Source organism: Ovis canadensis, chromosome 7 (genome assembly GCF_042477335.2).
Source record: "Ovis canadensis isolate MfBH-ARS-UI-01 breed Bighorn chromosome 7, ARS-UI_OviCan_v2, whole genome shotgun sequence".
NCBI classification, from domain to species: Eukaryota; Metazoa; Chordata; class Mammalia; order Artiodactyla; family Bovidae; genus Ovis; species Ovis canadensis.
In genome coordinates, this window is record NC_091251.1 from 8,253,643 (window position 1) to 8,323,581 (window position 69,939).

Genomic DNA, 69,939 nt, shown 5'->3' on the forward strand with positions numbered 1-69,939 from the left:
GATTCCTCTCCAGTGCTGACATGGATCTTGGGGTACTTCTGGAGTCTCCCCAGGGGAGTCAGTCCTCGTCTCGAATGCGGGCATGCACTTGCGCTTTCCTCCAGAGCGGTAGCAGCAGTGTCACGCAGTCCGCCGCGAGGATCAAAGGATCTATGGTTTTCCCTCGCGTCTTTCCCACGAGGCTTTCCCACGAGGCTTTCCCACAGGGCTGTCCCACGTGCACACGTGGTGGGAGTCGATCCTCGGCTTGAACGTCAAGGCAGTGCAGGGAAAGCAGGTTCCTCTGGAATGGACTGACACATCTGGGGGACTCTTGGAATGGTGGCACGACCCTGGAGTTCCTCTCGCCTTTCCTGTGGAGAGCGCCTCCTCTTGAGATGCGACGGGAACGCCGGGAATTCTTTCCCTACGAAACAGGGAAAGGATCCCTCATCTCGAGCTAGGAGGCGGAAACGGGGCTCCCCTGGATGTGTGCGGGACACCACGTGCTTCTTCTCGAGTGGAGACGGGTATGTCGGGGAACTTCTTGAGTTGCAGCAAGGGTGTGAAGGACCCTTTGGAAGTTCCAGTGGTTAGATGTGATTGGCCTCGAGAAGCCTCAGCGGAAATGGGCCTCATCTCGCCTGGAGGGCAAAACCTCCTGGATTTTCTCGAGTTGCGGCAGGTGCTCTCGACTTACGACGGGGACCTCAGGGACCCGCTCTGGTGGCCTCAGGAAAGGCCAGTCCCCATGCCAGTTCCTCAGGGGCCTCTCGGGATTCCTCTCCCGTCGATGCCGGGGCCTAAGACCTTGTGTGGAGTCGGGGCCGGAACCTGAGGATTCCTCTCCAGTGTTGACATGGATCTTGGGGTACTTCTGGAGTCTCCCCAGGGGAGTCAGTCCTCGTCTCGAATGCGGGCATGCACTTGCGCTTTCCTCCAGAGCGGTAGCAGCAGTGTCACGCAGTCCGCCGCGTGGATCAAAGGATCTATGGTTTTCCCTCGAGTCTTTCCCACGAGGCTTTCCCACGAGGCTTTCCCACAGGGCTGTCCCACGTGCACACGTGGTGGGAGTCGATCCTCGGCTTGAACGTCAAGGCAGTGCAGGGAAAACATTTTCCTCTGGAATGGACTGACACATCTGGGGGACTCTTGGAATGGTGTCACGACCCTGGAGTTCCTCTCGCCTTTCCTGTGGAGAGCGCCTCCTCTTGAGATGCGACGGGAACGTCGGGAATTCTTTCCCTACGAAACAGGGAAAGGATCCCTCATCTCGAGCTAGGAGGCGGAAACGGGTCTCCCCTGGATGTGTGCGGGACCCACGTGCTTCCTCTCGAGTGCAGACGGGTATGTCGGGGAACTTCTTGAGTTGCAGCAAGGGTGTGAAGGACCCTTTGGAAGTTCCAGTGGTTAGATGTGATTGGCCTCGAGAAGCCTCAGCGGAAATGGGCCTCATTTCGCCAGGAGGGCAAAACCTCCTGGATTTTCAAGAGTTGCGGCAGGTGCTCTCGACTTACGACGGGGACCTCAGGGACCCGCTCTGGTGGCCTCAGGAAAGGCCAGTCCCCATGCGAGTTCCTCGGGGGCCTCTCGGGATTCCTCTCCCGTCGATGCCGGGGCCTAAGACCTTGTGTGGAGTCGGGGCTGGAACCTGAGGATTCCTCTCCAGTGCTGACATGGATCTTGGGGTACTTCTGGAGTCTCCCCAGGGGAGTCAGTCCTCGTCTCGAATGCGGGCATGCACTTGCGCTTTCCTCCAGAGTGGTAGCAGCAGTGTCACGCAGTCCGCCGCGTGGATCAAAGGATCTATGGTTTTCCCTCGAGTCTTTCCCACGAGGCTTTCCCACGAGGCTTTCCCACAGGGCTGTCCCACGTGCACACGTGGTGGGAGTCGATCCTCGGCTTGAACGTCAAGGCAGTGCAGGGAAAACAGGTTCCTCTGGAATGGACTGACACATCTGGGGGACTCTTGGAATGGTGGCACGACCCTGGAGTTCCTCTCGCCTTTCCTGTGGAGAGCGCCTCCTCTTGAGATGCGACGGGAACGCCGGGAATTCTTTCCCTATGAAACAGGGAAAGGATCCCTCATCTCGAGCTAGGAGGCGGAATAGGGGCTCCCCTGGATGTGTGCGGGACACCACGTGCTTCCTCTCGAGTGGAGACGGGTATGTCGGGGAACTTCTTGAGTTGCAGCAAGGGTGTGAAGGACCCTTTGGAAGTTCCAGTGGTTAGATGTGATTGGCCTCGAGAAGCCTCAGCGGAAATGGGCCTCATCTCGCCTGGAGGGCAAAACCTCCTGGATTTTCTCAAGTTGCGGCAGGTGCTCTCGACTTACGACTTGGACCTCAGGGAACCGCTCTGGTGGCCTCAGGAAAGGCCAGTGCCCATGCGAGTTCCTCGGGGGCCTCTCGGGATTCCTCTCCCGTCGATGCCGGGGCCTAAGACCTTGTGTGGAATCGGGGCCGGAACCTGAGGATTCCTCTCCAGTGCTGACATGGATCTTGGGGTATTTCTGGAGTCTCCCCAGGGGAGTCAGTCCTCGTCTCGAATGCGGGCATGCACTTGCGCTTTCCTCCAGAGCGGTAGCAGCAGTGTCACGCAGTCCTCCGCGTGGATAAAAGGATCTATGTTTTTCCCTCGCGTCTTTCCCACGAAGCTTTCCCACGAGGCTTTCCCACAGGGCTGTCCCACGTGCACACGTGGTGGGAGTCGATCCTCGGCTTGAACGTCAAGGCAGTGCAGGGAAAACAGGTTTCTCTGGAATGGACTGACACATCTGGGGGACTCTTGGAATGGTGGCATGACCCTGGAGTTCCTCTCGCCTTTCCTGTGGAGAGCGCCTCCTCTTGAAATGCGACGGGAACGCCGGGAATTCTTTCCCTACGAAACAGGGAAAGGATCCCTCATCTCGAGATAGGAGGCGGAAACGGGGCTCCCCTGGATATGTGCGGGACACCACGTGCTTCCTCTCGAGTGGAGACGGGTATGTCGGGGAACTTCTTGAGTTGCAGCAAGGGTGTGAAGGACCCTTTGGAAGTTCCAGTGGTTAGATGTGATTGGCCTCGAGAAGCCTCAGCGGAAATGGGCCTCATCTCGACTGGAGGGCAAAACCTCCTGGAGTTTCTCGAGTTGCGGCAGGTGCTCTCGACTTACGACGGGGACCTCAGGGACCCGCTCTGGTGGCCTCAGGAAAGGCCAGTCCCCATGCGAGTTCCTCTGGGGCCTCTCGGGATTCCTCTCCCGTCGATGCCGGGGCCTAAGACCTTGTGTGGAGTCGGGGCTGGAACCTGAGGATTCCTCTCCAGTGCTGACATGGATCTTGGTGTACTTCTGGAGTCTCCCCAGGGGAGTCAGTCCTCGTCTCGAATGCGGGCATGCACTTGTGCTTTCCTCCAGAGCGGTAGCAGCAGTGTCACGCAGTCCGCCGCGTGGATCAAAGGATCTATGGTTTTCCCTCGCGTCTTTCCCACGAGGCTTTCCCACGAGGCTTTCCCACAGGGCTGTCCCACGTGCACACGTGGTGGGAATCGATCCTCGGCTTGAACGTCAAGGCAGTGCAGGGAAAGCAGGTTCCTCTGGAATGGACTGACACATCTGGGGGACTCTTGGAATGGTGTCACGACCCTGGAGTTCCTCTCGCCTTTCCTGTGGAGAGCGCCTCCTCTTGAGATGCGACGGGAACGCCGGGAATTCTTTCCCTACGAAACAGGGAAAGGATCCCTCATCTCGAGCTAGGAGGCGGAAAAGGGGCTCCCCTGGATGTGTGCGGGACACCACGTGCTTCCTCTCGAGTGGAGACGGGTATGTCGGGGAACTTCTTGAGTTGCAGCAAGGGTGTGAAGGACCCTTTGGAAGTTCCAGTGGTTAGATGTGATTGGCCTCGAGAAGCCTCAGCGGAAATGGGCCTCATCTCGCCTGGAGGGCAAAACCTCCTGGATTTTCTCAAGTTGCGGCAGGTGCCTTCGACTTACGACGGGGACCTCAGGGAACCTCTCTGGTGGCCTCAGGAAAGGCCAGTGCCCATGCGAGTTCCTCGGGGGCCTCTCGGGATTCCTCTCCCGTCGATGCCGGGGCCTAAGACCTTGTGTGGAATCGGGGCCGGAACCTGAGGATTCCTCTCCAGTGCTGACATGGATCTTGGGGTATTTCTGGAGTCTCCCCAGGGGAGTCAGTCCTCGTCTCGAATGCGGGCATGCACTTGCGCTTTCCTCCAGAGCGGTAGCAGCAGTGTCACGCAGTCTGCCGCGTGGATCAAAGGATCTATGTTTTTCCCTCGCGTCTTTCCCACGAAGCTTTCCCACGAGGCTTTCCCACAGGGCTGTCCCACGTGCACACGTGGTGGGAGTCGATCCTCGGCTTGAACGTCAAGGCAGTGCACGGAAAACAGGTTTCTCTGGAATGGACTGACACATCTGGGGGACTCTTGGAATGGTGGCATGACCCTGGAGTTCCTCTCGCCTTTCCTGTGGAGAGCGCCTCCTCTTGAAATGCGACGGGAACGCCGGGAATTCTTTCCCTAAGAAACAGGGAAAGGATCCCTCATCTCGAGCTAGGAGGCGGAAACGGGGCTCCCCTGGATGTGTGCGGGACACCACGTGCTTCCTCTCGAGTGGAGACGGGTATGTCGGGGAACTTCTTGAGTTGCAGCAAAGGTGTGAAGGACCCTTTGGAAGTTCCAGTGGTTAGATGTGATTGGCCTCGAGAAGCCTCAGCGGAAATGGGCCTCATCTCGACTGGAGGGCAAAACCTCCTGGAGTTTCTCGAGTTGCGGCAGGTGCTCTCGACTTACGACGGGGACCTCAGGGACCCGCTCTGGTGGCCTCAGGAAAGGCCAGTCCCCATGCGAGTTCCTCTGGGGCCTCTCGGGATTCCTCTCCCGTCGATGCCGGGGCCTAAGACCTTGTGTGGAGTCGGGCCCGGAACCTGAGGATTCCTCTCCAGTGCTGACATGGATCTTGGGGTACTTCTGGAGTCTCCCCAGGGGAGTCGGTCCTCGTCTCGAATGCGGGCATGCACTTGTGCTTTCCTCCAGAGCGGTAGCAGCAGTGTCACGCAGTCCGCCGCGTGGATCAAAGGATCTATGGTTTTCCCTCGCGTCTTTCCCACGAGGCTTTCCCACGAGGCTTTCCCACAGGGCTGTCCCACGTGCACACGTGGTGGGAGTCGATCCTCGGCTTGAACGTCAAGGCAGTGCAGGGAAAGCAGGTTCCTCTGGAATGGACTGACACATCTGGGGGACTCTTGGAATGGTGGCACGACCCTGGAGTTCCTCTCGCCTTTCCTGTGGAGAGCGCCTCCTCTTGAGATGCGACGGGAACGCCGGGAATTCTTTCCCTATGAAACAGGGAAAGGATCCCTCATCTCGAGCTAGGAGGCGGAAACGGGGCTCCCCTGGATGTGTGCGGGACACCACGTGCTTCCTCTCGAGTGGAGACGGGTATCGGGGAACTTCTTGAGTTGCAGCAAGGGTGTGAAGGACCCTTTGGAAATTCCAGTGGTTAGATGTGATTGGCCTCGAGAAGCCTCAGCGGAAATGGGCCTCATCTCGCCTGGAGGGCAAAACCTCCTGGATTTTCTCGAGTTGCGGCAGGTGCTCTCGACTTACGACGGGGACCTCAGGGACCCGCTCTGGTGGCCTCAGGAAAGGCCAGTCCCCATGCGAGTTCCTCGGGGGCCTCTCGGGATTCCTCTCCCGTCGATGCCGGGGCCTAAGACCTCGTGTGGAGTCGGGGCGGGAACCTGAGGATTCCTCTCCAGTGCTGACATGGATCTTGGGGTACTTCTGGAGTCTCCCCAGGGGAGTCAGTGCTCGTCTCGAATGCGGGCATGCACTTGCGCTTTCCTCCAGAGCGGTAGCAGCAGTGTCACGCAGTCCGCCGCGTGGATCAAAGGATGTATGTTTTTCCCTCGAGTCTTTCCACGAGGCTTTCCCACGAGGCTTTCCCACAGGGCTGTCCCACGTGCACACGTGGTGGGAGTGGATCCTCGGCTTGAACGTCAAGGCAGTGCAGGGAAAACAGGTTCCTCTGGAATGGACTGACACATCTGGGGGACTCTTGGAATGGTGGCACGACCCTGGAGTTCCTCTCGACTTTCCTGTGGAGAGCGCCTCCTCTTGAGATGCGACGGAAACGCCGGGAATTCTTTCCCTACGAAACAGGGAAAGGATCCCTCATCTCGAGCTAGGAGGCGGAAACGGGGCTCCCCTGGATGAGTGCGGGACACCACGTGCTTCCTCTCGAGTGGAGACGGGTATGTCGGGGAACTTCTTGAGTTGCAGCAAGGGTGTGAAGGACCCTTTGGAAGTTCCAGTGGTTAGATGTGATTGGCCTCGAGAAGCCTCAGCGGAAATGGGCCTCATCTCGCCTGGAGGGCAAAACCTCCTGGATTTTCTCGAGTTGCGGCAGGTGCTCTTGACTTACGACGGGGACCTCAGGGACCCGCTCTGGTGGCCTCAGGAAAGGCCAGTCCCCATGCGAGTTCCTCGGGGGCCTCTCGGGATTCCTCTCCCGTCGATGCCGGGGCCTAAGACCTTGTGTGGAGTCGGGGCCGGAACCTGAGGATTCCTCTCCAGTGCTGACATGGATCTTGGGGTACTTCTGGAGTCTCCCCAGGGGAGTCAGTCCTCGTCTCGAATGCGGGCATGCACTTGCGCTTTCCTCCAGAGCGGTAGAAGCAGTGTCACGCAGTCCGCCGCGTGGATCAAAGGATCTATGGTTTTCCCTCGAGTCTTTTTCACGAGGCTTTCCCACGAGGCTTTCCCACAGGGCTGTCCCACGTGCACACGTGGTGGGAGTCGATCCTCGGCTTGAACGTCAAGGCAGTGCAGGGAAAGCAGGTTCCTCTGGAATGGACTGACACATCTGGGGGACTCTTGGAACGGTGGCACGACCCTGGAGTTCCTCTCGCGTTTCCTGTGGAGAGCGCCTCCTCTTGAGATGCGACGGGAACGCCGGGAATTCTTTCCCTATGAAACAGGGAAAGGATCCCTCATCTCGAGATAGGAGGCGGAAACGGGGCTCCCCTGGATGTGTGCGGGACACCACGTGCTTCCTCTCGAGTGGAGACGGGTATGTCGGGGAACTTCTTGAGTTGCAGCAAGGGTGTGAAGGACCCTTTGGAAGTTCCAGTGGTTAGATGTGATTGGCCTCGAGAAGCCTCAGCGGAAATGGGCCTCATCTCGCCTGGAGGGCAAAACCTCCTGGATTTTCTCGAGTTGCGGCAGGTGCTCTCGACTTACGACGGGGACCTCAGGGACCCGCTCTGGTGGCCTCAGGAAAGGCCAGTCCCCATGCGAGTTCCTCGGGGGCCTCTCGGGATTCCTCTCCCGTCGATGCCGGGGCCTAAGACCTTGTGTGGAGTCGGGGCCGGAACCTGAGGATTCCTCTCCAGTGCTGACATGGATCTTGGGGTACTTCTGGAGTCTCCCCAGGGGAGTCAGTGCTCGTCTCGAATGCGGGCATGCACTTGCGCTTTCCTCCAGAGCGGTAGCAGCAGTGTCACGCAGTCCGCCGCGTGGATCAAAGGATGTATGTTTTTCCCTCGAGTCTTTCCACGAGGCTTTCCCACGAGGCTTTCCCACAGGGCTGTCCCATGTGCACACGTGGTGGGAGTGGATCCTCGGCTTGAACGTCAAGGCAGTGCAGGGAAAACAGGTTCCTCTGGAATGGACTGACACATCTGGGGGACTCTTGGAATGGTGGCACGACCCTGGAGTTCCTCTCGCCTTTCCTGTGGAGAGCGCCTCCTCTTGAGATGCGACGGAAACCCCGGGAATTCTTTCCCTACGAAACAGGGAAAGGATCCCTCATCTCGAGATAGGAGGCGGAAACGGGGCTCCCCTGGATGAGTGCGGGACACCACGTGCTTCCTCTCGAGTGGAGACGGGTATGTCGGGGAACTTCTTGAATTGCAGCAAGGGTGTGAAGGACCCTTTCGAAGTTCCAGTGGTTAGATGTGATTGGCCTCGAGAAGCCTCAGCGGAAATGGGCCTCATCTCGCCTGGAGGGCAAAACCTCCTGGATTTTCTCGAGTTGCGGCAGGTGCTCTCGACTTACGACGGGGACCTCAGGGAACCGCTCTGGTGGCCTCAGGAAAGGCCAGTGCCCATGCGAGTTCCTCGGGGGCCTCTCGGGATTCGTCTCCCGTCGATGCCGGGGCCTAAGACCTTGTGTGGAGTCGGGGCCGGAACCTGAGGATTCCTCTCCAGTGCTGACATGGATCTTGGGGTACTTCTGGAGTCTCCACAGGGGAGTCAGTCCTCGTCTCGAATGCGGGCATGCACTTGCGCTTTCCTCCAGAGCGGTAGCAGCAGTGTCACGCAGTCCGCCGCGTGGATCAAAGGATCTATGGTTTTCCCTCGCGTCTTTCCCACGAGGCTTTCCCACGAGGCTTTCCCACAGGGCTGTCCCACGTGCACACGTGGTGGAAGTCGATGCTCGGCTTGAACGTCGAGGCAGTGCAGGGAAAACAGGTTCCTCTGGAATGGACTGACACATCTGGGGGACTCTTGGAATGGTGTCACGACCCTGGAGTTCCTCTCGCCTTTCCTGTGGAGAGCGCCTCCTCTTGAGATGCGACGGGAACGCCGGGAATTCTTTCCCTACGAAACAGGGAAAGGATCCCTCATCTCGAGCTAGGAGGCGGAAACGGGGCTCCCCTGGATGTGTGCGGGACACCACGTGCTTCCTCTCGAGTGCAGACGGGTATGTCGGGGAACTTCTTGAGTTGCAGCAAGGGTGTGAAGGACCCTTTGGAAGTTCCAGTGTTTAGACGTGATTAGCCTCGAGAAGCCTCAGCGGAAATGAGCCTCATCTCGCCTGGAGGTCAAAAGCTCCTGGATTTTCTCGAGTTGCGGCAGGTGATCTCGACTTACGACGGGGACCTCAGGGACCCGCTCTGGTGGCCTCAGGAAAAGCCAGTCCCCATGCGAGTTCCTCGGGGGCCTCTCGGGATCCCTCTCCCGTCGATGCCGGGGCCTAAGACCTTGTGTGTAGTCGGGGCCGGAACCTGAGGATTCCTCTCCAGTGCTGACATGGATCTTGGGGTACTTCTGGAGTCTCCCCAGGGGAGTCAGTCCTCGTCTCGAATGCGGGCATGCACTTGCGCTTTCCTCCAGAGCGGTAGCAGCAGTGTCACGCAGTCCGCCGCGTGGATCAAAGGATCTATGGTTTTCCCTCGAGTCTTTCCCACGAGGCTTTCCCACAGGGCTGTCCCACGTGCACACGTGGTGGGAGTCGATCCTCGGCTTGAACGTCAAGGCAGTGCAGGGAAAACAGGTTCCTCTGGAATGGACTGACACATCTGGGGGACTCTTTGAATGGTGGCATGAACCTGGAGTTCCTCTCGCCTTTCCTGTGGAGAGCGCCTCCTCTTGAGATGCGACGGGAACGCCGGGAATTCTTTCCCTACGAAACAGGGAAAGGATCCCTCATCTCGAGCTAGGAGGCGGAAACGGGGCTCCCCTGGATGTGTGCGGGACACCACGTGCTTCCTCTCGAGTGGAGACGGGTATGTCGGGGAACTTCTTGAGTTGCAGCAAGGGTGTGAAGGACCCTTTGGAAGTTCCAGTGGTTAGACGTGATTGGCCTCGAGAAGCCTCAGCGGAAATGGGCCTCATCTCGCCTGGAGGGCAAAACCTCCTGGATTTTCTCGAGTTCGGGCAGGTGCTCTCGACTTACGACGGGGACCTCAGGGAAACGCTCTGGTGGCCTCAGGAAAGGCCAGTCCCCATGCGAGTTCCTCGGGGGCCTCTCGGGATTCCTCTCCCGTCGATGCCGGGGCCTAAGACCTTGTGTGGAGTCGGGGCCGGAACCTGAGGATTCCTCTCCAGTGCTGACATGGATCTTGGGGTACTTCTGGAGTCTCCCCAGGGGAGTCAGTCCTCGTCTCGAATGCGGGCATGCACTTGCGCTTTCCTCCAGAGCGGTAGCAGCAGTGTCACGCAGTCCGCCGCGTGGATCAAAGGATGTATGTTTTTCCCTCGAGTCTTTCCACGAGGCTTTCCCACGAGGCTTTCCCACAGGGCTGTCCCACGTGCACACGTGGTGGGAGTCGATCCTCGGCTTGAACGTCGAGGCAGTGCAGGGAAAACAGGTTCCTCTGGAATGGACTGACACATCTGGGGGACTCTTGGAATGGTGGCACGACCCTGGAGTTCCTCTCGCCTTTCCTGTGAAGAGCGCCTCCTCTTGAGATGCGACGGGAACGCCGGGAATTCTTTCCCTACGAAACAGGGAAAGGATCCCTCATCTCGAGCTAGGAGGCGGAAACGGGGCTCCCCTGGATGTGTGCGGGACCTCACGTGCTTCCTCTCGAGTGGAGACGTGTATGTCGGGGAACTTCTTGAGTTGCAGCAAGGGTGTGAAGGACCCTTTGGAAGTTCCAGTGTTTAGACGTGATTAGCCTCGAGAAGCCTCAGCGGAAATGAGCCTCATCTCGCCTGGAGGGCAAAAGCTCCTGGATTTTCTCGAGTTGCGGCAGGTGCTCTCGACTTACGACGGGGACCTCAGGGACCCGCTCTGGTGGCCTCAGGAAAGGCCGGTCCCCATGCGAGTTCCTCGGGGGCCTCTGGGGATTCCTCTCCCGTCGATGACGGGGCCTAAGTCCTTGTGTGGAGTCGGGGCCGGAACCTGAGGATTCCTCTGCAGTGCTGACATGGATCTTGGGGTACTTCTGGAGTCTCCAAAGGGGAGTCAGTCTTCGTCTCGAATGCGGGCATGCACTTGCGCTTTCCTCCAGAGCGGTAGCAGCAGTGTCACGCAGTCCGCCGCGTGGATCAAAGGATCTATGGTTTTCCCTCGAGTCTTTTCCCCGAGGCTTTCCCACGAGGCTTTCCCACAGGGCTGTCCCACGTGCACACGTGGTGGGAGTCGATCCTTGGCTTGAACGTCAAGGCAGTGCAGGGAAAACAGGTTCCTCTGGAATGGACTGACACATCTGGGGGACTCTTAGAATGGTGGCACGACCCTGGAGTTCCTCTCGCCTTTCCTGTGGAGAGCGCCTCCTCTTGAGATGCGACGGGAACGCCGGGAATTCTTTCCCTCCGAAACAGGGAAAGGATGCCTCATCTCGAGCTAGGAGTCGGAAACTGAGCTCCCCTGGATGTGGGCGGGACACCACGTGCTTCCTCTCGAGTGGAGACGGGTATGTCGGGGAACTTCTTGAGTTGCAGCAAGGGTGTGAAGGACCCTTTGGAAGTTCCAGTGGTTAGAGGTGATTAGCCTCGAGAAGCCTCAGCGGAAATGGGCCTCATCTCGCCTGGAGGGCAAAACCTCCTGGATTTTCTCGAGTTGCGGCAGGGGCTCTCGACTTACGACGGGGACCTCAGGGACCCGCTCTGGTGGCCTCAGGAAAGGCCAGTCCCCATGCGAGTTCCTCGGGGGCCTCTCGGGATTCCTCTCCCGTCGATGCCGGGGCCTAAGACCTTGTGTGGAGTCGGGGCTGGAACCTGAGGATTCCTCTCCAGTGCTGACATGGATCTTGGGGTACTTCTGGAGTCTCCCCAGGGGAGTCAGTCCTCGTCTCGAATGCGGGCATGCACTTGCGCTTTCCTCCAGAGTGGTAGCAGCAGTGTCACGCAGTCCGCCGCGTGGATCAAAGGATCTATGGTTTTCCCTCGAGTCTTTCCCACGAGGCTTTCCCACGAGGCTTTCCCACAGGGCTGTCCCACGTGCACACGTGGTGGGAGTCGATCCTCGGCTTGAACGTCAAGGCAGTGCAGGGAAAACAGGTTCCTCTGGAATGGACTGACACATCTGGGGGACTCTTGGAATGGTGGCACGACCCTGGAGTTCCTCTCGCCTTTCCTGTGGAGAGCGCCTCCTCTTGAGATGCGACGGGAACGCCGGGAATTCTTTCCCTATGAAACAGGGAAAGGATCCCTCATCTCGAGCTAGGAGGCGGAATAGGGGCTCCCCTGGATGTGTGCGGGACACCACGTGCTTCCTCTCGAGTGGAGACGGGTATGTCGGGGAACTTCTTGAGTTGCAGCAAGGGTGTGAAGGACCCTTTGGAAGTTCCAGTGGTTAGATGTGATTGGCCTCGAGAAGCCTCAGCGGAAATGGGCCTCATCTCGCCTGGAGGGCAAAACCTCCTGGATTTTCTCAAGTTGCGGCAGGTGCTCTCGACTTACGACTTGGACCTCAGGGAACCGCTCTGGTGGCCTCAGGAAAGGCCAGTGCCCATGCGAGTTCCTCGGGGGCCTCTCGGGATTCCTCTCCCGTCGATGCCGGGGCCTAAGACCTTGTGTGGAATCGGGGCCGGAACCTGAGGATTCCTCTCCAGTGCTGACATGGATCTTGGGGTATTTCTGGAGTCTCCCCAGGGGAGTCAGTCCTCGTCTCGAATGCGGGCATGCACTTGCGCTTTCCTCCAGAGCGGTAGCAGCAGTGTCACGCAGTCCTCCGCGTGGATAAAAGGATCTATGTTTTTCCCTCGCGTCTTTCCCACGAAGCTTTCCCACGAGGCTTTCCCACAGGGCTGTCCCACGTGCACACGTGGTGGGAGTCGATCCTCGGCTTGAACGTCAAGGCAGTGCAGGGAAAACAGGTTTCTCTGGAATGGACTGACACATCTGGGGGACTCTTGGAATGGTGGCATGACCCTGGAGTTCCTCTCGCCTTTCCTGTGGAGAGCGCCTCCTCTTGAAATGCGACGGGAACGCCGGGAATTCTTTCCCTACGAAACAGGGAAAGGATCCCTCATCTCGAGATAGGAGGCGGAAACGGGGCTCCCCTGGATATGTGCGGGACACCACGTGCTTCCTCTCGAGTGGAGACGGGTATGTCGGGGAACTTCTTGAGTTGCAGCAAGGGTGTGAAGGACCCTTTGGAAGTTCCAGTGGTTAGATGTGATTGGCCTCGAGAAGCCTCAGCGGAAATGGGCCTCATCTCGACTGGAGGGCAAAACCTCCTGGAGTTTCTCGAGTTGCGGCAGGTGCTCTCGACTTACGACGGGGACCTCAGGGACCCGCTCTGGTGGCCTCAGGAAAGGCCAGTCCCCATGCGAGTTCCTCTGGGGCCTCTCGGGATTCCTCTCCCGTCGATGCCGGGGCCTAAGACCTTGTGTGGAGTCGGGGCTGGAACCTGAGGATTCCTCTCCAGTGCTGACATGGATCTTGGTGTACTTCTGGAGTCTCCCCAGGGGAGTCAGTCCTCGTCTCGAATGCGGGCATGCACTTGTGCTTTCCTCCAGAGCGGTAGCAGCAGTGTCACGCAGTCCGCCGCGTGGATCAAAGGATCTATGGTTTTTCCTCGCGTCTTTCCCACGAGGCTTTCCCACGAGGCTTTCCCACAGGGCTGTCCCACGTGCACACGTGGTGGGAATCGATCCTCGGCTTGAACGTCAAGGCAGTGCAGGGAAAGCAGGTTCCTCTGGAATGGACTGACACATCTGGGGGACTCTTGGAATGGTGTCACGACCCTGGAGTTCCTCTCGCCTTTCCTGTGGAGAGCGCCTCCTCTTGAGATGCGACGGGAACGCCGGGAATTCTTTCCCTACGAAACAGGGAAAGGATCCCTCATCTCGAGCTAGGAGGCGGAAACGGGGCTCCCCTGGATGTGTGCGGGACACCACGTGCTTCCTCTCGAGTGGAGACGGGTATGTCGGGGAACTTCTTGAGTTGCAGCAAGGGTGTGAAGGACCCTTTGGAAGTTCCAGTGGTTAGATGTGATTGGCCTCGAGAAGCCTCAGCGGAAATGGGCCTCATCTCGCCTGGAGGGCAAAACCTCCTGGATTTTCTCGAGTTGCGGCAGGTGCTCTCGACTTACGACGGGGACCTCAGGGACCCGATCTGGTGGCCTCAGGAAAGGCCAGTCCCCATGCGACTTCCTCGGGGGCCTCTCGGGATTCCTCTCCCGTCGATGCCGGGGCCTAAGACCTTGTGTGGAGTCGGGGCCGGAACCTGAGGATTCCTCTCCAGTGCTGACATGGATCTTGGGGTACTTCTGGAGTCTCCCCAGGGGAGTCAGTCCTCGTCTCGAATGCGGGCATGCACTTGCGCTTTCCTCCAGAGCGGTAGCAGCAGTGTCACACAGTCCGCCGCGTGGATCAAAGGATCTATGGTTTTCCCTCGAGTCTTTCCCACGAGGCTTTCCCACGAGGCTTTCCCACAGGGCTGTCTCACGTGCACACGTGGTGGGAGTCGATCCTCGGCTTGAACGTCAAGGCAGTGCAGGGAAAGCAGGTTCCTCTGGAATGGACTGACACATCTGGGGGACTCTTGGAATGGTGGCACGACCCTGGAGTTCCTCTCGCCTTTCCTGTGGAGAGCGCCTCCTCTTGAGATGCGACGGGAACGCCGGGAATTCTTTCCCTACGAAACAGGGAAAGGATCCCTCATCTCGAGCTAGGAGGCGGAAACGGGGCTCCCCTGGATGTGTGCGGGACACCACGTGCTTCCTCTCGAGTGCAGACGGGTATGTCGGGGAACTTCTTGAGTTGCAGCAAGGGTGTGAAGGACCCTTTGGAAGTTCCATTGGTTAGATGTGATTGGCCTCGAGAAGCCTCAGCGGAAATGGGCCTCATCTCGCCTGGAGGGCAAAACCTCCTGGATATTCTCGAGTTGCGGCAGGTGCTCTCGACTTACGACGGGGACCTCAGGGACCCGCTCTGGTGGCCTCAGGAAAGGCCAGTCCCCATGCGAGTTCCTCGGGGGCCTCTCGGGATTCCTCTCCCGTCGATGCCGGGGCCTAAGACCTTGTGTGGAGTCGGGGCTGGAACCTGAGGATTCCTCTCCAGTGCTGACATGGATCTTGGGGTACTTCTGGAGTCTCCCCAGGGGAGTCCGTCCTCGTCTCGAATGCATGCATGCACTTGTGCTTTCCTCCAGAGTGGTAGCAGCAGTGTCACGCAGTCCGCCGCGTGGATCAAAGGATCTATGGTTTTCCCTCGAGTCTTTCCCACGAGGCTTTCCCACGAGGCTTTCCCACAGGGCTGTCCCACGTGCACATGTGGTGGGAGTCGATCCTCGGCTTGAACGTCAAGGCAGTGCAGGGAAAACAGGTTCCTCTGGAATGGACTGACACATCTGGGGGACTCTTGGAATGGTGGCACGACCCTGGAGTTCCTCTCGCCTTTCCTGTGGAGAGCGCCTCCTCTTGAGATGCGACGGGAACGCCGGGAATTCTTTCCCTATGAAACAGGGAAAGGATCCCTCATCTCGAGCTAGGAGGCGGAAAAGGGGCTCCCCTGGATGTGTGCGGGACACCACGTGCTTCCTCTCGAGTGGAGACGGGTATGTCGGGGAACTTCTTGAGTTGCAGCAAGGGTGTGAAGGACCCTTTGGAAGTTCCAGTGGTTAGATGTGATTGGCCTCGAGAAGCCTCAGCGGAAATGGGCCTCATCTCGCCTGGAGGGCAAAACCTCCTGGATTTTCTCAAGTTGCGGCAGGTGCCTTCGACTTACGACGGGGACCTCAGGGAACCTCTCTGGTGGCCTCAGGAAAGGCCAGTGCCCATGCGAGTTCCTCGGGGGCCTCTCGGGATTCCTCTCCCGTCGATGCCGGGGCCTAAGACCTTGTGTGGAATCGGGGCCGGAACCTGAGGATTCCTCTCCAGTGCTGACATGGATCTTGGGGTATTTCTGGAGTCTCCCCAGGGGAGTCAGTCCTCGTCTCGAATGCGGGCATGCACTTGCGCTTTCCTCCAGAGCGGTAGCATCAGTGTCACGCAGTCTGCCGCGTGGATCAAAGGATCTATGTTTTTCCCTCGCGTCTTTCCCACGAAGCTTTCCCACGAGGCTTTCCCACAGGGCTGTCCCACGTGCACACGTGGTGGGAGTCGATCCTCGGCTTGAACGTCAAGGCAGTGCACGGAAAACAGGTTTCTCTGGAATGGACTGACACATCTGGGGGACTCTTGGAATGGTGGCATGACCCTGGAGTTCCTCTCGCCTTTCCTGTGGAGAGCGCCTCCTCTTGAAATGCGACGGGAACGCCGGGAATTCTTTCCCTAAGAAACAGGGAAAGGATCCCTCATCTCGAGCTAGGAGGCGGAAACGGGGCTCCCCTGGATGTGTGCGGGACACCACGTGCTTCCTCTCGAGTGGAGACGGGTATGTCGGGGAACTTCTTGAGTTGCAGCAAAGGTGTGAAGGACCCTTTGGAAGTTCCAGTGGTTAGATGTGATTGGCCTCGAGAAGCCTCAGCGGAAATGGGCCTCATCTCGCCTGGAGGGCAAAACCTCCTGGATTTTCTCGAGTTGCGGCAGGTGCTCTCGACTTACGACGGGGACCTCAGGGACCCGATCTGGTGGCCTCAGGAAAGGCCAGTCCCCATGCGACTTCCTCGGGGGCCTCTCGGGATTCCTCTCCCGTCGATGCCGGGGCCTAAGACCTTGTGTGGAGTCGGGGCCGGAACCTGAGGATTCCTCTCCAGTGCTGACATGGATCTTGGGGTACTTCTGGAGTCTCCCCAGGGGAGTCAGTCCTCGTCTCGAATGCGGGCATGCACTTGCGCTTTCCTCCAGAGCGGTAGCAGCAGTGTCACACAGTCCGCCGCGTGGATCAAAGGATCTATGGTTTTCCCTCGAGTCTTTCCCACGAGGCTTTCCCACGAGGCTTTCCCACAGGGCTGTCTCACGTGCACACGTGGTGGGAGTCGATCCTCGGCTTGAACGTCAAGGCAGTGCAGGGAAAGCAGGTTCCTCTGGAATGGACTGACACATCTGGGGGACTCTTGGAATGGTGGCACGACCCTGGAGTTCCTCTCGCCTTTCCTGTGGAGAGCGCCTCCTCTTGAGATGCGACGGGAACGCCGGGAATTCTTTCCCTACGAAACAGGGAAAGGATCCCTCATCTCGAGCTAGGAGGCGGAAACGGGGCTCCCCTGGATGTGTGCGGGACACCACGTGCTTCCTCTCGAGTGCAGACGGGTATGTCGGGGAACTTCTTGAGTTGCAGCAAGGGTGTGAAGGACCCTTTGGAAGTTCCATTGGTTAGATGTGATTGGCCTCGAGAAGCCTCAGCGGAAATGGGCCTCATCTCGCCTGGAGGGCAAAACCTCCTGGATATTCTCGAGTTGCGGCAGGTGCTCTCGACTTACGACGGGGACCTCAGGGACCCGCTCTGGTGGCCTCAGGAAAGGCCAGTCCCCATGCGAGTTCCTCGGGGGCCTCTCGGGATTCCTCTCCCGTCGATGCCGGGGTCTCAGACCTTGTGTGGAGTCGGGGCTGGAACCTGAGGATTCCTCTCCAGTGCTGACATGGATCTTGGGGTACTTCTGGAGTCTCCCCAGGGGAGTCCGTCCTCGTCTCGAATGCATGCATGCACTTGTGCTTTCCTCCAGAGTGGTAGCAGCAGTGTCACGCAGTCCGCCGCGTGGATCAAAGGATCTATGGTTTTCCCTCGAGTCTTTCCCACGAGGCTTTCCCACGAGGCTTTCCCACAGGGCTGTCCCACGTGCACATGTGGTGGGAGTCGATCCTCGGCTTGAACGTCAAGGCAGTGCAGGGAAAACAGGTTCCTCTGGAATGGACTGACACATCTGGGGGACTCTTGGAATGGTGGCACGACCCTGGAGTTCCTCTCGCCTTTCCTGTGGAGAGCGCCTCCTCTTGAGATGCGACGGGAACGCCGGGAATTCTTTCCCTATGAAACAGGGAAAGGATCCCTCATCTCGAGCTAGGAGGCGGAAAAGGGGCTCCCCTGGATGTGTGCGGGACACCACGTGCTTCCTCTCGAGTGGAGACGGGTATGTCGGGGAACTTCTTGAGTTGCAGCAAGGGTGTGAAGGACCCTTTGGAAGTTCCAGTGGTTAGATGTGATTGGCCTCGAGAAGCCTCAGCGGAAATGGGCCTCATCTCGCCTGGAGGGCAAAACCTCCTGGATTTTCTCAAGTTGCGGCAGGTGCCTTCGACTTACGACGGGGACCTCAGGGAACCTCTCTGGTGGCCTCAGGAAAGGCCAGTGCCCATGCGAGTTCCTCGGGGGCCTCTCGGGATTCCTCTCCCGTCGATGCCGGGGCCTAAGACCTTGTGTGGAATCGGGGCCGGAACCTGAGGATTCCTCTCCAGTGCTGACATGGATCTTGGGGTATTTCTGGAGTCTCCCCAGGGGAGTCAGTCCTCGTCTCGAATGCGGGCATGCACTTGCGCTTTCCTCCAGAGCGGTAGCATCAGTGTCACGCAGTCTGCCGCGTGGATCAAAGGATCTATGTTTTTCCCTCGCGTCTTTCCCACGAAGCTTTCCCACGAGGCTTTCCCACAGGGCTGTCCCACGTGCACACGTGGTGGGAGTCGATCCTCGGCTTGAACGTCAAGGCAGTGCACGGAAAACAGGTTTCTCTGGACTGGACTGACACATCTGGGGGACTCTTGGAATGGTGGCATGACCCTGGAGTTCCTCTCGCCTTTCCTGTGGAGAGCGCCTCCTCTTGAAATGCGACGGGAACGCCGGGAATTCTTTCCCTAAGAAACAGGGAAAGGATCCCTCATCTCGAGCTAGGAGGCGGAAACGGGGCTCCCCTGGATGTGTGCGGGACACCACGTGCTTCCTCTCGAGTGGAGACGGGTATGTCGGGGAACTTCTTGAGTTGCAGCAAAGGTGTGAAGGACCCTTTGGAAGTTCCAGTGGTTAGATGTGATTGGCCTCGAGAAGCCTCAGCGGAAATGGGCCTCATCTCGACTGGAGGGCAAAACCTCCTGGAGTTTCTCGAGTTGCGGCAGGTGCTCTCGACTTACGACGGGGACCTCAGGGACCCGCTCTGGTGGCCTCAGGAAAGGCCAGTCCCCATGCGAGTTCCTCTGGGGCCTCTCGGGATTCCTCTCCCGTCGATGCCGGGGCCTAAGACCTTGTGTGGAGTCGGGCCCGGAACCTGAGGATTCCTCTCCAGTGCTGACATGGATCTTGGGGTACTTCTGGAGTCTCCCCAGGGGAGTCGGTCCTCGTCTCGAATGCGGGCATGCACTTGTGCTTTCCTCCAGAGCGGTAGCAGCAGTGTCACGCAGTCCGCCGCGTGGATCAAAGGATCTATGGTTTTCCCTCGCGTCTTTCCCACGAGGCTTTCCCACGAGGCTTTCCCACAGGGCTGTCCCACGTGCACACGTGGTGGGAGTCGATCCTCGGCTTGAACGTCAAGGCAGTGCAGGGAAAGCAGGTTCCTCTGGAATGGACTGACACATCTGGGGGACTCTTGGAATGGTGGCACGACCCTGGAGTTCCTCTCGCCTTTCCTGTGGAGAGCGCCTCCTCTTGAGATGCGACGGGAACGCCGGGAATTCTTTCCCTATGAAACAGGGAAAGGATCCCTCATCTCGAGCTAGGAGGCGGAAACGGGGCTCCCCTGGATGTGTGCGGGACACCACGTGCTTCCTCTCGAGTGGAGACGGGTATCGGGGAACTTCTTGAGTTGCAGCAAGGGTGTGAAGGACCCTTTGGAAATTCCAGTGGTTAGATGTGATTGGCCTCGAGAAGCCTCAGCGGAAATGGGCCTCATCTCGCCTGGAGGGCAAAACCTCCTGGATTTTCTCGAGTTGCGGCAGGTGCTCTCGACTTACGACGGGGACCTCAGGGACCCGCTCTGGTGGCCTCAGGAAAGGCCAGTCCCCATGCGAGTTCCTCGGGGGCCTCTCGGGATTCCTCTCCCGTCGATGCCGGGGCCTAAGACCTCGTGTGGAGTCGGGGCGGGAACCTGAGGATTCCTCTCCAGTGCTGACATGGATCTTGGGGTACTTCTGGAGTCTCCCCAGGGGAGTCAGTGCTCGTCTCGAATGCGGGCATGCACTTGCGCTTTCCTCCAGAGCGGTAGCAGCAGTGTCACGCAGTCCGCCGCGTGGATCAAAGGATGTATGTTTTTCCCTCGAGTCTTTCCACGAGGCTTTCCCACGAGGCTTTCCCACAGGGCTGTCCCACGTGCACACGTGGTGGGAGTGGATCCTCGGCTTGAACGTCAAGGCAGTGCAGGGAAAACAGGTTCCTCTGGAATGGACTGACACATCTGGGGGACTCTTGGAATGGTGGCACGACCCTGGAGTTCCTCTCGCCTTTCCTGTGGAGAGCGCCTCCTCTTGAGATGCGACGGAAACGCCGGGAATTCTTTCCCTACGAAACAGGGAAAGGATCCCTCATCTCGAGCTAGGAGGCGGAAACGGGGCTCCCCTGGATGAGTGCGGGACACCACGTGCTTCCTCTCGAGTGGAGACGGGTATGTCGGGGAACTTCTTGAGTTGCAGCAAGGGTGTGAAGGACCCTTTGGAAGTTCCAGTGGTTAGATGTGATTGGCCTCGAGAAGCCTCAGCGGAAATGGGCCTCATCTCGCCTGGAGGGCAAAACCTCATGGATTTTCTCGAGTTGCGGCAGGTGCTCTCGACTTACGACGGGGACCTCAGGGACCCGCTCTGGTGGCCTCAGGAAAGGCCAGTCCCCATGCGAGTTCCTCGGGGGCCTCTCGGGATTCCTCTCCCGTCGATGCCGGGGCCTAAGACCTTGTGTGGAGTCGGGGCCGGAACCTGAGGATTCCTCTCCAGTGCTGACATGGATCTTGGGGTACTTCTGGAGTCTCCCCAGGGGAGTCAGTCCTCGTCTCGAATGCGGGCATGCACTTGCGCTTTCCTCCAGAGCGGTAGCAGCAGTGTCACGCAGTCCGCCGCGTGGATCAAAGGATCTATGGTTTTCCCTCGAGTTTTCCCACGAGGCTTTCCCACGAGGCTTTCCCACAGGGCTGTCCCACGTGCACACGTGGTGGGAGTCGATCCTCGGCTTGAACGTCAAGGCAGTGCAGGGAAAGCAGGTTCCTCTGGAATGGACTGACACATCTGGGGGACTCTTGGAATGGTGGCATGACCCTGGAGTTCCTCTCGCCTTTCCTGTGGAGAGCGCCTCCTCTTGAGATGCGACGGGAACGCCGGGAATTCTTTCCCTACGAAACAGGGAAAGGATCCCTCATCTCGAGATAGGAGGCGGAAACGGGGCTCCCCTGGATGTGTGCGGGACACAACGTGCTTCTTCTCGAGTGGAGACGGGTATGTCGGGGAACTTCTTGAGTTGCAGCAAGGGTGTGAAGGACCCTTTGGAAGTTCCAGTGGTTAGATGTGATTGGCCTCGAGAAGCCTCAGCGGAAATGGGCCTCATCTCGCCTGGAGGGCAAAACCTCATGGATTTTCTCGAGTTGCGGCAGGTGCTCTCGACTTACGACGGGGACCTCAGGGACCCGCTCTGGTGGCCTCAGGAAAGGCCAGTCCCCATGCGAGTTCCTCGGGGGCCTCTCGGGATTCCTCTCCCGTCGATGCCGGGGCCTAAGACCTTGTGTGGAGTCGGGGCCGGAACCTGAGGATTCCTCTCCAGTGCTGACATGGATCTTGGGGTACTTCTGGAGTCTCCCCAGGGGAGTCAGTGCTCGTCTCGAATGCGGGCATGCACTTGCGCTTTCCTCCAGAGCGGTAGCAGCAGTGTCACGCAGTCCGCCGCGTGGATCAAAGGATCTATGGTTTTCCCTCGAGTCTTTCCCACGAGGCTTTCCCACAGGGCTGTCCCACGTGCACACGTGGTGGGAGTCGATCCTCGGCTTGAACGTCAAGGCAGTGCAGGGAAAACAGGTTCCTCTGGAATGGACTGACACATCTGGGGGACTCTTTGAATGGTGGCATGAACCTGGAGTTCCTCTCGCCTTTCCTGTGGAGAGCGCCTCCTCTTGAGATGCGACGGGAACGCCGGGAATTCTTTCCCTACGAAACAGGGAAAGGATCCCTCATCTCGAGCTAGGAGGCGGAAACAGGGCTCCCCTGGATGTGTGCGGGACACCACGTGCTTCCTCTCGAGTGGAGACGGGTATGTCGGGGAACTTCTTGAGTTGCAGCAAGGGTGTGAAGGACCCTTTGGAAGTTCCAGTGGTTAGACGTGATTGGCCTCGAGAAGCCTCAGCGGAAATGGGCCTCATCTCGCCTGGAGGGCAAAACCTCCTGGATTTTCTCGAGTTCGGGCAGGTGCTCTCGACTTACGACGGGGACCTCAGGGAAACGCTCTGGTGGCCTCAGGAAAGGCCAGTCCCCATGCGAGTTCCTCGGGGGCCTCTCGGGATTCCTCTCCCGTCGATGCCGGGGCCTAAGACCTTGTGTGGAGTCGGGGCCGGAACCTGAGGATTCCTCTCCAGTGCTGACATGGATCTTGGGGTACTTCTGGAGTCTCCCCAGGGGAGTCAGTCCTCGTCTCGAATGCGGGCGTGCACTTGCGCTTTCCTCCAGAGCGGTAGCAGCAGTGTCACGCAGTCCGCCGCGTGGATCAAAGGATCTATGGTTTTTCCTCGAGTCTTTCCCACGAGGCTTTCCCACGAGGCTTTCCCACAGGGCTGTCCCACGTGCACACGTGGTGGGAGTCGATCCTCGGCTTGAACGTCAAGGCAGTGCAGGGAAAAAAGGTTCCTCTGAAATGGACTGACACATCTGTTGGACTCTTGGAATGGTGGCACGACCCTGGAGTTCCTCTCGCCTTTCCTGTGGAGAGCGCCTCCTCTTGAGATGCGACGGGAACGCCGGGAATTCTTTCCCTACGAAACAGGGAAATGATCCCTCATCTCGAGCTAGGAGGCGAAACGGGGCTCCCCTGGATGTGTGCGGGACCCCACGTGCTTCCTCTCGAGTGGAGACGGGTATGTCGGGGAACTTCTTGAGTTGCAGCAATGGTGTGAAGGACCCTTTGGAAGTTCCAGTGGTTAGATGTGATTGGCCTCGAGAAGCCTCAGCGGAAATGGGCCTCATCTCGCCTGGAGGGCAAAACCTCCTGGATTTTCTCGAGTTGCGGCAGGTGCTCTCGTCTTACGACGGGGACCTCAGGGAACCGCTCTGGTGGCCTCAGGAAAGGCCAGTGCCCATGCGAGTTCCTCGGGGGCCTCTCGGGATTCGTCTCCCGTCGATGCCGGGGCCTAAGACCTTGTGTGGAGTCGGGGCCGGAACCTGAGGATTCCTCTCCAGTGCTGACATGGATCTTGGGGTACTTCTGGAGTCTCCACAGGGGAGTCAGTCCTCGTCTCGAATGCGGGCATGCACTTGCGATTTCCTCCAGAGCGGTAGCAGCAGTGTCACGCAGTCCGCCGCGTGGATCAAAGGATCTATGGTTTTCCCTCGCGTCTTTCCCACGAGGCTTTCCCACGAGGCTTTCCCACAGGGCTGTCCCACGTGCACACGTGGTGGAAGTCGATGCTCGGCTTGAACGTCGAGGCAGTGCAGGGAAAACAGGTTCCTCTGGAATGGACTGACACATCTGGGGGACTCTTGGAATGGTGGCACGACCCTGGAGTTCCTCTCGCCTTTCCTGTGGAGAGCGCCTCCTCTTGAGATGCGACGGGAACGCCGGGAATTCTTTCCCTACGAAACAGGGAAAGGATCCCTCATCTCGAGCTAGGAGGCGGAAACGGGGCTCCCCTGGATGTGTGCGGGACACCACGTGCTTCCTCTCGAGTGCAGACGGGTATGTCGGGGAACTTCTTGAGTTGCAGCAAGGGTGTGAAGGACCCTTTGGAAGTTCCAGTGTTTAGACGTGATTAGCCTCGAGAAGCCTCAGCGGAAATGAGCCTCATCTCGCCTGGAGGTCAAAAGCTCCTGGATTTTCTCGAGTTGCGGCAGGTGATCTCGACTTACGACGGGGACCTCAGGGACCCGCTCTGGTGGCCTCAGGAAAAGCCAGTCCCCATGCGAGTTCCTCGGGGGCCTCTCGGGATCCCTCTCCCGTCGATGCCGGGGCCTAAGACCTTGTGTGTAGTCGGGGCCGGAACCTGAGGATTCCTCTCCAGTGCTGACATGGATCTTGGGGTACTTCTGGAGTCTCCCCAGGGGAGTCAGTCCTCGTCTCGAATGCGGGCATGCACTTGCGCTTTCCTCCAGAGCGGTAGCAGCAGTGTCACGCAGTCCGCCGCGTGGATCAAAGGATCTATGGTTTTCCCTCGAGTCTTTCCCACGAGGCTTTCCCACAGGGCTGTCCCACGTGCACACGTGGTGGGAGTCGATCCTCGGCTTGAACGTCAAGGCAGTGCAGGGAAAACAGGTTCCTCTGGAATGGACTGACACATCTGGGGGACTCTTTGAATGGTGGCATGAACCTGGAGTTCCTCTCGCCTTTCCTGTGGAGAGCGCCTCCTCTTGAGATGCGACGGGAACGCCGGGAATTCTTTCCCTACGAAACAGGGAAAGGATCCCTCATCTCGAGCTAGGAGGCGGAAACGGGGCTCCCCTGGATGTGTGCGGGACACCACGTGCTTCCTCTCGAGTGGAGACGGGTATGTCGGGGAACTTCTTGAGTTGCAGCAAGGGTGTGAAGGACCCTTTGGAAGTTCCAGTGGTTAGACGTGATTGGCCTCGAGAAGCCTCAGCGGAAATGGGCCTCATCTCGCCTGGAGGGCAAAACCTCCTGGATTTTCTCGAGTTCGGGCAGGTGCTCTCGACTTACGACGGGGACCTCAGGGAAACGCTCTGGTGGCCTCAGGAAAGGCCAGTCCCCATGCGAGTTCCTCGGGGGCCTCTCGGGATTCCTCTCCCGTCGATGCCGGGGCCTAAGACCTTGTGTGGAGTCGGGGCCGGAACCTGAGGATTCCTCTCCAGTGCTGACATGGATCTTGGGGTACTTCTGGAGTCTCCCCAGGGGAGTCAGTCCTCGTCTCGAATGCGGGCATGCACTTGCGCTTTCCTCCAGAGCGGTAGCAGCAGTGTCACGCAGTCCGCCGCGTGGATCAAAGGATCTATGGTTTTCCCTCGAGTTTTTCCCACGAGGCTTTCCCACGAGGCTTTCCCACAGGGCTGTCCCACGTGCACACGTGGTGGGAGTCGATAATCGGCTTGAACGTCGAGGCAGTGCAGGGAAAACAGGTTCCTGTGGAATGGACTGACACATCTGGGGGACTCTTGGAATGGTGGCACGACCCTGGAGTTCCTCTCGCCTTTCCTGTGAAGAGCGCCTCCTCTTGAGATGCGACGGGAACGCCGGGAATTCTTTCCCTAGGAAACAGGGAAAGGATCCCTCATCTCGAGCTAGGAGGCGGAAACGGGGCTCCCCTGGATGTGTGCGGGACCTCACGTGCTTCCTCTCGAGTGGAGACGGGTATGTCGGGGAACTTCTTGAGTTGCAGCAAGGGTGTGAAGGACCCTTTGGAAGTTCCAGTGTTTAGACGTGATTAGCCTCGAGAAGCCTCAGCGGAAATGAGCCTCATCTCGCCTGGAGGGCAAAAGCTCCTGGATTTTCTCGAGTTGCGGCAGGTGCTCTCGACTTACGACGGGGACCTCAGGGACCCGCTCTGGTGGCCTCAGGAAAGGCCGGTCCCCATGCGAGTTCCTCGGGGGCCTCTGGGGATTCCTCTCCCGTCGATGACGGGGCCTAAGTCCTTGTGTGGAGTCGGGGCCGGAACCTGAGGATTCCTCTGCAGTGCTGACATGGATCTTGGGGTACTTCTGGAGTCTCCAAAGGGGAGTCAGTCTTCGTCTCGAATGCGGGCATGCACTTGCGCTTTCCTCCAGAGCGGTAGCAGCAGTGTCACGCAGTCCGCCGCGTGGATCAAAGGATCTATGGTTTTTCCTCGAGTCTTTCCCACGAGGCTTTCCCACGAGGCTTTCCCACAGGGCTGTCCCACGTGCACACGTGGTGGGAGTCGATCCTCGGCTTGAACGTCAAGGCAGTGCAGGGAAAAAAGGTTCCTCTAGAATGGACTGACACATCTGTTGGACTCTTGGAATGGTGGCACGACCCTGGAGTTCCTCTCGCCTTTCCTGTGGAGAGCGCCTCCTCTTGAGATGCGACGGGAACGCCGGGAATTCTTTCCCTACGAAACAGGGAAATGATCCCTCATCTCGAGCTAGGAGGCGAAACGGGGCTCCCCTGGATGTGTGCGGGACCCCACGTGCTTCCTCTCGAGTGGAGACGGGTATGTCGGGGAACTTCTTGAGTTGCAGCAAGGGTGTGAAGGACCCTTTGGAAGTTCCAGTTTTTAGAGGTGATTAGCCTCGAGAAGCCTCAGCGGAAATGGGCCTCATCTCGCCTGGAGGGCAAAACCTCCTGGATTTTCTCGAGTTGCGGCAGGGGCTCTCGACTTACGACGGGGACCTCAGGGACCCGTTCTGGTGGCCTCAGGAAAGGCCAGTCCCCATGCGAGTTCCACGGGGGCCTCTCGGGATTCCTCTCCCGTCGATGCCGGGGCCTAAGACCTTGTGTGGAGTCGGGGCCGGAACCTGAGGATTCCTCTCCAGTGCTGACATGGATCTTGGGGTACTTCTGGAGTCTCCCCAGGGGAGTCAGTCCTCGTCTCGAATGCGGGCATGCACTTAAGCTTTCCTCCACAGCGGTAGCAGCAGTGTCACGCAGTCCGCCACGTGGATCAAAGGATCTATGGTTTTCCCTCGAGTCTTTCCCACGAGTCTTTCCCACGAGGCTTTCCCACAGGGCTGTCCCACGTGCACACGTGGTGGGAGTCGATCCTCGGCTTGAACGTCAAGGCAGTGCAGGGAAAACAGGTTCCTCTGGAATGGACTGACACATCTGGGGGACACTTGGAATGGTGGCATGACCCTGGAGTTCCTCTCGCCTTTACTGTGGAGAGCGCCTCCTCTTGAGATGCGACGGGAACGCCGGGAATTCTTTCCCTACGAAACAGGGAAAGGATCCCTCATCTCGAGCTAGGAGGCGGAAACGGTGCTCCCCTGGATGTGTGCGGGACCCCACGTGCTTCCTCTCGAGTGGAGACGGGTATGTCGTGGACCTTCTGGAGTTGCAGCAAGGGTGTGAAGGACCCTTTGGAAGTTCCAGTGGTTAGATGTGATTGGCCTCGAGAAGCCTCAGCGGAAATGGGCCTCATCTCGCCTGGAGGGCAAAACCTCCTGGATTTTCTCGAGTTGCGGCAGGTGCTCTCGACTTACGACGGGGACCTCAGGGACCCGGTCTGGTGGCCTCAGGAAAGGCCAGTCCCCATGCGAGTTCCTCGGGGGCCTCTCGGGATTCCTCTCCCGTCGATGCCGGGGCCTAAGACCTTGTGTGGAGTCGGGGCCGGAACCTGAGGATTCCTCTCCAGTGCTGACATGGATCTTGGGGTACTTCTGGAGTCTCCCCAGGGGAGTCAGTCCTCGTCTCGAATGCGGGCGTGCACTTGCGCTTTCCTCCAGAGCGGTAGCAGCAGTGTCACGCAGTCCGCCGCGTGGATCAAAGGATCTATGGTTTTTCCTCGAGTCTTTCCCACGAGGCTTTCCCACGAGGCTTTCCCACAGGGCTGTCCCACGTGCACACGTGGTGGGAGTCGATCCTCGGCTTGAACGTCAAGGCAGTGCAGGGAAAAAAGGTTCCTCTAGAATGGACTGACACATCTGTTGGACTCTTGGAATGGTGGCACGACACTGGAGTTCCTCTCGCCTTTCCTGTGGAGAGCGCCTCCTCTTGAGATGCGACGGGAACGCCGGGAATTCTTTCCCTACGAAACAGGGAAATGATCCCTCATCTCGAGCTAGGAGGCGAAACGGGGCTCCCCTGGATGTGTGCGGGACCCCACGTGCTTCCTCTCGAGTGGAGACGGGTATGTCGGGGAACTTCTTGAGTTGCAGCAATGGTGTGAAGGACCCTTTGGAAGTTCCAGTGGTTAGATGTGATTGGCCTCGAGAAGCCTCAGCGGAAATGGGCCTCATCTCGCCTGGAGGGCAAAACCTCCTGGATTTTCTCTAGTTGCGGCAGGTGCTCTCGTCTTACGACGGGGACCTCAGGGAACCGCTCTGGTGGCCTCAGGAAAGGCCAGTCCCCATGCGAGTTCCTCGGGGGCCTCTCGGGATTCCTCTCCCGTCGATGCCGGGGCCTAAGACCTTGTGTGGCTCGGGGCCGGAACCTGAGGATTCCTCTCCAGTGCTGACATGGATCTTGGGGTACTTCTGGATCTCACCAGGGGAGTCAGTCCTCGTCTCGAATGCGGGCATGCACTTGCGCTTTCCTCCAGAGCGGTAGCAGCAGTGCCATGCAGTCCGCCGCGTGGATCAAAGGATCTATGTTTTTCCCTCGAGTCTTTCCCACGAGGCTTTCCCACGAGGCTTTACCACAGGGCTGTCCCACGTGCACACGTGGTGGGAGTCGATCCTCGGCTTGAACGTCAAGGCAGTGCAGGGAAAACAGGTTCCTCTGTAATGGACTGACATATCTTGGCGTCTCTTGGAATGGTGGCACGACCCTGGAGTTCCTCTCGCCTCTCCTGTGGAGAGCGCCTCCTCTTGAGATGCGACGGGAACGCCGGGAATTCTTTCCCTACGAAACAGGGAAAGGATCCCTCATCTCGAGCTAGGAGGCGGTAACGGGGCTCCCCTGGATGTGTGCGGGACACCACGTGCTTCCTCTCGAGTGGAGACGGGTATGTCGGGGAACTTCTTGAGTTGCAGCAATGGTGTGAAGGACCCTTTGGAAGTTCCAGTGGTTAGATGTGATTGGCCTCGAGAAGCCTCAGCGGAAATGGGCCTCATCTCGCCTGGAGGGCAAAACCTCCTGGATTTTCTCGAGTTGTGGCAGGTGCTCTCGACTTACGACGGGGATCTCAGGGAACCGCTCTGGTGGCCTCAGGAAAGGCCAGTCCCCATGCGAGTTCCTCGGGGGCGTCTCGGGATTCCTCTCCCGTCGATGCCGGGGCCTAAGACCTTGTGTGGAGTCGGGGCCGGAACCTGAGGATTCCTCTCCAGTGCTGACATGGATCTTGGGGTACTTCTGGAGTCTCCCCAGGGGAGTCAGTCCTCGTCTCGAATGCGGGCATGCACTTGCGCTTCCTCCAGAGCGGTAGCAGCAGTGTCACGCAGTCCTCCGCGTGGATCAAAGGATCTATGGTTTTCCTCGAGTCTTTCCCACGAGGCTTTCCCACGAGGCTTTCCCACAGGGCTGTCCCACGTGCACACGTGGTGGGAGTCGATCCTCGGCTTGAACGTCAAGGCAGTGCAGGGAAAACAGGTTCCTCTGGAATGGACTGACACATCTGGGGGACTCTTGGAATGGTGTCACGACCCTGGAGTTCCTCTCGCCTTTCCTGTGGAGAGCGCCTCCTCTTGAGATGCGACGGGAACGCCGGGAATTCTTTCCCTACGAAACAGGGAAAGGATCCCTCATCTCGAGCTAGGAGGCGGAAATGGGGCTCCCCTGGATGTGTGCGGGACACCACATGCTTCCTTTCGAGTGGAGACGGGTATGTCGGGGAACTTCTTGAGTTGCAGCAAGGGTGTGAAGGACCCTTTGGAAGTTCCAGTGGTTAGACGTGATTGGCCTCAAGAAGCCTCAGCGGAAATGGGCCTGATCTCGCCTGGAGGGCAAAACCTCCTGGATTTTCTCGAGTTGCGGCAGGTGCTCTCGACTTACGACGGGGACCTCAGGGACCCGCTCTGGTGGCCTCAGGAAAGGCCAGTCCCGATGCGAGTTCCTCGGGGGTCTCTCGGGATTCCTCTCCCGTCGATGCCGGGGCCTAAGACCTTGTGTGGAGTCGGGGCCGGAACCTGAGGATTCCTCTCCAGTGCTGACATGGATCTTGGGGTACTTCTGGAGTCTTCCCCGGGGAGTCAGTCCTCGTCTCGAATGCGGGCATGCACTTGCGCTTTCCCCCAGAGCGGCAGCAGCAGTGTCACGCAGTCCGCCGCGTGGATCAAGGGATCTATGGTTTTCCCTCGAGTCTTTCCCACGAGGCTTTCCCACGAGGCTTTCCCACAGGGCTGTCCCACGTGCACACGTGGTGGGAGTCGATCCTCGGCTTGAACATCAAGGCAGTGCAGGGAAAACAGGTTCCTCTGGAATGGACTGACACATCTGGGGGACTCTTGGAATGGTGTCACGACCCTGGAGTTCCTCTCGCCTTTCCTGTGGAGAGCGCCTCCTCTTGAGATGCGACGGGAACGCCGGGAATTCTTTCCCTATGAAACACGAAAGGATCCCTCATCTCGAGCTAGGAGGCGGAAACGGGCCTCCCCTGGATGTGTGCGGGACACCACGTGCTTCCTCTCGAGTGCAGACGGGTATGTCGGGGAACTTCTTGAGTTGCAGCCATGGTGTGAAGGACCCTTTGGAAGTTCCAGTGGTTAGTTGTGATTGGCCTCGAGAAGCCTCAGCGGAAATGGGCCTCATCTCGCCTGGAGGGCATAACCTCCTGGATTTTCTCGAGTTGCGGCAGGTGCTCTCGACTTACGACGGGGACCTCAGGGACCCGCTCTTGTGGCCTCAGGAAAGGCCAGTCCCCATGCGAGTTCCTCGGGGGCCTCTAAGGATTCCTCTCCCGTCGATGCCGGGGCCTATGACCTTGTGTGGAGTCGGGGCCGGAACCTGAGGATTCCTCTCCAGTGCTGACATGGATCTTGGGGTACTTCTGGAGTCTCCCCAGGGGAGTCAGTCCTCGTCTCGAATGCGGGCATGCACTTGCGCTTACCTCGAGAGGGGTAGCAGCAGTGTCACGCAGTCCGCCGCGTGGATCAAAGGATCTATGGTTTTCCCTCGAGTCTTTCCCACGAGGCTTTCCCACGAGGCTTTCCCACAGGGCTGTCCCACGTGCTCACGTGGTGGGAGTCGATCCTCGGCTTGAACGTCAAGGCAGTGCAGGGAAAAAAGGTTCCTCTGAAATGGACTGACACATCTGGGGGACTCTTGGAATGGTGGCACGACCCTGGAGTTCCTCTCGCCTTTCCTGTGGAGAGCGCCTCCTCTTGAGATGCAACGGGAACGCCGGCAATTCTTTCCCTACGAAACAGGGAAATGATCCCTCATCTCGAGCTAGGAGGCGAAACGGGGCTCCCCTGGATGTGTGCGGGACCCCACGTGCTTCCTCTCGAGTGGAGACGGGTATGTCGGGGAACTTCTTGAGTTGCAGCAATGGTGTGAAGGACCCTTTGGAAGTTCCAGTGGTTAGATGTGATTGGCCTCGAGAAGCCTCAGCGGAAATGGGCCTCATCTCGCCTGGAGGGCAAAACCTCCTGGATTTTCTCGAGTTCTGGCAGGTGCTCTCGACTTACGACGGGGATCTCAGGGAACCGCTCTGGTGGCCTCAGGAAAGGCCAGTCCCCATGCGAGTTCCTCGGGGGCGTCTCGGGATTCCTCTCCCGTCAATGCCGGGGCCTAAGACCTTGTGTGGAGTCGGGGCCGGAACCTGAGGATTCCTCTCCAGTGCTGACATGGATCTTGGGGTACTTCTGGAGTCTCCCCAGGGGAGTCAGTCCTCGTCTCGAATGCGGGCATGCACTTGCGCTTTCCTCCAGAGCGGTAGCAGCAGTGTCACGCAGTCCGCCGCGTGGATCAAAGGATCTATGGTTTTCCCTCGAGTCTTTCCCACGAGGCTTTCCCACGAGGCTTTCCCACAGGGCTGTCCCACGTGCACACGTGGTGGGAGTCGATCCTCGGCTTGAACGTCAAGGCAGTGCAGGGAAAACAGGTTCCTCTGGAATGGACTGACACATCTGGGGGACTCTTGGAATGGTGTCACGACCCTGGAGTTCCTCTCGCCTTTCCTGTGGAGAGCGCCTCCTCTTGAGATGCGACGGGAACGCCGGGAATTCTTTCCCTACGAAACAGGGAAAGGATCCCTCATCTCGAGCTAGGAGGCGGAAATGGGGCTCCCCTGGATGTGTGCGGGACACCACATGCTTCCTTTCGAGTGGAGACGGGTATGTCGGGGAACTTCTTGAGTTGCAGCAAGGGTGTGAAGGACCCTTTGGAAGTTCCAGTGGTTAGACGTGATTGGCCTCAAGAAGCCTCAGCGGAAATGGGCCTGATCTCGCCTGGAGGGCAAAACCTCCTGGATTTTCTCGAGTTGCGGCAGGTGCTCTCGACTTACGACGGGGACCTCAGGGACCCTCTCTGGTGGCCTCAGGAAATGCCAGTCCCCATGCGAGTTCCTCGGGGGCATCTCGGGATTCCTCTCCCGTCTATGCCGGGGCCTAAGACCTTGTGTGGAGTCGGTGCCGGAACCTGAGGATTCCTCTCCAGTGCTGACATGGATCTTGGGGTACTTCTGGAGTCTCCCCAGGGGAGTCAGTCCTCGTCTCGAATGCGGGCATGCACTTGCGCTTTCCTCCAGAGCGGTAGCAGCAGTGTCACGCAGTCCGCCGCGTGGATCAAAGGATCTATGGTTTTCCCTCGAGTCTTTCCCACGAGGCTTTCCCACGAGGCTTTCCCACAGGGCTGTCCCACGTGCACACGTGGTGGGAGTCGATCCTTGGCTTGAACATCAAGGCAGTGCAGGGAAAACAGGTTCCTCTGGAATGGACTGACACATCTGGGGGACTCTTGGAATGGTGGCACGACTCTGGAGTTCCTCTCGCCTTTCCTGTAGAGAACGCCTCCTCTTGAGATGCGACGGGAACGCCGGGAATTCTTTCCCTACCAAACAGGGAAAGGATCCCTCATCTCGAGCTAGGAGGCGGAAACGGGGCTCCCCTGGATGTGTGCGGGACACCACGTGCTTCCTCTCGAGTGGAGACGGGTATGTCGGGGAACTTCTTGAGTTGCAGCAAGGGTGTGAAGGACCCTTTGGAAGTTCCAGTGGTTAGACGTGATTGGCCTCGAGAAGCCTCAGCGGAAATGGGCCTCATCTCGCCTGGAGGGCAAAACCTCCTGGATTTTCTCGAGTTGCGGCAGGTGCTCTCGACTTACGACGGGGACCTCAGGGACACGCTCTGGTGGCCTCAGGAAAGGCCAGTCCCGATGCGAGTTCCTCGGGGGTCTCTCGGGATTCCTCTCCCGTCGATGCCGGGGCCTAAGACCTTGTGTGGAGTCGGGGCCGGAACCTGAGGATTCCTCTCCAGTGCTGACATGGATCTTGGGGTACTTCTGGAGTCTCCCCCGGGGAGTCAGTCCTCGTCTCGAATGCGGGCATGCACTTGCGCTTTCCCCCAGAGCGGCAGCAGCAGTGTCACGCAGTCCGCCGCGTGGATCAAGGGATCTATGGTTTTCCCTCGAGTCTTTCCCACGAGGCTTTCCCACGAGGCTTTCCCACAGGGCTGTCCCACGTGCACACGTGGTGGGAGTCGATCCTCGGCTTGAACATCAAGGCAGTGCAGGGAAAACAGGTTCCTCTGGAATGGACTGACACATCTGGGGGACTCTTGGAATGGTGTCACGAACCTGGAGTTCCTCTCGCCTTTCCTGTGGAGAGCGCCTCCTCTTGAGATGCGACGGGAACGCCGGGAATTCTTTCCCTATGAAACACGAAAGGATCCCTCATCTCGAGCTAGGAGGCGGAAACGGGCCTCCCCTGGATGTGTGTGGGTCCCCACGTGCTTCCTCTCGAGTGGAGACGGGAATGTCGGGGAACTTCTTGAGTTGCAGCAATGGTGTGAAGGACCCTTTGGAAGTTCCAGTGGTTAGATGTGATTGGCCTCGAGAAGCCTCAGCGGAAATGGGCCTCATCTCGCCTGGAGGGCAAAACCTCCTGGATTTTCTCGAGTTGCGGCAGGTGCTCTCGACTTACGACGGGGACCTCAGGGACCCGCTCTGGTGGCCTCAGGAAAGGCCAGTCCTCATGCGAGTTCCTCGGGGGCGTCGTGGGATTCCTCTCCCGTCGATGCCGGGGCCTAAGCCCTTGTGTGGAGTCGGGGCCGGAACCTGAGGATTCCTCTCCAGTGCTGACATGGATCTTGGGGTACTTCTGGAGTCTCCCCAGGGGAGTCAGTCCTCGTCTCGAATGCGGGCATGCACTTGCGCTTTCCTCCAGAGCGGTAGCAGCAGTGTCACGCAGTCCGCCGCGTGGATCAAAGGATCTATGGTTTTCCCTCGAGTCTTTCCCACGAGGCTTTCCCACGAGGCTTTCCCACTGGGCTGTCCCACGTGCACACGTGGTGGGAGTCGATCCTCGGCTTGAACGTCAAGGCAGTGCAGGGAAAACAGGTTCCTCTGGAATGGACTGACACATTTGTGGGACTCTTGTAATGGTGGCACGACCCTGGAGTTCCTCTCGCCTCTCCTGTGGAGAGCGCCTCCTCTTGAGATGCGACGGGAACGCAGAGAATTCTTTCCCTACGAAACAGGGAAAGGATCCCTCATCTCGAGCTAGGAGGCGGAAACGGGGCTCCCCTGGATGTGTGCGGGACACCACGTGCTTCCTCTCGAGTGCAGACGGGTATGTCGGGGAACTTCTTGAGTTGCAGCAAGGGTGTGAAGGACCCTTTGGAAGTTCCAGTGGTTAGACGTGATTGGCCTTGAGAAGCCTCAGCGGAAATGGGCCTCATCTCGCCAGGAGGGCAAAACCTCCTGGATTTTCTCGAGTTGCGGCAGGTGCTCTCGACTTACGACGGGGACCTCAGGGACCCGCTCTGGTGGCCTCAGGAAAGGCCAGTCCCCATGCGAGTTCCTCGGGGGCGTCTCGGGATTCCTCTCCCGTCGATGCCGGGGCCTAAGACCTTGTGTGGAGTGGGGCCGGAACCTGAGGATTCCTCTCCAGTGCTGACATGGATCTTGGGGTACTTCTGGAGTCTCCCCAGGGGAGTCAGTCCTCGTCTCGAATGCGGGCATGCACTTGCGCTTTCCTCCAGAGCGGTAGCAGCAGTGTCACGCAGTCCGCCGCGTGGATCAAAGGATCTATGGTTTTCCCTCGAGTCTTTCCCAGGAGGCTTTCCCCCGAGGCTTTCCCACAGGGCTGTCCCACGTGCACACGTGGTGGGAGTCGATCCTCGGCTTGAACGTCAAGGCAGTGCAGGGAAAACAGGTTCCTCTGGAATGGGCTGACACATCTGGGGGACTCTTGGAATGGTGGCATGACCCCGGAGTTCCTCTCGCCTTTCCTGTGGAGAGCGCCTCCTCTTGAGATGCGACGAGAACGCCGGGAATTCTTTCCCTACGAAACAGGGAAAGGATCCCTCATCTCGAGCTAGGAGGCGGAAACGGGGCTCCCCTGGATGTGTGCGGGACACCACGTGCTTCCTCTCGAGTGGAGACGGGTATGTCGGGGAACTTCTTGAGTTGCAGCAAGGGTGTGAAGGACCCTTTGGAAGTTCCAGTGGTTAGATGTGATTGGCCTCGAGAAGCCTCAGCGGAAATGGGCCTCATCTCGCCTGGAGGGCAAAACCTCCTGGATTTTCTCGAGTTGCGGCAGGTGCTCTCAACTTACGACGGGGACCTCAGGGACCCGCTCTGGTGGCCTCAGGAAAGGCCAGTCCCCATGCGAGTTCCTCGGGGGCCTCTCGGGATTCCTCTCCCGTCGATGCCGGGGCCTAAGACCTTGTGTGGAGTCGGGGCCGGAACCTGAGGATTCCTCTCCAGTGCTGACATGGATCTTGGGGTACTTCTGGAGTCTCCCCAGGGGAGTCAGTCCTCGTATCGAATGCGGGCATGCACTTGCGCTTTCCTCCAGAGCGGTAGCAGCAGTGTCCCGCAGTCCGCCGCGTGGATCAAAGGATCTATGGTTTTCCCTCGAGTCTTTCCCACGAGGCTTTCCCACAGGGCTGTCCCACGTGCACACGTGGTGGGAGTCGATCCTCGGCTTGAACGTCAAGGCAGTGCAGGGAAAACTGGTTCCTCTGGATTGGACTGACACATCTGGGGGACTCTTGGAATGGTGTCTCGACCCTGGAGTTCCTCTCGCCTTTCCTGTGGAGAGCGCCTCCTCTTGAGATGCGACGGGAACGCCGGGAATTCTTTCCCTACGAAACAGGGAAAGGATCCCTCATCTCGAGCTAGGAGGCGGAAACGGGGCTCTCCTGGATGTGTGCGGGAACCCACGTGCTTCCTCTCGAGTGGAGACGGGTATGTCGGGGAACTTCTTGTGTGGCAGCAATGGTGTGAAGGACCCTTTGGAAGTTCCAGTGGTTAGATGTGATTGGCCTCGAGAAGCCTCAGCGGAAATGGGCCTCATCTCGCCTGGAGGGCAAAACCTCCTGGATTTTCTCGAGTTGCGGCAGGTGCTCTCGACTTACGACGGGGACCTCAGGGAACCGCTCTGGTGGCCTCAGGAAAGGCCAGTCCCCATGCGAGTTCCTCGGGGGCCTCTCGGGATTCCTCTCCCGTCGATGCCGGGGCCTTAGACCTTGTGTGGAGTCGGGGCCGGAACCTGAGGATTCCTCTCCCGTGCTGACATGGATCTTGGGGTACTTCTGGAGTCTCCCCAGGGGAGTCAGTCCTCGTCTCGAATGCGGGCATGCACTTGCGCTTTCCTCCAGAGCGGTAGCAGCAGTGTCACGCAGTGCGCCGCGTGGATCAAAGGATCTACGGTTTTCCCTCGAGTCTTTCCCACGAGGCTTTCCCACAGGGCTGTCCCACGTGCACACGTGGTGGGAGTCGATCCTCGGCTTGAACGTCAAGGCAGTGCAGGGAAAACAGGTTCCTCTGGAATGGACTGACACATCTCGGGACTCTTGGAATGGTGTCACGACCCTGAAGTTCCTCTCGCCTTTCCTGTGGAGAGCGCCTCCTCTTGAGATGCGACGGGAACGCCGGGAATTCTTTCCCTACGAAACAGGGAAAGGATCCCTCATCTCGAGCTAGGAGGCGGAAACGGGGCTCCCCTGGATGTGTGCGGGACCCCACGTGCTTGCTCTCGAGTGGAGACGGGTATGTCGGGGAACTTCTTGAGTTGCAGCAAGGGTGTGAAGGACCCTTTGGAAGTTCCAGTGGTTAGATGTGATTGGCCTCGAGAAGCCTCAGCGGAAATGGGCCTCATCTCGCCTGGAGGGCAAAACCTCCTGGATTTTCTCGAGTTGCGGCAGGTGCTCTCGACTTACGACGGGGACCTCAGGGACCCGCTCTGGTGGCCTCAGGAAGGCCAGTCCCCATGCGAGTTCCTCGGGGGCCTCTCGGGATTCCTTTCCCGTCGATGCCGAGGCCTAAGACCTTGTGTGGAGTCGGGGCCGGAACCTGAGGATTCCTCTCCAGGGCTGACATGGATCTTGGGGTACTTCTGGAGTCTCCCCAGGGGGGTCAGTCCTCGTCTCGAATGCGGGCATGCACTTGCGCTTTCCTCCAGAGCGGTAGCAGCAGTGTCACGCAGTGCGCCGCGTGGATCAAAGGATCTACGGTTTTCCCTCGAGTCTTTCCCACGAGGCTTTCCCACAGGGCTGTCCCACGTGCACACGTGGTGGGAGTCGATCCTCGGCTTGAACGTCAAGGCAGTGCAGGGAAAACAGGTTCCTCTGGAATGGGCTGACACATCTGGGGGACTCTTGGAATGGTGGCATGACCCCGGAGTTCCTCTCGCCTTTCCTGTGGAGAGCGCCTCCTCTTGAGATGCGACGAGAACGCCGGGAATTCTTTCCCTACGAAACAGGGAAAGGATCCCTCATCTCGAGCTAGGAGGCGGAAACGGGGCTCCCCTGGATGTGTGCGGGACACCACGTGCTTCCTCTCGAGTGGAGACGGGTATGTCGGGGAACTTCTTGAGTTGCAGCAAGGGTGTGAAGGACCCTTTGGAAGTTCCAGTGGTTAGATGTGATTGGCCTCGAGAAGCCTCAGCGGAAATGGGCCTCATCTCGCCTGGAGGGCAAAACCTCCTGGATTTTCTCGAGTTGCGGCAGGTGCTCTCAACTTACGACGGGGACCTCAGGGACCCGCTCTGGTGGCCTCAGGAAAGGCCAGTCCCCATGCGAGTTCCTCGGGGGCCTCTCGGGATTCCTCTCCCGTCGATGCCGGGGCCTAAGACCTTGTGTGGAGTCGGGGCCGGAACCTGAGGATTCCTCTCCAGTGCTGACATGGATCTTGGGGTACTTCTGGAGTCTCCCCAGGGGAGTCAGTCCTCGTATCGAATGCGGGCATGCACTTGCGCTTTCCTCCAGAGCGGTAGCAGCAGTGTCCCGCAGTCCGCCGCGTGGATCAAAGGATCTATGGTTTTCCCTCGAGTCTTTCCCACGAGGCTTTCCCACAGGGCTGTCCCACGTGCACACGTGGTGGGAGTCGATCCTCGGCTTGAACGTCAAGGCAGTGCAGGGAAAACTGGTTCCTCTGGATTGGACTGACACATCTGGGGGACTCTTGGAATGGTGTCTCGACCCTGGAGTTCCTCTCGCCTTTCCTGTGGAGAGCGCCTCCTCTTGAGATGCGACGGGAACGCCGGGAATTCTTTCCCTACGAAACAGGGAAAGGATCCCTCATCTCGAGCTAGGAGGCGGAAACGGGGCTCTCCTGGATGTGTGCGGGAACCCACGTGCTTCCTCTCGAGTGGAGACGGGTATGTCGGGGAACTTCTTGTGTGGCAGCAATGGTGTGAAGGACCCTTTGGAAGTTCCAGTGGTTAGATGTGATTGGCCTCGAGAAGCCTCAGCGGAAATGGGCCTCATCTCGCCTGGAGGGCAAAACCTCCTGGATTTTCTCGAGTTGCGGCAGGTGCTCTCGACTTACGACGGGGACCTCAGGGAACCGCTCTGGTGGCCTCAGGAAAGGCCAGTCCCCATGCGAGTTCCTCGGGGGCCTCTCGGGATTCCTCTCCCGTCGATGCCGGGGCCTTAGACCTTGTGTGGAGTCGGGGCCGGAACCTGAGGATTCCTCTCCCGTGCTGACATGGATCTTGGGGTACTTCTGGAGTCTCCCCAGGGGAGTCAGTCCTCGTCTCGAATGCGGGCATGCACTTGCGCTTTCCTCCAGAGCGGTAGCAGCAGTGTCACGCAGTGCGCCGCGTGGATCAAAGGATCTACGGTTTTCCCTCGAGTCTTTCCCACGAGGCTTTCCCACAGGGCTGTCCCACGTGCACACGTGGTGGGAGTCGATCCTCGGCTTGAACGTCAAGGCAGTGCAGGGAAAACAGGTTCCTATGGAATGGACTGACACATCTGGGGGACTCTTGGAATGGTGGCATGACCCTGGAGTTCCTCTCGCCTTTTCTGTGGAGAGCGCCTCCTCTTGAGATGCGACGGGAACGCCGGGAATACTTTCCCTACGAAACAGGGAAAGGATCCCTCATCTCGAGCTAGGAGGCGGAAACGGGGCTCCCCTGGATGTGTGCGGGACACCACGTGCTTCCTCTCGAGTGCAGACGGGTATGTCGGGGAACTTCTTGAGTTGCAGCAAGGGTGTGAAGGACCCTTTGGAAGTTCCAGTGGTTAGACGTGATTGGCCTTGAGAAGCCTCAGCGGAAATGGGCCTCATCTCGCCAGGAGGGCAAAACCTCCTGGATTTTCTCGAGTTGCGGCAGGTGCTCTCGACTTACGACGGGGACCTCAGGGAACCGCTCTGGTGGCCTCAGGAAAGGCCAGTCCCCATGCGAGTTCCTCGGGGGCGTCTCGGGATACCTCTCCCGTCGATGCCGGGGCCTAAGACCTTGTGTGGAGTCGGGGCCGGAACCTGAGGATTCCTCTCCAGTGCTGACATGGATCTTGGGGTACTTGTGGAGTCTCCCCAGGGGAGTCAGTAGTCGTCTCGAATGCGGGCATGCACTTGCGCTTTCCTCCAGAGCGGTAGCAGCAGTGTCACGCAGTCTGCGTGTGGATCAAAGGATCTATGGTTTTCCATTGAGTCTTTCCCACGAGGCTTTCCCACGAGGCTTTCCCACAGGGCTGTCCCACGTGCACACGTGGTGGGAGTCGATCCTCGGCTTGAACGTCAAGGCAGTGCAGAGAAAAGAGGTTCCTCTGGAATGGACTGACACATCTGGGGGACTCTTGGAATGGTGTCTCGACCCTGGAGTTCCTCTCGCCTTTCCTGTGGAGAGCGCTTCCTCTTGAGATGCGACCGGAACGCCGGGAATTCTTTCCCTACGAAACAGGGAAAGGATCCCTCATCTCGAGCTAGGAGGCGGAAACGGGGCTCCCCTGGATGTGTGCGGGACCCCACGTGCTTCCTCTCGAGTGGAGACGGGTATGTCGGGGAACTTCTTGAGTTGCAGCAAGGGTGTGAAGGACCCTTAGGAAGTTCCAGTGGTTAGAGGTGATTGGCCTCGAGAAGCCTCAGCGGAAATGGGCCTCATCTCGCATGGAGGGCAAAACCTCCTGGATTTTCTCGAGTTCCGGCAGGTGCTCTCGACTTACGACTTGGACCTCCGGGACCCGCTTGGTGGTCTCAGGAAAGGCCAGTCCCCATGCGAGTTCCTCGGGGGCCTCTCGGGATTCCTCTCCCGTCAATGCCGGGGCCTAAGACCTTGTGTGGCGTCGGGGCCGGAACCTGAGGATTCCTCTCCAGTGCTGACATGGATCTTGGGGTACTTCTGGAGTCTCCCCAGGGGAGTCAGTCCTCGTCTCGAATGCGGGCATGCACTTGCGCTTTCCTCCAGAGCGGTAGCAGCAGTGTCACGCAGTCCGCCGCGTGGATCAAAGGATCTATGGTTTTCCCTCGAGTCTTTCCCACGAGGCTTTCCCACGAGGCTTTCCCACAGGGCTGTCCCACGTGCACACGTGGTGAGAGTCGATCCTCGGCTTGAAAGTCAAGGCAGTGCAGGGAAAACAGGTTCCTCTGGAATGGACTGACACATCTGGTGGACTCTTGGAATGGTGGCACGACCCTGGAGTTCCTCTCGCCTTTCCTGTGGAGAGCGCCTCCTCTTGAGATGCGACGGGAACGCCGGGAATTCTTTCCCTACGAAACAGGGAAAGGATCCCTCATCTCGAGCTAGGAGGCGGAAACGGGGCTCCCCTGGATGTGTGCGGGACCCCACGTGCTTCCTCTCGAGTGGAGACGGGTATGTCGGGGAACTTCTTGAGTTGCAGCAACGGTGTGAATGACCCTCTGGAAGTTCCAGTGGTTAGATGTGATTGGCCTCGAGAAGCCTCAGCGGAAATGGGCCTCATCTCGCCTGGAGGGCAAAACCTCCTGGATTTTCTCGAGTTGCGTCAGGTGCTCTCGACTTACGACGGGGACCTCAGGGAACCGCTCTGGTGGCCTCAGGAAAGGCCAGTCCCATGCGAGTTCCTCGGGGGCCTCTCGGGATTCCTCTCCCGTCGATGCCGGGGCCTAAGACCTTGTGTGGAGTCGGGGCCGGAACCTGAGGATTCCTCTCCAGTGCTGACATGGATCTTGGGGTACTTCTGGAGTCTCCCCAGGGTTGTCAGTCCTCGTCTCGAATGCGGGCATGCACTTGCGCTTTCCTCCAGAGCGGTAGCAGCAGTGTCACGCAGTCCGCCGCGTGGATCAAAGGATCTATGGTTTTCCCTCGAGTCTTTCCCACGAGGCTTTCCCACAGGGCTGTCCCACGTGCACACGTGGTGGGAGTCGATCCTCGGCTTGAACGTCAAGGCAGTGCAGGGAAAACAGGTTCCTCTGGAATGGACTGACACATCTGGGGGACTCTTGGAATGGTGGCATGACCCTGGAGTTCCTCTCGCCTTTCCTGTGGAGAGCGCCTCCTCTTGAGATGCGACGGGAACGCCGGGAATTTTTTCCCTACGAAACAGGGAAAGGATCCCTCATCTCGAGCTAGGAGGCGGAAACCGGGGTCCCCTGGATGTGTGCGGGACACCACGTGCTTCCTCTCGAGTGCAGACGGGTATGTCGGGGAACTTCTTGAGTTGCAGCAATGGTGTGAAGGACCCTTTGGAAGTTCCAGTGGTTAGATGTGATTGGCCTCGAGAAGCCTCAGCGGAAATGGGCCTCATCTCACCTGGAGGTGAAAACCTACTGGATTTTCTCGAGTTGCGGCAGGTGCTCTCGACTTACGACGGGGACCTCAGGGACCCGCTCTGGTGGCCTCAGGAAAGGCCAGTCCCCATGCGAGTTCCTCGGGGGCGTCTCGGGATTCCTCTCCCGTCGATGCCGGGTCCTAAGACCTTGTGTGGAGTCGGGGTCGGAACCTGAGGATTTCTCTCCAGTGCTGACATGGATCTTGGGGTACTTCTGGAGTCTCCCCAGGGGAGTCAGTCCTCGTCTGGAATGAGGGCATGCACTTGCGCTTTCCTCCAGAGCGGTAGCAGCAGTGTCACGCAGTCCGCCGCGTGGATCAAAGGATCTATGGTTTTCCCTCGAGTTTTTCCCACGAGGCTTTCCAACAGGGCTGTCCCACGTGCACACGTGGTGGGAGTCGATCCTCGGCTTGAACGTCAAGGCAGTGCAGGGAAAACAGGTTCCTCTGGAATGGACTGACACATCTGGGGGACTCTTGGAATGGTGGCATGACCCTGGAGTTCCTCTCGCCTTTCCTGTGGAGAGCGCCTCCTCTTGAGATGCGACGTGAACGCCGGGAATTCTTTCCCTACGAAACAGGGAAAGGATCCCTCATCTCGAGCTAGGAGGCGGAAACGGGGCTCCCCTGGATGTGTGCGGGACCCCACGTGCTTCCTCTCGAGTGGAGACGGGTATATCGGGGAACTTCTTGAGTTGCAGCAAAGGTGTGAAGGACCCTTTGGAAGTTCCAGTGGTTAGATGTGATTGGCCTCGAGAAGCCTCAGCGGAAATGGGCCTCATCTCGCCTGGAGGGCAAAACCTCCTGGATTTTCTCGAGTTGCGGCAGGTGCTCTCGACTTACGACGGGGACCTCAGGGACCCGCTCTGGTGGCCTCAGGAAAGGCCAGTCCCCATGCGAGTTCCTCGGGGGCCTCTCGGGATTCCTCTCCCGTCGATGCCGGGGCCTAAGACCTTGTGTGGAGTCGGGGCCGGAACCTGAGGATTCCTCTCCAGTGCTGACATGGATCTTGGGGTACTTCTGGAGTCTCCCCAGGGGAGTCAGTCCTCGTCTCGAATGCGGGCATGCACTTGCGCTTCCTCCAGAGCGGTAGCAGCAGTGTCACGCAGTCCGCCGCGTGGATCAAAGGATCTATTGTTTTCCCTCGAGTCTTTCCCACGAGGCTTTCCCACGAGGCTTTCCCACAGGGCTGTCCCACGTGCACACGTGGTGGGAGTCGATCCTTGGCTTGAACGTCAAGGCAGTGCAGGGAAAACAGGTTCCTCTGGAATGGACTGACACATCTGGGGGACTCTTGGAATGGTGGCATGACCCTGGAGATCCTCTCGCCTTTCCTGTGGAGAGCGCCTCCTCTTGAGATGCGACGGGAACGCCGGGAATTCTTTCCCTACGAAACAGGGAAAGGATCCCTCATCTCGAGCTAGGAGGCGGAAACGGGGCTCCCCTGGATGTGTGCGGCACACCACGTGCTTCCTCTCGAGTGGAGACGGGTATGTCGGGGAACTTCTTGAGTTGCAGCAACGGTGTGAAGGACCCTTTGGAAGTTCCAGTGGTTAGATGTGATTGGCCTCGAGAAGCCTCAGCGGAAATGGGCCTCATCTCGCCTGGAGGGCAAAACCTCCTGGATTTTCTCGAGTTGCGGCAGGTGCTCTCGACTTACGACGGGGACCTCAGGGACCCGCTCTGGTGGCCTCAGGAAAGGCCAGTCCCCATGCGAGTTCCTCGGGGGCCTCTCGGGATTCCTCTCCCGTCCATGCCGGGGCCTAAGACCTTGTGTGGAGTCGGGGACGGAACCTGAGGATTCCTCTCCAGTGCTGACATGGATCTTGGGGTACTTCTGGAGTCTCCCCAGGGGAGTCAGTCCTCGTCTCGAATGCGGGCATGCACTTGCGCTTCCTCCAGAGCGGTAGCAGCAGTGTCACGCAGTCCGCCGCGTGGATCAAAGGATCTATGGTTTTCCGTCGAGTCTTTCCCACGAGGCTTTCCCACGAGGCTTTCCCACAGGTCTGTCCCACGTGCACACGTGATGGGAGTCGATCCTCGGCTTGAACGTCAAGGCAGTGCAGGGAAAACAGGTTCCTCTGGAATGGACTGACACATCTGGGGGACTCTTGGAATGGTGTCACGACCCTGGAGTTCCTCTCGCCTTTCCTGTGGAGAGCGCCACCTCTTGAGATGCGACGGGAACGCCGGGAATTCTTTCCCTACGAAACAGGGGAAGGATCCCTCATCTCGAGCTAGGAGGCGGAAACGGGGCTCCCCTGGATGTGTGCGGGACACCACGTGCTTCCTCTCGAGTGGAGACGGGTATGTCGCGGAACTTCTTGAGTTGCAGCAAGGGTGTGAAGGACCCTTTGGAAGTTCCAGTGGTTAGATGTGATTGGCCTAGAGAAGCCTCAGCGGAAATGGGCCTCATCTCGCCTGGAGGGCAAAACCTCCTGGATTTTCTCGAGTTGCGGCAGGTGCTCTCGACTTACGACGGGGACCTCAGGGAACCGCTCTGGTGGCCTCAGGAAAGGCCAGTCCCCATGCGAGTTCCTCGGGGCGTCTCGGGAATCCTCTCCCGTCGATGCCGGGGCCTAAGACCTTGTGTGGAGTCGGGGCCGGAACCTGAGGATTCCTCTCCAGTGCTGACATGGATCTTGGGGTACTTCTGGAGTCTCCCCAGGGTTGTCAGTCCTCGTCTCGAATGCGGGCATGCACTTGCGCTTTCCTCCAGAGCGGTAGCAGCAGTGTCACGCAGTCCGCCGCGTGGATCAAAGGATCTATGGTTTTCCCTCGAGTCTTTCCCACGAGGCTTTCCCACAGGGCTGTCCCACGTGCACACGTGGTGGGAGTCGATCCTCGGCTTGAACGTCAAGGCAGTGCAGGGAAAACAGGTTCCTCTGGAATGGACTGACACATCTGGGGGACTCTTGGAATGGTGGCATGACCCTGGAGTTCCTCTCGCCTTTCCTGTGGAGAGCGCCTCCTCTTGAGATGCGACGGGAACGCCGGGAATTTTTTCCCTACGAAACAGGGAAAGGATCCCTCATCTCGAGCTAGGAGGCGGAAACCGGGGTCCCCTGGATGTGTGCGGGACACCACGTGCTTCCTCTCGAGTGCAGACGGGTATGTCGGGGAACTTCTTGAGTTGCAGCAATGGTGTGAAGGACCCTTTGGAAGTTCCAGTGGTTAGATGTGATTGGCCTCGAGAAGCCTCAGCGGAAATGGGCCTCATCTCGCCTGGAGGTGAAAACCTACTGGATTTTCTCGAGTTGCGGCAGGTGCTCTCGACTTACGACGGGGACCTCAGGGACCCGCTCTGGTGGCCTCAGGAAAGGCCAGTCCCCATGCGAGTTCCTCGGGGGCGTCTCGGGATTCCTCTCCCGTCGATGCCGGGTCCTAAGACCTTGTGTGGAGTCGGGGTCGGAACCTGAGGATTTCTCTCCAGTGCTGACATGGATCTTGGGGTACTTCTGGAGTCTCCCCAGGGGAGTCAGTCCTCGTCTGGAATGAGGGCATGCACTTGCGCTTTCCTCCAGAGCGGTAGCAGCAGTATCACGCAGTCCGCCGCGTGGATCAAAGGATCTATGGTTTTCCCTCGAGTTTTTCCCACGAGGCTTTCCAACAGGGCTGTCCCACGTGCACACGTGGTGGGAGTCGATCCTCGGCTTGAACGTCAAGGCAGTGCAGGGAAAACAGGTTCCTCTGGAATGGACTGACACATCTGGGGGACTCTTGGAATGGTGGCATGACCCTGGAGTTCCTCTCGCCTTTCCTGTGGAGAGCGCCTCCTCTTGAGATGCGACGTGAACGCCGGGAATTCTTTCCCTACGAAACAGGGAAAGGATCCCTCATCTCGAGCTAGGAGGCGGAAACGGGGCTCCCCTGGATGTGTGCGGGACCCCACGTGCTTCCTCTCGAGTGGAGACGGGTATGTCGGGGAACTTCTTGAGTTGCAGCAAGGGTGTGAAGGACCCTTTGGAAGTTCCAGTGGTTAGATGTGATTGGCCTCGAGAAGCCTCAGCGGAAATGGGCCTCATCTCGCCTGGAGGGCAAAACCTCCTGGATTTTCTCGAGTTGCGGCAGGTGCTCTCGACTTACGACGGGGACCTCAGGGACCCGCTCTGGTGGCCTCAGGAAAGGCCAGTCCCCATGCGAGTTCCTCGGGGGCCTCTCGGGATTCCTCTCCCGTCGATGCCGGGGCCTAAGACCTTGTGTGGAGTCGGGGCCGGAACCTGAGGATTCCTCTCCAGTGCTGACATGGATCTTGGGGTACTTCTGGAGTCTCCCCAGGGGAGTCAGTCCTCGTCTCGAATGCGGGCATGCACTTGCGCTTCCTCCAGAGCGGTGGCAGCAGTGTCACGCAGTCCGCCGCGTGGATCAAAGGATCTATGGTTTTCCCTCGAGTCTTTCCCACGAGGCTTTCCCACGAGGCTTTCCCACAGGGCTGTCCCACGTGCACACGTGGTGGGAGTCGATCCTTGGCTTGAACGTCAAGGCAGTGCAGGGAAAACAGGTTCCTCTGGAATGGACTGACACATCTGGGGGACTCTTGGAATGGTGGCATGACCCTGGAGTTCCTCTCGCCTTTCCTGTGGAGAGCGCCTCCTCTTGAGATGCGACGGGAACGCCGGGAATTCTTTCCCTACGAAACAGGGAAAGGATCCCTCATCTCGAGCTAGGAGGCGGAAACGGGGCTCCCCTGGATGTGTGCGGCACACCACGTGCTTCCTCTCGAGTGGAGACGGGTATGTCGGGGAACTTCTTGAGTTGCAGCAACGGTGTGAAGGACCCTTTGGAAGTTCCAGTGGTTAGATGTGATTGGCCTCGAGAAGCCTCAGCGGAAATGGGCCTCATCTCGCCTGGAGGGCAAAACCTCCTGGATTTTCTCGAGTTGCGGCAGGTGCTCTCGACTTACGACGGGGACCTCAGGGACCCGCTCTGGTGGCCTCAGGAAAGGCCAGTCCCCATGCGAGTTCCTCGGGGGCCTCTCGGGATTCCTCTCCCGTCCATGCCGGGGCCTAAGACCTTGTGTGGAGTCGGGGCCGGAACCTGAGGATTCCTCTCCAGTGCTGACATGGATCTTGGGGTACTTCTGGAGTCTCCCCAGGGGAGTCAGTCCTCGTCTCGAATGCGGGCATGCACTTGCGCTTCCTCCAGAGCGGTAGCAGCAGTGTCACGCAGTCCGCCGCGTGGATCAAAGGATCTATGGTTTTCCGTCGAGTCTTTCCCACGAGGCTTTCCCACGAGGCTTTCCCACAGGTCTGTCCCACGTGCACACGTGATGGGAGTCGATCCTCGGCTTGAACGTCAAGGCAGTGCAGGGAAAACAGGTTCCTCTGGAATGGACTGACACATCTGGGGGACTCTTGGAATGGTGTCACGACCCTGGAGTTCCTCTCGCCTTTCCTGTGGAGAGCGCCACCTCTTGGATGCGACGGGAACGCCGGGAATTCTTTCCCTACGAAACAGGGGAAGGATCCCTCATCTCGAGCTAGGAGGCGGAAACGGGGCTCCCCTGGATGTGTGCGGGACCCTCGTGCTTCCTCTCGAGTGGAGACGGGTATGTCGGGGAACTTCTTGAGTTGCAGCAAGGGTGTGAAGGACCCTTTGGAAGTTCCAGTGGTTAGATGTGATTGGCCTAGAGAAGCCTCAGCGGAAATGGGCCTCATCTCGCCTGGAGGGCAAAACCTCCTGGATTTTCTCGAGTTGCGGCAGGTGCTCTCGACTTACGACGGGGACCTCAGGGAACCGCTCTGGTGGCCTCAGGAAAGGCCAGTCCCCATGCGAATTCCTCGGGGGCGTCTCGGGAATCCTCTCCCGTCGATGCCGGGGCCTAAGACCTTGTGTGGAGTCGGGGCCGGAACCTGAGGATTCCTCTCCAGTGCTGACATGGATCTTGGGGTACTTCTGGAGTCTCCCCAGGGGAGTCAGTCCTCGTCTCGAATGCGGGCATGCACTTGCGCTTTCCTCCAGAGCGGTAGCAGCAGTGTCACGCAGTCCACCGCGTGGATCAAAGAATGTTTGGTTTTCCCTCGAGTCTTTCCCACGAGGCTTTCCCACGAGGCTTTCCCACAGGGCTGTCCCACATGCACACGTGGTGGGAGTCGATCCTCGGCTTGAACGTCAAGGCAGTGCAGGGAAAACAGGTTCCTCTGGAATGGACTGACACATCTGGGGGACTCTTGGAATGGTGGCACGACCCTGGAGTTCCTCTCGCCTTTCCTGTGGAGAGCGCCTCCTCTTGAGATGCGACGGGAACGCCGGGAATTCTTTCCCTACGAAACAGGGAAAGGATCCCTCATCTCGAGCTAGGAGGCGGAAACGGGGCTCCCCTGGATGTGTGCGGGACACCACGTGCTTCCTCTAGAGTGCAGACGGGTATGTCGGGGAACTTCTTGAGTTGCAGCAAGGGTGTGAAAGACCCTTTGAAAGTTCCAGGGTTTAGACGTGATTAGCCTGGAGAAGCCTCAGCGGAAATGAGCCTCATCTGGCCTGAAGGGCAAAACCTCCTGGATTTTCTCGAGTTGCGGCAGGTGCTCTCGACTTACGACGGGGACCTCAGGGACCCGCTCTGGTGGCCTCAGGAAAGGCCAGTCCCCATGCGAGTTCCTCGGGGGCCTCTCGGGATCCCTCTCCCGTCGATGCCGGCGCCTAAGACCTTGTGTGGAGTCGGGGCCGGAACCTGAGGATTCCTCTCCAGTGCTGACATGGATCTTGGGGTACTTCTGGAGTCTCCCCAGGGGAGTCAGTCCTCGTCTCGAATGCGGGCATGCACTTGCGCTTTCCTCCAGAGCGGTAGCAGCAGTGTCACGCAGTCCGCCGCGTGGATCAAAGGATCTATGGTTTTCCCTCGAGTCTTTCCCACGAGGCTTTCCCACAGGCTGTCCCACGTGCACACGTGGTGGGAGTCGATCCTCGGCTTGAACGTCAAGGCAGTGCAGGGAAAACAGGTTCCTCTGGAATGGACTGACACATCTGGGGGACTCTTGGAATGGTGGCATGACCCTGGAGTTCCTCTCGCCTTTCCTGTGGAGAGCGCCTCCTCTTGAGATGCGACGGGAACGCCGGGAATTTTTTCCCTACGAAACAGGGAAAGGATCCCTCATCTCGAGCTAGGAGGCGGAAACCGGGGTCCCCTGGATGTGTGCGGGACACCACGTGCTTCCTCTCGAGTGCAGACGGGTATGTCGGGGAACTTCTTGAGTTGCAGCAATGGTGTGAAGGACCCTTTGGAAGTTCCAGTGGTTAGATGTGATTGGCCTCGAGAAGCCTCAGCGGAAATGGGCCTCATCTCGCCTGGAGGTGAAAACCTACTGGATTTTCTCGAGTTGCGGCAGGTGCTCTCGACTTACGACGGGGACCTCAGGGACCCGCTCTGGTGGCCTCAGGAAAGGCCAGTCCCCATGCGAGTTCCTCGGGGGCGTCTCGGGATTCCTCTCCCGTCGATGCCGGGTCCTAAGACCTTGTGTGGAGTCGGGGTCGGAACCTGAGGATTTCTCTCCAGTGCTGACATGGATCTTGGGGTACTTCTGGAGTCTCCCCAGGGGAGTCAGTCCTCGTCTGGAATGAGGGCATGCACTTACGCTTTCCTCCAGAGCGGTAGCAGCAGTATCACGCAGTCCGCCGCGTGGATCAAAGGATCTATGGTTTTCCCTCGAGTTTTTCCCACGAGGCTTTCCAACAGGGCTGTCCCACGTGCACACGTGGTGGGAGTCGATCCTCGGCTTGAACGTCAAGGCAGTGCAGGGAAAACAGGTTCCTCTGGAATGGACTGACACATCTGGGGGACTCTTGGAATGGTGGCATGACCCTGGAGTTCCTCTCGCCTTTCCTGTGGAGAGCGCCTCCTCTTGAGATGCGACGTGAACGCCGGGAATTCTTTCCCTACGAAACAGGGAAAGGATCCCTCATCTCGAGCTAGGAGGCGGAAACGGGGCTCCCCTGGATGTGTGCGGGACCCCACGTGCTTCCTCTCGAGTGGAGACGGGTATGTCGGGGAACTTCTTGAGTTGCAGCAAGGGTGTGAAGGACCCTTTGGAAGTTCCAGTGGTTAGATGTGATTGGCCTCGAGAAGCCTCAGCGGAAATGGGCCTCATCTCGCCTGGAGGGCAAAACCTCCTGGATTTTCTCGAGTTGCGGCAGGTGCTCTCGACTTACGACGGGGACCTCAGGGACCCGCTCTGGTGGCCTCAGGAAAGGCCAGTCCCCATGCGAGTTCCTCGGGGGCCTCTCGGGATTCCTCTCCCGTCGATGCCGGGGCCTAAGACCTTGTGTGGAGTCGGGGCCGGAACCTGAGGATTCCTCTCCAGTGCTGACATGGATCTTGGGGTACTTCTGGAGTCTCCCCAGGGGAGTCAGTCCTCGTCTCGAATGCGGGCATGCACTTGCGCTTCCTCCAGAGCGGTGGCAGCAGTGTCACGCAGTCCGCCGCGTGGATCAAAGGATCTATGGTTTTCCCTCGAGTCTTTCCCACGAGGCTTTCCCACGAGGCTTTCCCACAGGGCTGTCCCACGTGCACACGTGGTGGGAGTCGATCCTTGGCTTGAACGTCAAGGCAGTGCAGGGAAAACAGGTTCCTCTGGAATGGACTGACACATCTGGGGGACTCTTGGAATGGTGGCATGACCCTGGAGTTCCTCTCGCCTTTCCTGTGGAGAGCGCCTCCTCTTGAGATGCGACGGGAACGCCGGGAATTCTTTCCCTACGAAACAGGGAAAGGATCCCTCATCTCGAGCTAGGAGGCGGAAACGGGGCTCCCCTGGATGTGTGCGGCACACCACGTGCTTCCTCTCGAGTGGAGACGGGTATGTCGGGGAACTTCTTGAGTTGCAGCAACGGTGTGAAGGACCCTTTGGAAGTTCCAGTGGTTAGATGTGATTGGCCTCGAGAAGCCTCAGCGGAAATGGGCCTCATCTCGCCTGGAGGGCAAAACCTCCTGGATTTTCTCGAGTTGCGGCAGGTGCTCTCGACTTACGACGGGGACCTCAGGGACCCGCTCTGGTGGCCTCAGGAAAGGCCAGTCCCCATGCGAGTTCCTCGGGGGCCTCTCGGGATTCCTCTCCCGTCCATGCCGGGGCCTAAGACCTTGTGTGGAGTCGGGGCCGGAACCTGAGGATTCCTCTCCAGTGCTGACATGGATCTTGGGGTACTTCTGGAGTCTCCCCAGGGGAGTCAGTCCTCGTCTCGAATGCGGGCATGCACTTGCGCTTCCTCCAGAGCGGTAGCAGCAGTGTCACGCAGTCCGCCGCGTGGATCAAAGGATCTATGGTTTTCCGTCGAGTCTTTCCCACGAGGCTTTCCCACGAGGCTTTCCCACAGGTCTGTCCCACGTGCACACGTGATGGGAGTCGATCCTCGGCTTGAACGTCAAGGCAGTGCAGGGAAAACAGGTTCCTCTGGAATGGACTGACACATCTGGGGGACTCTTGGAATGGTGTCACGACCCTGGAGTTCCTCTCGCCTTTCCTGTGGAGAGCGCCACCTCTTGGATGCGACGGGAACGCCGGGAATTCTTTCCCTACGAAACAGGGGAAGGATCCCTCATCTCGAGCTAGGAGGCGGAAACGTGGCTCCCCTGGATGTGTGCGGGACCCTCGTGCTTCCTCTCGAGTGGAGACGGGTATGTCGGGGAACTTCTTGAGTTGCAGCAAGGGTGTGAAGGACCCTTTGGAAGTTCCAGTGGTTAGATGTGATTGGCCTAGAGAAGCCTCAGCGGAAATGGGCCTCATCTCGCCTGGAGGGCAAAACCTCCTGGATTTTCTCGAGTTGCGGCAGGTGCTCTCGACTTACGACGGGGACCTCAGGGAACCGCTCTGGTGGCCTCAGGAAAGGCCAGTCCCCATGCGAATTCCTCGGGGGCGTCTCGGGAATCCTCTCCCGTCGATGCCGGGGCCTAAGACCTTGTGTGGAGTCGGGGCCGGAACCTGAGGATTCCTCTCCAGTGCTGACATGGATCTTGGGGTACTTCTGGAGTCTCCCCAGGGGAGTCAGTCCTCGTCTCGAATGCGGGCATGCACTTGCGCTTTCCTCCAGAGCGGTAGCAGCAGTGTCACGCAGTCCACCGCGTGGATCAAAGAATGTTTGGTTTTCCCTCGAGTCTTTCCCACGAGGCTTTCCCACGAGGCTTTCCCACAGGGCTGTCCCACATGCACACGTGGTGGGAGTCGATCCTCGGCTTGAACGTCAAGGCAGTGCAGGGAAAACAGGTTCCTCTGGAATGGACTGACACATCTGGGGGACTCTTGGAATGGTGGCACGACCCTGGAGTTCCTCTCGCCTTTCCTGTGGAGAGCGCCTCCTCTTGAGATGCGACGGGAACGCCGGGAATTCTTTCCCTACGAAACAGGGAAAGGATCCCTCATCTCGAGCTAGGAGGCGGAAACGGGGCTCCCCTGGATGTGTGCGGGACACCACGTGCTTCCTCTAGAGTGCAGACGGGTATGTCGGGGAACTTCTTGAGTTGCAGCAAGGGTGTGAAAGACCCTTTGAAAGTTCCAGGGTTTAGACGTGATTAGCCTGGAGAAGCCTCAGCGGAAATGAGCCTCATCTGGCCTGAAGGGCAAAACCTCCTGGATTTTCTCGAGTTGCGGCAGGTGCTCTCGACTTACGACGGGGACCTCAGGGACCCGCTCTGGTGGCCTCAGGAAAGGCCAGTCCCCATGCGAGTTCCTCGGGGGCCTCTCGGGATCCCTCTCCCGTCGATGCCGGCGCCTAAGACCTTGTGTGGAGTCGGGGCCGGAACCTGAGGATTCCTCTCCAGTGCTGACATGGATCTTGGGGTACTTCTGGAGTCTCCCCAGGGGAGTCAGTCCTCGTCTCGAATGCGGGCATGCACTTGCGCTTTCCTCCAGAGCGGTAGCAGCAGTGTCACGCAGTCCGCCGCGTGGATCAAAGGATCTATGGTTTTCCCTCGAGTCTTTCCCACGAGGCTTTCCCACAGGCTGTCCCACGTGCACACGTGGTGGGAGTCGATCCTCGGCTTGAACGTCAAGGCAGTGCAGGGAAAACAGGTTCCTCTGGAATGGACTGACACATCTGGGGGACTCTTGGAATGGTGGCATGACCCTGGAGTTCCTCTCGCCTTTCCTGTGGAGAGCGCCTCCTCTTGAGATGCGACGGGAACGCCGGGAATTCTTTCCCTACGAAACAGGGAAAGGATCCCTCATCTCGAGCTAGGAGGCGGAAACCGGGGTCCCCTGGATGTGTGCGGGACACCACGTGCTTCCTCTCGAGTGCAGACGGGTATGTCGGGGAACTTCTTGAGTTGCAGCAATGGTGTGAAGGACCCTTTGGAAGTTCCAGTGGTTAGATGTGATGGGCCTCGAGAAGCCTCAGCGGAAATGGGCCTCATCTCGCCTGGAGGTGAAAACCTACTGGATTTTCTCGAGTTGCGGCAGGTGCTCTCGACTTACGACGGGGACCTCAGGGACCCGCTCTGGTGGCCTCAGGAAAGGCCAGTCCCCATGCGAGTTCCTCGGGGGCGTCTCGGGATTCCTCTCCCGTCGATGCCGGGTCCTAAGACCTTGTGTGGAGTCGGGGTCGGAACCTGAGGATTTCTCTCCAGTGCTGACATGGATCTTGGGGTACTTCTGGAGTCTCCCCAGGGGAGTCAGTCCTCGTCTGGAATGAGGGCATGCACTTACGCTTTCCTCCAGAGCGGTAGCAGCAGTGTCACGCAGTCCGCCGCGTGGATCAAAGGATCTATGGTTTTCCCTCGAGTTTTTCCCACGAGGCTTTCCAACAGGGCTGTCCCACGTGCACACGTGGTGGGAGTCGATACTCGGCTTGAACGTCAAGGCAGTGCAGGGAAAACAGGTTCCTCTGGAATGGACTGACACATCTGGGGGACTCTTGGAATGGTGGCATGACCCTGGAGTTCCTCTCGCCTTTCCTGTGGAGAGCGCCTCCTCTTGAGATGCGACGGGAACGCCGGGAATTCTTTCCCTACGAAACAGGGAAAGGATCCCTCATCTCGAGCTAGGAGGCGGAAACGGGGCTCCCCTGGATGTGTGCGGGACCCCACGTGCTTCCTCTCGAGTGGAGACGGGTATGTCGGGGAACTTCTTGAGTTGCAGCAAGGGTGTGAAGGACCCTTTGGAAGTTCCAGTGGTTAGATGTGATTGGCCTCGAGAAGCCTCAGCGGAAATGGGCCTCATCTCGCCTGGAGGGCAAAACCTCCTGGATTTTCTCGAGTTGCGGCAGGTGCTCTCGACTTACGACGGGGACCTCAGGGACCCGCTCTGGTGGCCTCAGGAAAGGCCAGTCCCCATGCGAGTTCCTCGGGGGCCTCTCGGGATTCCTCTCCCGTCGATGCCGGGGCCTAAGACCTTGTGTGGAGTCGGGGCCGGAACCTGAGGATTCCTCTCCAGTGCTGACATGGATCTTGGGGTACTTCTGGAGTCTCCCCAGGGGAGTCAGTCCTCGTCTCGAATGCGGGCATGCACTTGCGCTTCCTCCAGAGCGGTAGCAGCAGTGTCACGCAGTCCGCCGCGTGGATCAAAGGATCTATGGTTTTCCCTCGAGTCTTTCCCACGAGGCTTTCCCACGAGGCTTTCCCACAGGGCTGTCCCACGTGCACACGTGGTGGGAGTCGATCCTTGGCTTGAACGTCAAGGCAGTGCAGGGAAAACAGGTTCCTCTAGAATGGACTGACACATCTGGGGGACTCTTGGAATGGTGGCATGACCCTGGAGTTCCTCTCGCCTTTCCTGTGGAGAGCGCCTCCTCTTGAGATGCGACGGGAACGCCGGGAATTCTTTCCCTACGAAACAGGGAAAGGATCCCTCATCTCGAGCTAGGAGGCGGAAACGGGGCTCCCCTGGATGTGTGCGGCACACCACGTGCTTCCTCTCGAGTGGAGACGGGTATGTCGGGGAACTTCTTGAGTTGCAGCAACGGTGTGAAGGACCCTTTGGAAGTTCCAGTGGTTAGATGTGATTGGCCTCGAGAAGCCTCAGCGGAAATGGGCCTCATCTCGCCTGGAGGGCAAAACCTCCTGGATTTTCTCGAGTTGCGGCAGGTGCTCTCGACTTACGACGGGGACCTCAGGGACCCGCTCTGGTGGCCTCAGGAAAGGCCAGTCCCCATGCGAGTTCCTCGGGGGCCTCTCGGGATTCCTCTCCCGTCGATGCCGGGGCCTAAGACCTTGTGTGGAGTCGGGGCCGGAACCTGAGGATTCCTCTCCAGTGCTGACATGGATCTTGGGGTACATCTGGAGTCTCCCCAGGGGAGTCAGTCCTCGTCTCGAATGCGGGCATGCATTGCGCTTTCCTCCAGAGCGGTAGCAGCAGTGTCACGCAGTCCGCCGCGTGGATCAAAGGATCTATGATTTTCCCTCGAATCATTCCCATGAGGCTTTCCCACGAGGCTTTCCCACAGGGCCGTCCCACGTGCACTCGTGGTGGGAGTCGATCCTCTGCTTGAACGTCAAGGCAGTGCAGGGAAAACAGGTTCATCTGGAATGGACTGACACATCTGGGGGACTCTTGGAATGGTGGCACGACCCTGGAGTTCCTCTCGCCTTTCCTGTGGAGAGCGCCTCCTCTTGAGATGCGACGGGAACGCCGGGAATTCTTTCCCTACGAAACAGGGAAAGGATCCCTCATCTGGAGCTAGGAGGCGGAAACGGGGCTCCCCTGGATGTGTGCGGGACCCACGTGCTTCCTCTCGAGTGGAGACGGGTATGTCGGGGAACTTCTTGAGTTGCAGCAAGGGTGTGAAGGCCCCTTTGGAAGTTCCAGTGGTTAGACGTGATTAGCCTCGAGAAGCCTCAGCGGAAATGGGCCTCATCTCGCCTGGAGGGCAAAACCTCCTGGATTTTCTCGAGTTGCGGCAGGTGCTCTCGACTTACGACGGGGACCTCAGGGAACCGCTCTGGTGGCCTCAGGAAAGGCCAGTCCCCATGCGAGTTCCTCGGGGGCGTCTCGGGATTCCTCTCCCGTCGATGCCGGGGCCTAAGACCTTGTGTGGAGTCGGGGCCGGAACCTGAGGATTCCTCTCCAGTGCTGACATGGATCTTGGGGTACTTCTGGAGTCTCCCCAGGGGAGTCAGTCCTTGTCTCGAATGCGGGCATGCATTGCGCTTTCCTCCAGAGCGGTAGCAGCAATGTCACGCAGTCCGCCGCGTGGATCAAAGGATCTATGGTTTTCCCTCGAGTCTTTCCCACGAAGCTTTCCCACGAGGCTTTCCCACAGGGCTGTCCCACGTGCACACGTGGTGGGAGTCGATCCTCGGCTTGAACGTCAAGGCAGTGCAGGGAAAACAGGTTCCTCTGGAATGGACTGACACATCTGGGGGACTCTTGGAATGGTGGCATGACCCTGGAGTTCCTCTCGCCTTTCCTGTGGAGAGCGCCTCCTCTTGAGATGCGACGCGAACGCTGGGAATTCTTTCCCTACGAAACAGGGAAAGGATCCCTCATCTCGAGCTAGGAGGCGGAAACGGGGCTCCCCTGGATGTGTGCGGGACACCACGTGCTTCCTCTCGAGTGGAGACTGGTATGTCGGGGAATTCTTGAGTTGCAGCAATGGTGTGAAGGACCCTTTGGAAGTTCCAGTGGTTAGATGTGATTGGCCTCGAGAAGCCTCAGCGGAAATGGGCCTCATCTCGCCTGGAGGTGAAAACCTACTGGATTTTCTCGAGTTGCGGCAGGTGCTCTCGACTTACGACGGGGACCTCAGGGACCCGCTCTGGTGGCCTCAGGAAAGGCCGGTCCCCATGCGAGTTCCTCGGGGGCGTCTCGGGATTCCTCTCCCGTCGATGCCGGGTCCTAAGACCTTGTGTGGAGTCGGGGTCGGAACCTGAGGATTTCTCTCCAGTGCTGACATGGATCTTGGGGTACTTCTGGAGTCTCCCCAGGGGAGTCAGTCCTCGTCTGGAATGAGGGCATGCACTTGCGCTTTCCTCCAGAGCGGTAGCAGCAGTGTCACGCAGTCCGCCGCGTGGATCAAAGGATCTATGGTTTTCCCTCGAGTTTTTCCCACGAGGCTTTCCAACAGGGCTGTCCCACGTGCACACGTGGTGGGAGTCGATCCTCGGCTTGAACGTCAAGGCAGTGCAGGGAAAACAGGTTCCTCTGGAATGGACTGACACATCTGGGGGACTCTTGGAATGGTGGCATGACCGTGGAGTTCCTCTCGCCTTTCCTGTGGAGAGCGCCTCCTCTTGAGATGCGACGTGAACGCCGGGAATTCTTTCCCTACGAAACAGGGAAAGGATCCCTCATCTCGAGCTAGGAGGCGGAAACGGGGCTCCCCTGGATGTGTGCGGGACCCCACGTGCTTCCTCTCGAGTGGAGACGGGTATGTCGGGGAACTTCTTGAGTTGCAGCAAGGGTGTGAAGGACCCTTTGGAAGTTCCAGTGGTTAGATGTGATTGGCCTCAAGAAGCCTCAGCGGAAATGGGCCTCATCTCGCCTGGAGGGCAAAACCTCCTGGATTTTCTCGAGTTGCGGCAGGTGCTCTCGACTTACGACGGGGACCTCAGGGACCCGCTCTGGTGGCCTCAGGAAAGGCCAGTCCCCATGCGAGTTCCTCGGGGGCGTCTCGGGATTCCTCTCCCGTCGATGCCGGGGCCTAAGACCTTGTGTGGAGTCGGGGCCGGAACCTGAGGATTCCTCTCCAGTGCTGACATGGATCTTGGGGTACTTCTGGAGTCTCCCCAGGGGAGTCAGTCCTCGTCTCGAATGCGGGCATGCACTTGCGCTTCCTCCAGAGCGGTAGCAGCAGTGTCACGCAGTCCGCCGCGTGGATCAAAGGATCTATGGTTTTCCCTCGAGTCTTTCCCACGAGGCTTTCCCACGAGGCTTTCCCACAGGGCTGTCCCACGTGCACACGTGGTGGGAGTCGATCCTTGGCTTGAACGTCAAGGCAGTGCAGGGAAAACAGGTTCCTCTAGAATGGACTGACACATCTGGGGGACTCTTGGAATGGTGGCATGACCCTGGAGTTCCTCTTGCCTTTCCTGTGGAGAGCGCCTCCTCTTGAGATGCGACGGGAACGCCGGGAATTCTTTCCCTACGAAACAGGGAAAGGATCCCTCATCTCGAGCTAGGAGGCGGAAACGGGGCTCCCCTGGATGTGTGCGTCACACCACGTGCTTCCTCTCGAGTGGAGACGGGTATGTCGGGGAACTTCTTGAGTTGCAGCAACGGTGTGAAGGACCCTTTGGAAGTTCCAGTGGTTAGATGTGATTGGCCTCGAGAAGCCTCAGCGGAAATGGGCCTCATCTCGCCTGGAGGGCAAAACCTCCTGGATTTTCTCGAGTTGCGGCAGGTGCTCTCGACTTACGACGGGGACCTCAGGGACCCGCTCTGGTGGCCTCAGGAAAGGCCAGTCCCCATGCGAGTTCCTCGGGGGCGTCTCGGGATTCCTCTCCCGTCGATGCCTGGGCCTAAGACCTTGTGTGGAGTCGGGGCCGGAACCTGAGGATTCCTCTCCAGTGCTGACATGGATCTTGGGGTACATCTGGAGTCTCCCCAGGGGAGTCAGTCCTCGTCTCGAATGCGGGCATGCATTGCGCTTTCCTCCAGAGCGGTAGCAGCAGTGTTACGCAGTCCGCCGCGTGGATCAAAGGATCTATGGTTTTCCCTCGAGTCATTCCCATGAGGCTTTCCCACGAGGCTTTCCCACAGGGCCGTCCCACGTGCACTCGTGGTGGGAGTCGATCCTCGGCTTGAACGTCAAGGCAGTGCAGGGAAAACAGGTTCCTCTGGAATGGACTGACACATCTGGGGGACTCTTGGAATGGTGGCACGACCCTGGAGTTCCTGTCGCCTTTCCTGTGGAGAGCGCCAGCTCTTGAGATGCGACGGGAACGCCGGGAATTCTTTCCCTACGAAACAGGGAAAGGATCCCTCATCTCAAGATAGGAGGCGGAAACGGGGCTCCCCTGGATGTGTGCGGGACCCACGTGCTTCCTCTCGAGTGGAGACGGGTATGTCGGGGAACTTCTTGAGTTGCAGCAAGGGTGTGAAGGACCCTTTGGAAGTTCCAGTGGTTAGACGTGATTAGCCTCGAGAAGCCTCAGCGGAAATGGGCCTCATCTCGCCTGGAGGGCAAAACCTCCTGGATTTTCTCGAGTTGCGGCAGGTGCTCTCGACTTACGACGGGGACCTCAGGGACCCGCTCTGGTGGCCTCAGGAAAGGCCAGTCCCCTTGCGAGTTCCTCGGGGGCCTCTCGGGATTCCTCTCCCGTCGATGCCGGGTCCTAAGACCTTGTGTGGAGTCGGGGCTGGAACCTGAGGATTCCTCTCCAGTGCTGACATGGATCTTGGGGTAATTCTGGAGTCTCCCCAGGGGCGTCAGTCCTCGTCTCGAATGCGGGCATGCACTTGCGCTTTCCTCCAGAGCGGTAGAAACAGTTTCACGCAGTCTGCCGCGTGGATCAAAGGATCTATGGTTTTCCCTCGAGTCTTTCCCACGAGGCTTTCCCACGAGGCTTTCCCACAGGGCTGTCCCACGTGCACTCGTGGTGGGAGTCGATCCTCGGCTTGAACGTCAAGGCAGTGCAGGGAAAACAGGTTCCTCTGGAATGGACTGACACATCTGGGGGACTCTTGGAATGGTGGCACGACCCTGGAGTTCCTCTCGCCTTTCCTGTGGAGAGCGCCTCCTCTTGAGATGCGACGGGAACGCCGGGAATTCTTTCCCTACGAAACAGGGAAAGGATCCCTCATCTCGAGCGAGGAGGCGGAAACGGGGCTCCCCTGGATGTGTGCGGGACCCACGTGCTTCCTCTCGAGTGGAGACGGGTATGTCGGGGAACTTCTTGAGTTGCAGCAAGGGTGTGAAGGCCCCTTTGGAAGTTCCAGTGGTTAGACGTGATTAGCCTCGAGAAGCCTCAGCGGAAATGGGCCTCATCTCGCCTGGAGGGCAAAACCTCCTGGATTTTCTCGAGTTGTGGCAGGTGCTCTCGACTTACGACGGGGACCTCAGGGACACGCTCTGGTGGCCTCAGGAAAGGCAAGTCCCCATGCGAGTTCCTCGGGGGCCTCTCGGGATTCCTCTCCCGTCGATGCCGGGGCCTAAGACCTTGTGTGGAGTCGGGTCCGGAACCTGAGGATTCCTCTCCAGTGCTGACATGGATCTTGGGGTACTTCTGGAGTCTCCCAGGGGAGTCAGTCCTCGTCTCGAATGCGGGCATGCATTGCGCTTTCCTCCAGAGCGGTAGCAGCAGTGTCACGCAGTCCGCCGCGTGGATCAAAGGATCTATGGTTTTCCCTCGAGTCATTCCCACGAGGCTTTCCCACGAGGCTTTCCCACAGGGCTGTCCCACGTGCACTCGTGGTGGGAGTCGATCCTCGGCTTGAACGTCAAGGCAGTGCAGGGAAAACAGGTTCCTCTGGAATGGACTGACACATCTGGGGGACTCATGGAATGGTGGCACGACCCTGGAGTTCCTGTCGCCTTTCCTGTGGAGAGCGCCTCCTCTTGAGATGCGACGGGAACGCCGGGAATTCTTTCCCTACGAAACAGGGAAAGGATCCCTCATCTCAAGATAGGAGGCGGAAACGGGGTTCTCCTGGATGTGTGCGGGGCACTACGTGCTTCCTCTCGAGTGGAGACGGGTATGTCGGCGAACTTCTTGAGTTGCAGCAAGGGTGTGAAGGACCCTTTGGAAGTTCCAGTGGTTAGACATGATTAGCCTCGATAAGCCTCAGCGGAAATGGGCCTCATCTCGCCTGGAGGGCAAAACCTCCTGGATTTTCTCGAGTTGCGGCAGGTGCTCTCGACTTACGACGGGGACCTCAGGGACCCGCTGTGGTGGCCTCAGGAAAGGCCAGTCCCCATGCGATTTCCTCGGGGGCCTCTCGGGATTCCTCTCCCGTCGATGCCGGGTCCTAAGACCTTGTGTGGAGTCGGGGCCGGAACCTGAGGATTCCTCTCCAGTGCTGACACGGATCTTGGGGTACTTCTGGAGTCTCCCCAGGGGCGTCAGTCCTCGTCTCGAATGCGGGCATGCATTGCGCTTTCCTCCAGAGCGGTAGCAGCAGTGTCACGCAGTCTGCCGCGTGGATCAAAGGATCTATGGTTTTCCCTCGAGTCTTTCCCACGAGGCTTTCCCACGAGGCTTTCCCACAGGGCTGTCCCACGTGCACACGTGGTGGGAGTCGATCCTCGGCTTGAACGTCAAGGCAGTGCAGGGAAAACAGGTTCCTCTGGAATGGACTGACACATCTGGGGGACTCTTGGAATGGTGGCACGACCCTAGAGTTCCTCTCGCATTTCCTGTGGAGAGCGCCTCCTCTTGAGATGCGACGGGAACGCCGGGAATTCTTTCCCTACGAAACAGGGAAAGGATCCCTCATCTCAAGCTAGGAGGCGGAAACGGGGCTCCCCTGGATGTGTGCGGGACCCACGTGCTTCCTCTAGAGTGCAGACGTGTATGTCGGGGAACTTCTTGAGTTGCAGCAAGGGTGTGAAGGCCCCTTTGGAAGTTCCAGTGGTTAGACGTGATTAGCCTCGAGAAACCTCAGCGGAAATGGGCCTCATCTCGCCTGGAGGGCAAAACCTCCTGGATTTTCTCGAGTTGCGGCAGGTGCTCTCGACTTACGACGGGGACCTCAGGGACCCGCTCTGTTGGCCTCAGGAAAGACAAGTCCCCATGCGAGTTCCTCGGGGGCCTCTCGGGATTCCTCTCCCGTCGATGCCGGGGCCTAAGTAAGACCTTGTGTGGAGTCGGGGCCGGAACCTGAGGATTCCTCTCCAGTGCTGACATGGATCTTGGGGTACTTCTGGAGTCTCCCCAGGGGAGTCAGTCCTCGTCTCGAATGCGGGCATGCATTGCGCTTTCCTCCAGAGCGGTAGCAGCAGTGTCACGCAGTCCGCCGCGTGGATCAAAGGATGTTTGGTTTTCCCTCGAGTCTTTCCCACGAAGCTTTCCCACGAGGCTTTCCCACAGGGCTGTCCCACGTGCACACGTGGTGGGAGTCAATCCTCGGCTTGAACGTCAAGGCAGTGCAGGGAAAACAGGTTCCTCTGGAATGGACTGACACATCTGGGGGACTCTTGAAATGGTGGCATGACCCTGGAGTTCCTCTCGCCTTTCCTGTGGAGAGCGCCTCCTCTTGAGATGCGACGGGAACGCCGGGAATTCTTTCCCTACGAAACAGGGAAAGGATCCCTCATCTAGAGCTAGGAGGCGGAAACGGGGCTCCCCTGGATGTTTGCGGGACACCACGTGCTTCCTCTCGAGTGCAGACGGGTATGTCGGGGAACTTCTTGAGTTGCAGCAAGGGTGTGAAGGACCCTTTGGAAGTTCCAGTGGTTAGATGTGATTGGCCTCGAGAAGCCTCAGCGGAAATGGGCCTCATCTCGCCTGGAGGGCAAAACCTCCTGGATTTTCTCGAGTTGCGGCAGGTGCTCTCCACTTACGACGGGGACCTCAGGGACCCGCTCTGGTGGCCTCAGGAAAGGCCAGTCCCCATGCGAGTTCCTCGGGGGCCTCTCGGGATTCCTCTCCCGTCGATGCCGGGGCCTAAGACCTTGTGTGGAGTCGGGGCCGGAACCTGAGGATTCCTCTCCAGTGCTGACATGGATCTTGGGGTACTTCTGGAGTCTCCCCAGGGGAGTCAGTCCTCGTCTCGAATGCGGGCATGCACTTGCGCTTTCCTCCAGAGCGGTAGCAGCAGTGTCACGCAGTCCGCCGCGTGGATCAAAGGATCTATGGATTTCCCTCGAGTCTTTCCCACGAGGCTTTCCCACGAGGCTTTCCCACAGGGCTGTCCCACGTGCACACGTGGTGGGAGTCGATCCTCGGCTTGAACGTCAAGGCAGTGCAGGGAAAACAGGTTCCTCTGGAATGGACTGACACATCTGGGGGACTCTTGGAATGGTGTCACGACCCTGGAGTTCCTCTCGCCTTTCCTGTGGAGAGCGCCTCCTCTTGAGATGCGACGGGAACGCCGGGAATTCTTTCCCTACGAAACAGGGAAAGGATCCCTCATCTCGAGCTAGGAGGCGGAAACGGGGCTCCCCTGGATGTGTGCGGAAACCCACGTGCTTCCTCTCGAGTGGAGACTGGTATGTCGGGGAATTCTTGAGTTGCAGCAATGGTGTGAAGGACCCTTTGGAAGTTCCAGTGGTTAGATGTGATTGGCCTCGAGAAGCCTCAGCGGAAATGGGCCTCATCTCGCCTGGAGGGCAAAACCTCCTGGATTTTCTCGAGTTGCGGCAGGTGCTCTCGACTTACGACGGGGACCTCAGGGAACCGCTCTGGTGGCCTCAGGAAAGGCCAGTCCCCATGCGAGTTCCTCGGGGGCGTCTCGGGATTCCTCTCCCGTCGATGCCGGGGCCTAAGACCTTGTGTGGAGTCGGGGCCGGAACCTGAGGATTCCTCTCCAGTGCTGACATGGATCTTGGGGTACTTCTGGAGTCTCCCCAGGGGAGTCAGTCCTTGTCTCGAATGCGGGCATGCATTGCGCTTTCCTCCAGAGCGGTAGCAGCAATGTCACGCAGTCCGCCGCGTGGATCAAAGGATCTATGGTTTTCCCTCGAGTCTTTCCCACGAAGCTTTCCCACGAGGCTTTCCCACAGGGCTGTCCCACGTGCACACGTGGTGGGAGTCGATCCTCGGCTTGAACGTCAAGGCAGTGCAGGGAAAACAGGTTCCTCTGGAATGGACTGACACATCTGGGGGACTCTTGGAATGGTGGCATGACCCTGGAGTTCCTCTCGCCTTTCCTGTGGAGAGCGCCTCCTCTTGAGATGCGACGCGAACGCTGGGAATTCTTTCCCTACGAAACAGGGAAAGGATCCCTCATCTCGAGCTAGGAGGCGGAAACGGGGCTCCCCTGGATGTGTGCGGGACACCACGTGCTTCCTCTCGAGTGGAGACTGGTATGTCGGGGAATTCTTGAGTTGCAGCAATGGTGTGAAGGACCCTTTGGAAGTTCCAGTGGTTAGATGTGATTGGCCTCGAGAAGCCTCAGCGGAAATGGGCCTCATCTCGCCTGGAGGGCAAAACCTCCTGGATTTTCTCGAGTTGCGGCAGGTGCTCTCGACTTACGACGGGGACCTCAGGGAACCGCTCTGGTGGCCTCAGGAAAGGCCAGTCCCCATGCGAGTTCCTCGGGGGCGTCTCGGGATTCCTCTCCCGTCGATGCCGGGGCCTAAGACCTTGTGTGGAGTCGGGGCCGGAACCTGAGGATTCCTCTCCAGTGCTGACATGGATCTTGGGGTACTTCTGGAGTCTCCCCAGGGGAGTCAGTCCTTGTCTCGAATGCGGGCATGCATTGCGCTTTCCTCCAGAGCGGTAGCAGCAGTGTCACGCAGTCCGCCGCGTGGATCAAAGGATCTATGTTTTTCCCTCGAGTCTTTCCCACGAAGCTTTCCCACGAGGCTTTCCCACAGGGCTGTCCCACGTGCACACGTGGTGGGAGTCGATCCTCGGCTTGAACGTCAAGGCAGTGCAGGGAAAACAGGTTCCTCTGGAATGGACTGACACATCTGGGGGACTCTTGGAATGGTGGCACGACCCTGGAGTTCCTCTCGCCTTTCCTGTGGAGAGCGCCTCCTCTTGAGATGCGACGGGAAGGCCGGGAATTCTTTCCCTACGAAACAGGGAAAGGATCCCTCATCTCGAGCTAGGAGGCGGAAACGGGGCTCCCCTGGATGTGTGCGGGACACCACGTGCTTCCTCTCGAGTGCAGACGGGTATGTCGGGGAATTCTTGAGTTGCAGCAAGGGTGTGAAAGCCCCTTTGGAAGTTCCAGTGGTTAGACGTGATTAGCCTCGAGAAGCCTCAGCGGAAATGGGCCTCATCTCGCCTGGAGGGCAAAACCTCCTGGATTTTCTCGAGTTGCGGCAGGTGCTCTCCACTTACGACGGGGACCTCAGGGACCCGCTCTGGTGGCCTCAGGAAAGGCCAGTCCCCATGCGAGTTCCTCGGGGGCCTCTCGGGATTCCTCTCCCGTCGATGCCGGGGCCTAAGACCTTGTGTGGAGTCGGGGCCGGAACCTGAGGATTCCTCTCCAGTGCTGACATGGATCTTGGGGTACTTCTGGAGTCTCCCCAGGGGAGTCAGTCCTCGTCTCGAATGCGGGCATGCACTTGCGCTTTCCTCCAGAGCGGTAGCAGCAGTGTCACGCAGTCCGCCGCGTGGATCAAAGGATCTATGGTTTTCCCTCGAGTCTTTCCCACGAGGCTTTCCCACGAGGCTTTCCCACAGGGCTGTCCCACGTGCACACGTGGTGGGAGTCGATCCTCGGCTTGAACGTCAAGGCAGTGCAGGGAAAACAGGTTCCTCTGGAATGGACTGACACATCTGGGGGACTCTTGGAATGGTGTCACGACCCTGGAGTTCCTCTCGCCTTTCCTGTGGAGAGCGCCTCCTCTTGAGATGCGACGGGAACGCCGGGAATTCTTTCCCTACGAAACAGGGAAAGGATCCCTCATCTCGAGCTAGGAGGCGGAAACGGGGCTCCCCTGGATGTGTGCGGAAACCCACGTGCTTCCTCTCGAGTGGAGACTGGTATGTCGGGGAATTCTTGATTTGCAGCAATGGTGTGAAGGACCCTTTGGAAGTTCCAGTGGTTAGATGTGATTGGCCTGGAGAAGCCTCAGCGGAAATGGGCCTCATCTCGCCTGGAGGGCAAAACCTCCTGGATTTTCTCGAGTTGCGGCAGGTGCTCTCGACTTACGACGGGGACCTCAGGGAACCGCTCTGGTGGCCTCAGGAAAGGCCAGTCCCCATGCGAGTTCCTCGGGGGCGTCTCGGGATTCCTCTCCCGTCGATGCCGGGGCCTAAGACCTTGTGTGGAGTCGGGGCCGGAACCTGAGGATTCCTCTCCAGTGCTGACATGGATCTTGGGGTACTTCTGGAGTCTCCCCAGGGGAGTCAGTCCTTGTCTCGAATGCGGGCATGCATTGCGCTTTCCTCCAGAGCGGTAGCAGCAATGTCACGCAGTCCGCCGCGTGGATCAAAGGATCTATGGTTTTCCCTCGAGTCTTTCCCACGAGGCTTTCCCACGAGGCTTTCACACAGGGCTGTCCCACGTGCACACGTGGTGGGACTCGATCCTCGGCTTGAACGTCAAGGCAGTGCAGGGAAAACAGGTTCCTCTGGAATGGGCTGACACATCTGGGGGACTCTTGGAATGGTGGCATGACCCTGGAGTTCCTCTCGCCTTTCCTGTGGAGAGCGCCTCCTCTTGAGATGCGACGCGAACGCTGGGAATTCTTTCCCTACGAAACAGGGAAAGGATCCCTCATCTCGAGCTAGGAGGCATAAACGGGGCTCCCCTGGATGTGTGCGGGACACCACGTGCTTCCTCTGGAGTGGAGACGGGTATGTCGGGGAAGTTCTTGAGTTGCAGCAAGAGTGTGAAGGACCCTTTGGAAGTTCCAGTGGTTAGATGTGATTGGCCTCGAGAAGCCTCAGCGGAAATGGGCCTCAACTCGCCTGGAGGGCAAAACCTCCTGGATTTTCTCGAGTTGCGGCAGGTGCTCTCGACTTACGATGGGGACCTCAGGGACCCGCTCTGGTGGCCTCAGGAAAGGCCAGTTCCCATGCGAGTTCCTCGGGGGCCTCTCGGGATTCCTCTCCCGTCGATGCCGGGGCCTAAGACCTTGTGTGAAGTCGGGGCCGGAACCTAAGGATTCCTCTCCAGTGCTGACATGGATCTTGGGGTACTTCTGGAGTCTCCACAGGGGAGTCAGTCCTCGTCTCGAATGCGGGCATGCACTTGCGCTTTCCTCCAGAGCGGTAGCAGCAGTGTCACGCAGTCCGCCGCGTGGATCAAAGGATCTATGGTTTTCCCTCGAGTCTTTCCCACGAGGCTTTCCCACGAGGCTTTCCCACAGGGCTGTCCCACGTGCACACGTGGTGGGAGTCGATCCTCGGCTTGAACGTCAAGGCAGTGCAGGGAAAACAGGTTCCTCTGGAATGGACTGACACATCTGGGGGACTCTTGGAATGGTGGCACGACCCTGGAGTTCCTCTCGCCTTTCCTGTGGAGAGCGCCTCCTCTTGAGATGCGACGGGAACGCCGGGAATTCTTTCCCTACGAAACAGGGAAAGGATCCCTCATCTCGAGCTAAGAGGAGGAAACGGGGCTCCCCTGGATGTGTGCGGGACCCACGTGCTTCCTCTCGAGTGGAGACGGGTATGTCGGGGAACTTCTTGAGTTGCAGCAAGGGTGTGAAGGCCCCTTTGGAAGTTCCAGTGGTTAGACGTGATTAGCCTCGAGAAGCCTCAGCGGAAATGGGCCTCATCTCGCCTGGAGGGCAAAACCTCCTGGATTTTCTCGAGTTGCGGCAGGTGCTCTCGACTTACGACGGGGACCTCAGGGACCCGCTTTGGTGGCCTCAGGAAAGGCAAGTCCCCATGCGAGTTCCTCGGGGGCCTCTCGGGATTCCTCTCCCGTCTATGCCGGGGCCTAAGACCTTGTGTGGAGTCGGGGCCGGAACCTGAGGATTCCTCTCCAGTGCTGACATGGATCGTGGGGTACTTCTGGAGTCTCCCCAGGGGAGTCAGTCCTCGTCTCGAATGCGGGCATGCATTGCACTTTCCTCCAGAGCGGTAGCAGCAGTGTCACGCAGTCCGCCGCGTGGATCAAAGGATCTATGGTTTTCCCTCGAGTCTTTCCCACGAAGCTTTCCCACGAGGCTTTCCACAGGGCTGTCCCACGTGCACACGTGGTGGGAGTCGATCCTCGGCTTGAACGTCAAGGCAGTGCAGGGAAAACAGGTTCCTCTGGAATGGACTGACACATCTGGGGGACTCTTGGAATGGTGGCATGACCCTGGAGTTCCTCTCGCCTTTCCTGTGGAGAGCGCCTCCTCTTGAGATGCGACGGGAACGCCGGGAATTCTTTCCCTACGAAACAGGGAAAGGATCCCTCATCTCGAGCTAGGAGGCGGAAACGGGGCTCCCCTGGATGTGTGCGGGACACCAGGTGCTTCCTCTCGAGTGCAGACGGGTATGTCGGGGAACTTCTTGAGTTGCAGCAAGGGTGTGAAGGACCCTTTGGAAGTTCCAGTGGTTAGATGTGATTGGCCTCGAGAAGCCTCAGCGGAAATGGGCCTCATCTCGCCTGGAGGGCAAAACCTCCTGGATTTTCTCGAGTTGCGGCAGGTGCTCTCGACTTACGACGGGGACCTCAGGGACCCGCTCTGGTGGCCTCAGGAAAGGCCAGTCCCCATGCAGTTTCCTCGGGGGCGTCTCGGGATTCCTCTCCCGTCGATGCCGGGTCCTAAGACCTTCTGTGGAGTCGGGGCTGGAACCTGAGGATTCCTCTCCAGTGCTGACATGGATCTTGGGGTAATTCTGGAGTCTCCCCAGGTGCGTCAGTCCTCGTCTCGAATGCGGGCATGCACTTGCGCTTTCCTCCAGAGCGGTAGAAGCAGTGTCACGCAGTCTGCCGCGTGGATGAAAGGATCTATGGTTTTCCCTCGAGTCTTTCCCACGAGGCTTTCCCACGAGGCTTTCCCACAGGGCTCTCCCACGTGCACTCGTGGTGGGAGTCGATCCTCGGCTTGAACGTCAAGGCAGTGCAGGGAAAACAGGTTCCTCTGGAATGGACTGACACATCTGGGGGACTCTTGGAATGGTGGCACGACCCTGGAGTTCCTCTCGCCTTTCCTGTGGAGAGCGCCTCCTCTTGAGATGCGACGGGAACGCCAGGAATTCTTTCCCTACGAAACAGGGAAAGGATCCCTCATCTCAAGCTAGGAGGCGGAAACGGGGCTCCCCTGGATGTGTGCGGGACCCACGTGCTTCCTCTCGAGTGGAGACGGGTATGTCGGGGAACTTCTTGAGTTGCAGCAAGGGTGTGAAGGCCCCTTTGGAAGTTCCAGTGGTTAGACGTGATTAGCCTCGAGAAACCTCAGCGGAAATGGGCCTCATCTCGCCTGGAGGGCAAAACCTCCTGGATTTTCTCGAGTTGCGGCAGGTGCTCTCGACTTACGACGGGGACCTCAGGGACCCGCTCTGTTGGCCTCAGGAAAGGCAAGTCCCCATGCGAGTTCCTCGGGGGCCTCTCGGGATTCCTCTCCCGTCGATGCCGGGGCCTAAGACCTTGTGTGGAGTCGGGGCCGGAACCTGAGGATTCCTCTCCAGTGCTGACATGGATCTTGGGGTACTTCTGGAGTCTCCCCAGGGGAGTCAGTCCTCGTCTCGAATGCGGGCATGCACTTGCGCTTTCCTCCAGAGCGGTAGCAGCAGTGTCACGCAGTCCGCCGCGTGGATCAAAGGATGTTTGGTTTTCCCTCGAGTCTTTCCCACGAAGCTTTCCCACGAGGCTTTCCCACAGGGCTGTCCCACGTGCACACGTGGTGGGAGTCGATCCTCGGCTTGAACGTCAAGGCAGTGCAGGGAAAACAGGTTCCTCTGGAATGGACTGACACATCTGGGGGACTCTTGGAATGGTGGCATGACCCTGGAGTTCCTCTCGCCTTTCCTGTGGAGAGCGCCTCCTCTTGAGATGCGACGGGAACGCCGGGAATTCTTTCCCTACGAAACAGGGAAAGGATCCCTCATCTCGAGGTAGGAGGCGGAAACGGGGCTCCCCTGGATGTGTGCGGGAACCCACGTGCTTCCTCTCGAGTGGAGACGGGTATGTCGGGGAACGTCTAGAGTTGCAGCAAGGGTGTGAAGGACCCTTTGGAAGTTCCAGTGGTTAGATGTGATTGGCCTCGAGAAGCCTCAGCGGAAATGGGCCTCATCTCGCCTGGAGGGCAAAACCTCCTGGATTTTCTCGAGTTGCGGCAGGTGCTCTCGACTTACGACGGGGACCTCAGGGACCCGCTCTGGTGGCCTCAGGAAAGGCCAGTCCCCATGCGAGATCCTCGGGGGCCTCTCGGGATTCCTCTCTCGTCGATGCCGGGGCCTAAGACCTTGTGTGGAGTCGGGGCCGGAACCTGAGGATTCCTCTCCAGTGCTGACATGGATCTTGGGGTACTTCTGGAGTCTCCCCAGGGGAGTCAGTCCTCGTCTCGAATGCGGGCATGCACTTGCGCTTTCCTCCAGAGCGGTAGCAGCAGTGCCACGCAGTCCGCCGCGTTGATCAAAGGATCTATGGTTTTCCCTCGAGTCTTTCCCACGAGGCTTTCCACGAGGCTTTCCCACAGGGCTGTCCCACGTGCACACGTGGTGGGAGTCGATCCTCGGCTTGAACGTCAAGGCAGTGCAGAGAAAACAGGTTCCTCTGGAATGGACTGACACATCTGGGGGACTCTTGGAATGGTGTCACGACCCTGGAGTTCCTCTCGCATTTCCTGTGGAGAGCGCCTCCTCTTGAGATGCGACGGGAACGCCGGGAATTCTTTCCCTACGAAACAGGGAAAGGATCCCTCATCTCGAGCTTGGAGGCGGAAACGGGGCTCCCCTGGATGTGTGCGGGACACCACGTGCTTCCTCTCGAGTGCAGACGGGTATGTCGGGGAACTTCTTGAGTTGCAGCAACGGTGTGAAGGACCCTTTGGAAGTTCCAGTGGTTACATGTGATTGGCCTCTAGAAGCCTCAGCGGAAATGGGCCTCATCTCGCCTGGAGGGCAAAACCTCCTGGATTTTCTCGAGTTGCGGCAGGTGCTCTCGACTTACGACGGGGACCTC